The 72,089-nt window shown below is 40.0% G+C and overlaps 1 protein-coding gene across 2 annotated transcripts; it reads right to left on the minus strand.

Moving 5' to 3' along the window:
- Window positions 1-6,558: 6,558 nt before the first annotated feature.
- LOC129557941 (eukaryotic translation initiation factor 2 subunit 3, Y-linked-like) lies at window positions 6,559-49,834 on the minus strand. 2 transcript variants are annotated; one of them, XM_055428591.2, is made up of 12 exons: window positions 49,709-49,834; window positions 49,027-49,090; window positions 47,574-47,701; window positions 47,361-47,482; window positions 38,950-39,044; window positions 35,472-35,630; window positions 34,459-34,593; window positions 30,726-30,820; window positions 30,338-30,482; window positions 27,155-27,324; window positions 22,228-22,400; window positions 6,559-6,952 (listed from the first exon to the last, which is right to left on the minus strand). In XM_055428591.2, the coding sequence occupies exons 1-12, from the start codon at window positions 49,778-49,780 to the stop codon at window positions 6,889-6,891; spliced, it is 1,422 nt and encodes a 473-aa protein (XP_055284566.1). In that variant the 5' UTR covers window positions 49,781-49,834; the 3' UTR covers window positions 6,559-6,888. The 2 variants fall into 2 exon arrangements, with proteins under 2 accessions (XP_055284566.1, XP_055284567.1); XM_055428592.2 differs by lacking the exon at window positions 22,228-22,400.
- Window positions 49,835-72,089: the final 22,255 nt, after the last annotated feature.

Below are 72,089 nucleotides of genomic sequence, written 5' to 3' on the forward strand. Positions count from 1 at the left end.
AAAAAATAAAGAGCTTTTATGGCTTTGACTAAATTCTTCCACTCACTTCAGCAAAAAATACTATCAATTCTGCACAAATGCAACACTTCCAAAACACTGCTAAGGGAATACATCTTCAGATCATCTAAGGCAGTATATCTAATTTTAAATTTTATATTAACTGAACAAAATCATCATAATAAATAAAACCTCTCAATAAACTCCCCCCAAAATAAAAGTGGTCTAAATTTGGTCTAAATAATTAATTTACAAACAATACTTCTGAACTGGTACTTCATAATTCTACTGAACTACGTTTAGCTTTCCAATCTAAATGGAAAAAGCACATTTTTCCAGAAAGAACTTCTTACTTCCACTTTTTCCTCTCCCAATACTAAAATCTAGTCTAAAAATCTAGTTTTAGATTCATATCATTTATAAGTAAAGTAATAAAGAAGTCCTTCTTGGTAAAATTTTATTATCCTGGATGGCTCAGAATCTAAATTATTATCACCACTGCTAACATTTGAATAAAGAAGTGGCAACCCTCTTTCCAGTATTCTTACCTGGGAAATTTCATGGACAGAGGAGCCTGGCAGGCTATAGTCCATGGGGCTGCAAAGAGGTGGACATGACTAACACTTTCAATTTCATACTACCATTACCAGCAGAAATATCCTTTATTATTACTTTCTTTTACTTAATTCTCTGTGTTTGGGCCCTCTGCATGTTACCTGTATGAGCCCGAAAAGAGCACTACTTATGTCAGAAACAGGCAAATGACACAATACATTATAAATCAACATCCAAAGTACAGTTTTCGTCATTCATGACTTTCCAGAGAAAGCATTAAAGTAGAAACGTTAGGAAAAGCTATTTCCACCTGCCATGATTATCCTTTGAAATCGCTCCTGCCAACCCACTTCGTTTCTAAACACTGGACAGAATGATTCTGCTTAATTATAGAACGAGCAGCAGACCTTTTGATTCCTATGTTTCAACGGCATGAGTTTCTCAGACAAAAATAATACATACAGAATTAAATTCAGGATAATTATTGAAAGATTATTTTTACATGAGTTTCTCAGGCAAAAATAATACATACAGAATTAAATTCAGGATAATTATTGAAAGATTACTTTTAAAAGGTTTGCATATTCTACCAATGATCTTACTGTAGCTAAGTACTACTTTAAATACTGAGCACATGATCTATATAGCATGTCTGCAATTTTTTGGTAAAAAAAAATGAAATATCATAAGCTATGTCCTAGTTATGATGTAGAAAGCAAATTTAAAAGTGTTTGTTCATTATAGTCTGTGCTCACACAAATGTAAGGATTCTCCGATTGTTTATGGAAATAGAAGCTGAAAATCTCCTAAATGTTTTACTTCTGACTATAATTACAGATGAAACCAAAGGTCAAAGATATGTAGACAATAATCAAAACTATGCTAATGTAACCATACTAATAGCAAATAAGTCTTAGTAGCCAAAAGCAGTATTACAGACATTTCCTTAGTTAAATGATACACAGTCTACTTTACCTAAACTTACTCTCAATATATGTAAAGCAAAGACAGATGACCAAAACAAGGAAACTGACAGTTGTCCCTCATAGAAGGAAATCTTAACAGAACTAGCATTAATATAAAAAGCAAGTAAAATAGTATGAAAACAGTAATAAAATGAGCAGAGTTGAAAAAGAGTCTGAAAAAATGAATACCTCTTGAAAAACACTTAGGGAGTTCTATCTTGATAGCATGGCACCCACAACTGGAAAATGTAGCTTTCAAAAGAGGTGTGTAATTTCACAGTTAAGGGTATAAACTCTGAATCCAGATAATTTAGATTTGAATTCTAATTTTGCTACTTAATAGCTGCAAGGCTTGAACAAATTTCTTAGCTTCCTTATGCCTCAGTTTCTTCAACGGTAAATTGGGGATAACAGTGCCCAGGCTTGAGGGAATTTTGTAACAAATTGCTATATATATAAAAATAGAACACTCCAAAGCACAAGCAAACTATACAATTAATGTGTAAGTTTTTCTTTATAGACAAAGTTTCAGTTCAGCTCAGTGCAGTCGCTCAGTCGTGTCCGACTCTTTGCGACCCCATGAATCACAGCACGCCAGGCCTCCCTGTCCGTCACCAAATCCCGGAGTTGACTCAAACTCATGTCCATCAAACCATCCAGCCATCTCATTCTCTGTCGTCCCCTTCTCCTCGTGCCCCCAATCCTTTCCAGCATCAGACTCTTTTCCAGTGAGTGAGCTCGTCGCATGAGGTGGCCAAAGTATTGGAGTTTCAGCTTTAGCATAAGTCCTTCCAATGAACACCCAGGATCGATCTCCTTTAGAATGGACTGGTTGGATCTCCTTGCAGTCCAAGGGACTCTCAAGAGTCTTCTCCAACACCACAGTTCAAAAGCATCAATTCTTCGGCTATCAGCTTTCTTCACAGTCCAACTCTCACATCCATACATGACCACTGGAAAAACCATAGCCTTGACTAGACGGACATTGGTTGGCAAAGTAGTGTCTCTGCTTTTTAATATGCTATCTAGATTGGTCATAACTTTCCTTCCAAGGAGTAAGCATCTTTTAATTTCATGGCTGCAATCAGCAGTAATGAGTTACGAGATGTCAGTGGGTTTGGAGTGACTTTGGGCAGCCTGTATATTGAAGCTCAGGGCTAATTTCCTGTGTTGCTGGAGAATTTGCATTTTATGTGTTGCTCTAGAACTTGTTGACCCTTGGGTGGTGCTTGGTTTTAGTGTAGGTATGGAGGCATTTGATGAGCTCCTATTGATTAATGTTCCCTGGAGTCAGGAGTTCTCTGGTGTTCTCAGGATTGTTTAAGCCTCTTTCCTCTGGTTTTTGGTCTTATTCTTGGAGTAGTCTCTAGATATCTCTGTCATTTCCAAGGTGGTTCCCTCTGTTTTAGCTTCTGTTTGCTGGTCTCTTCAGTGTTTAATTTCCGCCCTGATACCTGGGAGCGGGTGGACACTTTTTAAGGCTCAGTTGTTCAGTCCTGTTCTGGGAAGGCAGGAACGCTGCAGACAAATATCTCTGCAGTCTGTGGGGAGTGCTCGCAGAGTCTCGGCCACACTGGGTTTTCCCCCGCTCACAGGGCGTGTGTTGTCCCAGTCTACACTGCACAGGCTCTAAGTTGCTCCGCCGGGAAGTGTCCGAGGCTGGCGCTGGGTTGTATGCACTTCCCACGTCTGAGCGTCTCAAATTCAGTTTCTCAGGTACTCCACAAACGCACAGAATTGACTGGGTCTGCGTTTTGTGCCTTCCCCAGTCCGAGCAGCTCAGGTGACCAGGTGTTTGGCGAGTGCGGTCGTTGCAACTTATCGCCTACCCAATCCTTGCCACTCGGTTTTCTAGGTGTACAACTGGCGCACCTTCTCAGGCGGATATTGACTGGCCCGAGCCCAAGGTGTCTTGATTAGCAACAAGCCTGCCTGCAGTTTGTACTGGATGCCTTTCTGGGGCCGCCGTTGCCCCCACCGACTCTGGCTGACCGCCCTGCCTGTCTCGGCGGGGGATGGGGGATGGGCTGACCGCAGCTGGCTTGCTCTGCTCAGTCGTTTGTTCTGTAAGCAGGGCTGGCGGAGTCTTAGGTTAGAGCTTTCCGCCTTTCTGTGGGGAAGTTATCCCAGTCTGCTTTGCTATTCTGTTAGATCTCTCAGATTATTCTCAGAGCATTCAAGCCCAGTCCTCTCTCTAAGCAGTTCAGCCGGCTCCTCCCTGCCTAGCCTCCGGTTGCTAATGGCATATGCAGGCGACTGCGCTGATTCTCCGCTGGAAGTTACCATTTGGCTGGTAATCTATGGGTTTTAATTCTTTCTTTTTTCCTCCCAGTCATGCGGCCCTCTGAGGTTCCAAGGCTCGCCACAGACTAGCCAGTGAGAGTGTTTCCTGGTGTTTGGAAACCTCTCTTTTTAAAGCCTCCCTTCCCACGACGGAGCTCCGTCCTTACCGCTTTTGTCTCTCTTTTTATCTTTATTTTCCTACCTCCTTTCGAAGACAATGGCTCCTTTTCTGGGTGCGTGATGTCTTCTGCCAGCATTCAGAAGTTGTTTTGTGGACTTTCAGTTCAGTCGCGTCCAACTCTCTGCAACCCCATGAATCACAGCACGCCAGGCCTCCCTGTCCATCACCAACTCCCGGAATTCACTCAAATTCATGTCCACAGAGTCGGTGATGCCATCCAGCCATCTCATTCTCTGTCGTCCCCATCTCCTCCTGCCCCCAATCCCTCCCAGCCATCAGACTGGGAAACAGTGAGTCAACTCGTCGCATGAGGTGGCCAAAGGATTGGAGTTTCAGCTTTAGCACATTTCATGTAAAAACCAGTTTCACAGAAGTAACAAAAGCCTATACCTCATATTTAAAGAACGAAAAGGAAAAAATCTCGCTGACCGACGAGGGAGAACAGGCCTCTAGGTATGTTGAACGATTCTATCAAGTTTGTGATGAGTATTTCTGGATGACCCAAAAAAAGGGTCAATTACTCCCAACGTTATATGCTGGGAACAAAAAGAACAAAGAGCAGGGTTTGGTGATGGTCCATTAGACCCAAAAGAACTAAAACATATGGGCTAACTATCCCACAAACAACATAAACATTCGTGGTCACATACCACCCCATCCAGTCCATCCACTGGCCAGGCTCTGACTGGAAATATAACCCTGGAATCCACTAGGTGGCACCCAACGGAACCCAATGGGTTTTTGTGCCTAATCTTTGGTCTTGGTTACCACTTGGCTGGGTAGGCCGCTGCACACTGGGATTCACTTTTACCCAAGGCAGCATAAAGACTAACCTACAACAAGCCCTGGTAAATCTACCTTATTTACGTGCTAGGTGGACAAGGTCTGGGTTTCAATGGTACGAGTACATTGCTGCTTTATTCATACTTTCTATAGGGACAACAGATATTATAATTAAAGTAGAAGCCTTGACTAATTTCACAAAACAGGCCCTCTTAGATAGTGCTAAAGCTATCCAAGCCTTAAATGAAGAAGAAATCCAAATGAGAAAAGCACTAATTCAAAATAGAATGGCTTTGGATATGCTCACAGCTGCTCAAGGAGGGACCTGTGCTAAAATTAAGGTTGAATGTTGTATATATATTCCTGATCTATCTGGCAATGTATCAGCTTCTTTAGATGACATGAAAAACCAGGTAAAAGCAATGTCAAATGAAAACAATCCTTTCTGGACTTCAGTCCTATCTTTTGATGAATTTGTGGGGAAGAGAGTAGTCTCAACGTCCTATTTCTCTGCCATGTGATTCCTTCCATAAACCTGTTTTTGATCTTAAATTTATGACCCATATGCCTCATCAGCTTAAATGTTAATATTGCCTTTATATTTCTTTAAAAACGACATATTCAACATCGCAATACATTTAAGTCTCCCAGCCTATTGTATCTCAAATTATCAATTTTTTAAACATGAGTGGCTTAAGTCAATTTAAAATATATCTGGGCTAAGGAAACATCATTATTTGCAAAGTGCTTATATTATCAGCAGTGTGTCTTCTGCAAGCTCCAATTTTTTTCAAACATGAATTAAAATTATGAGTATGCCAATTTTAAGAATTATTACTTATAATGAATTTTTTCATACCATTAGGTATATGAGATCTTACTTCTCGACTAGACTGAACTCATGCCCCTTGCTGTGGGAGTGCTGAGTCTTAACCACTGGACTGCCAGTGAAGCCCCTCTAGTGAATATTTTTAAGGAAAAAGAAAAAAAAAAAGAAACATGCTACTTGATCGGAAAAAAAGGCTAGTAATTAGAATCCATATTATAACTACATCAACTAAACAACTGGGATAAAACATAAAATTGGCTTAAGTTTCCTCTGTTTCAGTCTAGGAAAATAGTAAAGGGTGAGAAAGGTCCATGTAACTAATCCCTTATGTTCTAAGTGTTAGTTGCTCAGTTCCATTGGACTCTGCAACCCCATAGGACTGTATAGCCTACCAGCTCTTCTGTCAACAGGATTCTCCATACAAAAGCACTGGAGTACATTGCTATTCCCTTCTCTAGGGATCTTCCGGAGAAGGCAATGGCAAGCCACTCCATTACTCTTGCCTAGAAAATCGCATGGACAGAGGAGCCTGGTGGGCTGCAGTGCATGGGGTCGCTACTAGTCGGACACAACTGAGAGACTTCACTTTGACTTTTCACTTTCACACATTGGAGAAGGAAATGGCAACCCACTCCAGTGCTCTTGCCTGGAGAATCCCAGGGACGGCGGAGCCTGGTCGGCTGCCGTCTATGGGGTTGCACAGAGTCAGACACGACTGAAGCGACTTAGCAGGATCAAACCTGAGTTTCTTGTACTGTAGGCAGATTTTTTTTTTCCATCTAAATCACCAGGGAATCCCCTAGTTTAAGGGACAATTCAATTTGAACCTATTAACTCTCATTGTATATTTTAAAAAGAAGATGACATAAAATATGGGATAAAAATGAAAACCTGGTTTTGAAGGAGGCTATGTCCGCAGGTTTTGAATGGTGTGATAGCCCCCAGAAATACTCAAAGGCAAATCATGAAAAACTAAGAGAAAAACTTTATTTCAAACAGGTTCACTGGTATGCGTACACTAGCAAAGGCTGGTTGTAACAGCAGCTTCATTTGAAACCTGAACTGATGCACAAGTGACACTGCTAAAATGTGGGTTGAACCCATCAACATGCTAATTCTTAAAATTATCATTGACCCTATTATTTTAGAATAAAAACTAATTCTCATCAGAAAAAAATGAAAACAGCTCTACTAAAGAAATGAAATGTATTTGCTAGTACTGCTTTGAAATTATGCCACTAGGTTGTGAAGAGAAATTCTGATTTCATCCAAATATATTATTTAACTGATAATCTTCATTGATCATCTACTGTTGGCTTGATGGTTACTCCTCTTCTTATCTGACCCCAACCAATTAAACTGCAAAATGAAAAACAAATTATGAATTTTATATCCATTTCATAGCATAAATGTAAAATTTTGACAAAACTGTTCTTACTACATTTTCCTCTAAATTCAAAGTTGTTCCCATAACAGGCTGATCTATAAAGAAAAGTCTGTATATTACCTTCTTAGAATCCCAGAGCCTCATACATGGATCGTGGCCACCATGAATGAGAAGAAAAGCAAACAAGAAGTTGCTAAAACACATACAGTAATGTCTCTCTAAAAACAAAAAAAAATACCCATTCACAATTAGGAAACAGGAGCACTTTAGGTCCCCTTCACGGGAAAAGACTCTGATGCTGGGAAAGGTTGAGGGTGGGAGGAGAAGAGGACGACAGAGAATGAGATGGCTGGATGGCATCACTGAATCTGTGGACATGAGTTTGAGTGAACTCTGGGAGTTAGTGATGGACAGGGAGGCCTGGCGTGCTGTGATTCATGGGGTCGCAGAGTCGGACACGACTGAGCAACTGAACTGAACTGAGATATAATAGAGAATTTATAAAACAAAACAAAACAAAAATTATAAGAAGAATTTCTAAAACAGGAAATAAAAAGAAAACTATATACAAGTTTTAAAGCTAGAAAATATAAGGACAACTGGGAAACTCACTAGATTAATAAATCAGCAGATTCGAACAGTATCAGAAAAGATTAACAAATCTTGAAAGTCAGGCAATCTAAATTACTGACTTTGAGAAGCAAAAGAAAAAACAAAAAGTAACATCAACTAAATAACCTAAAATATATCACTAGAATCAACATTATGAGAGTACCAGAAAGGAAGAGAGGGGTAGAGTTTATCTGAAGAACTAATGAGTGGAACAATTCATGAATATATACAAGAAGCTCAAAATTTTTCAACTAGGCAAACCTAAAGAGGTAACAAGACAAACTATGATCTAACCATCCAAGTCAAAGACAAACATAAAATGTTGTAACAGTAAGAGGAAACAGAGTCAGTACACAGTAACAAATGTTCTATAAGATTATCTCTGAAATTCTTACAGATATCTTGCAGGCCAAAGGACAAAAGGATGATACAATGAAAGTGTTAAAGCAAAAAAAACTACCAAGCAAGTATAATAACTTTAAAAATACTTTCAATATGAAGAAATGAAAGTTTTTCACAGATAAAACCTTCTTGAATTCATTATCAGTATACCTGGCTTTTAAATAAATGAAAAGGAAATCCTTCAAGTTGAATTGAAGAGACGGTTCAGTTCAGTTCAGTTGCTCAGTCGTGTCCAACTCTTTGTGACCCCATGAATCACAGCCACATAGCAGCAAAAGATCTCTGAAAATGTACTGCTCTCTTGGTAAAGGAAAGAATATACACAAAGAAAACTGCAATACTTAATTTTGGAGTACAGAATCTAAATATCCAATATGTAAGAATTAATAATAAATACCATATGCAATCGGAGAAGGCAATGGCAAGCCACTCCAGTACTCTTGCCTAGAAAATCCCATGGATGGAGGAGCCTGGTAGGCTGCAGTCCGTGGGATCGCTAAGGGTCGGACACGACTGAGCGACTTCACTTTCACTTTTCACTTTCACACATTGGAGAAGGAAATGGCAACCCACTCCAGTGTTCTTGCCTGGAGAATCCCAGGGACGGGGGAGCCTGGTGGGCTTCCGTCTAAGGGGTCACACAGAGTCGGACACGACTGAAGTGACTCAGCAGCAGCAGCAACCATATGCAATACGATACCATACCAATCTATCATATCAACAGCCATTAACTATACAAATAGATCTTTAAAACTGGGAGACTAGCACAGAAAGATATACACTACCATACATAAAATAGATAGCCAGTGGGAACTTGCTATATGACTCAGTTCAGTTCAGTTCAGTCGCTCAGTCAACTCTGACTCTTTGTGACCCCATGAATCCCAGCATGCCAGGCCTCCCTGTCCATCAACAACTCCCGGAGTTCACTCAAACTCATGTGCATCGAATTGGTGGTGCCATCCAATCATCTCATTCTCTGTCGTCCCCTTCTCCTCCTGTTCCCAATCCATCAAAGCATCAGAGTCTTTTCCAGTGAGTCAACTCTTTGCATGAGGGGATCAAAGTATTGGAGTTTCAGCTTCAGCATCAGTCCTTCCAATGAACACCCAGGACTGATCTCCTTTAGGATGGACTGGTTGGATCTGCTTGCTGTCCAAGGGACTCTCAAGAGTCTTCTCCAACCACAGTTTAAAAGCATCCATTCTTCAGCGCTCAGTTTTCGTCACAGTCCAACTCTCATATCTATACATGACCCATGGAAAAACCATAGTCTTGACTAGATGACTAGGGGAGTTCAAATCTGGTACTCTTGTGACAACCGAAAAGGGTGTGTTGGGAGGGAGTGTGGGAGGGAGTTTACTGAAGAAGGCGACATATTTATACCTATGGCTGATTCACGTTGATGTATGGCAAAAACCAGCACAACACTGTAAGGAAATTAGCCTCCAAATAAAAATAAATGAATTAAAAAAACGAAAAATGTGTGTTTTGATGTTTACACCAGTTGCAATATAGAAGCAACCTAAGTGTCCACCAACAAAAGAATAATAAGGAAGATGTACTGTATACACACATAAACATATGGGGAAGGGGAAGGAGAGGGTGGGATGAATGGAGAGAGCAGCAAGAAAACATACAGATACGAAAGTAAAACAGATAGTCAGTAGGACAACCTAGAGGGGTAGGATAGGTGGGAAGTGGGAGGGAGGGAGGTCCAAGACAACAGGGACATGTGTACACCTGTGGCTGATTCATGTTGATGTATGGCAGAAACCAACAGAACACAGTAATTATCCTCCAATTAAAAAAAAAAAGAGTAAGACATTGCATGTAATTTAAAACTAAGGTCATATCAGTTTGGCATAAAATGTTCTAATGGTGTTATATATAATCCCATAACAACAACAAATTAATATAATATACACAAACGAAAAATGATGGGTTACTTTTTAAAGAACTTAGGAATAGGACTTCCCTGGTGATCCAGCAGTTAAGACTCAGTGCTTTTACTGCTGCAGGTCTGGATTTAATCCCTAGTCAAGGAAGTAAGGATCCCACAAAGAACACGGAAACAGGGCAGTCCTAAGAAGGTGAAGTAACAGGACAGGAAGGCCACTTTCTCCCCCACAGATTCAACAAAAGACCATCTGAACACTGACCAACTTCCACGAAACAACTCTGAACGCTGGCGGAGGACACAGGCACCCAGAAAGGCAGTCCATTAGCTTTGAAAAGAGGTAGGACAAAATATAAAAGACAAAAACAGAGACAAAACAGTTAGGAGAAGTTTCCAAACACCCAGGAATCCCTCTCACAAGCAGGTCTGTGGGAGTTTGGCAGTCTCAGAGGGCAACATAACTGGGAAGAAAAAATAAACAAAAACACTGAATATGCACCTAACCATAACTCCCAGTGGAGAAGTAGCCCAGACACCTGCATCCACCACCAGCGAGAGGGGGCTGAACAGGGAGGCTTGGGATGCATGCTTAGGGTAAGGACTGGGCAGAATGCCAGAGAACAATCTGAGAGAACTAACGTGAGATAGCAACCCAAACTGAGGTACAGCCAGAGAGAGGGGGGGAAAAAAAAGAGAAAGAAAACTTTCCCCTGAAACGCTCTAACCTGAAGCGTAGCCTGGCCTGTTCACAGAACAAAGGATTGAGCAAATACCAGAGGACAGCTAGCCAGCTGTGGACACGCCCATCCCCCTGCTCGAGGCAGAGACACAGGCTGGCAACAAACAAAGCCAGAAGGCAAGGGGCAATCTTGGCACCCTAAACTGCATGCTCCATGAAACCATGAGCAGGTTCCCACTTGCTAATCAACTCTTGGGATCCTGGATGGTTGACATATGCCAGGAGGGTTGCAGCCAGAGATCAGCTCCCCAGAGAAGATATGTGGAACACCTGAGAAGGTGGTCTTGTTGCGCATCCAAGAAACCAAGTGGCTGGGACTGGGGAGGTGATCAAGATGTACAACCCACCTGGGACAGTGCGCTCACCAAACACCAGGTCACCTGAGCTGCTCAGACCTGGAAGGGCACAAAACACATGCTCAGCTAAGTCTGTGCCTTTGTGGAGTACCCAAGAATCTGAACCTGAGCAGCTTAGATCTGGGAAGGGCACACAACCCAGGGCCTGCTTTGGACACTTCCTCTGCAGAGCAACCTGCAGCCTGAGCACTGTAGACAGGGAAAGCACACACACTGTGAGTGGGTCAAATCCAGTGTGGTCCATACACTGAGAGCACTCCCCACATATGCCAGTGGTATTTGTTTGCAGTGTTCCTCCCTCCCCACAGCACAACTGATCAAGTGAGCCTAAATGAGTGACTACCTTAACCCCCTTGTGTCATGGCGGAAATTAGACACTAAAAACACTGGCAAACAGAGGAAATAAAAAAAAAAAAACAAAAACAAGAGGGAACCACTTGGGAACTGACATGTGCAAGTAGTTAGCATTGACTAAGCATTGGAAGGGGCCTGCAGACCTTGAGAAGAAACAGAAGCTGGAACAAGGAACTACCTGAAACTGAACGGACCCCACACTGCCCTGAACTGCTCCAGAGAAATTCCTAGATATATTTTTATTGTTATAATTTTTTAATTCAAAATTTTTATTATTTTTAACATTATTTCTTTAATTTTCATTTTTATAACCTATTTGCTTGCCAAGACCCTATTTTTAAAGCAAACTTCATATGTATTTTTTAATAGTTTTCGTGATTGATCTTGTTTTGTATATTTAATATGACATTTTTCAGAGTCTAACCTCTAGATTTTTAATCTTTGCTTTTTGATATTTGCTATCAATTATGTACCCTTAAGAGTCCCTTGTACTGCAAGGAGATCCAACGAGTCCATTCTAAAGGAGATCAATCCTGGGTGTTCACTGGAAGGACTGATGCTAAAGCCGAAACTCCAATACTTTGGCCACCTCATGCGACGAGTTGACTCACTGGAAAAGACTCTGATGCTGGGAAAGGTTGGGGGCGGGAGGAGAAGGGGATGACAGAGAATGAGATGGCTGGATGGCATCACCGACTCTCTGGACATGAGTTTGAGTGAACTCCAGGAGTTGGTGATGGACAGGGAGGCCTGTCGTGCTGTGATTCATGGGGTCGCGGAGAGTTGGACACGACTGAGGGACTGAACTGAACTGAACTGATGTACCCTTAAAAATCTAATCTTCACTATCCATTTTTGCCTAGGGGTATGACTACTGGCTTGATTCCTCTCTCCCCTTTTGACTCTCCCTTTTCTCCCCAAGGTTACCTCTATCTCCTCTCTCCCACTTTCTCTTACGTAACTCTGTGAATCTCTCTGGGTATTCCAGGCTTTGGAGAACACTTATGGAACTGATTACTGGCTAGACTGGCCTCTCCCCTTTTGACTCCACCCCCCTTCTCCTACTGGTTAGCTCATCTCACTCCTCCCTCTTCTCTTCTCCATGTCACTCTGTTAACCTCTCTGGGTGTCTGTCCTTCACTGTGGAGAATTTTTTCACCATTAACTTAGATGTTCTGTCATCGGTGCGGTATGAATGGAGAAGTGTTGACGCTACTGCAAGAGTAAGACTGAAAGTCAGGCAGGACGCTTAAATCCAAAACTTGAGAACACCAGAAAACTCTGACTTGAGGAACATTAATTGACAACAGATCAACCAAAAGCCTCCATACCTACATAGAAATCAAGCTCCACACAAAAGCTAACAAGTTCCAGAGCAAGACATACCATGCTAATTCTCTAGTAACCCAGGAACATACACCTGAGCATTAAAATACAGGCTACCTGAAGTCATACCTACAGACACCTCAAAACTCACTACTGGACACTACCTGTGCTCCAGACAGAACAAATACAACTCCAGCCACCAGAACAAAGACACAAACTTTCCCAACCAGGAAAACCTGACAAACCACTAGTCCAACTCCACCCACAGGGAGCAACGTCCACAATAAAAAGGAACCACAAACTTCCAGCAAAGAGAAAGGCCACCCCAAACACAACTATCTAAACAAAATGAAAAGGCAGAGAAATACTCAGCAGGTAAAGGAACATGATAAATGCCCACCAAACCAAACAAAAGAGGAGAAGATAGGCAGTCTACATGAAAAAGAATTCAGAATAATGAGTAAAGATGACCCAAAATCTTTAAAACAAAGTGGAGTTACAGATAAACAGACTGGAAAAAAGGAATGAGGAAATGGAATAACTGTTTAACAAGGATCTGCTGCTGCTGCTGCTAAGTCACTTCAGTCGTGTCCGACTCTGTGTGACCCCAGAGACGGAAGCCCACCAGGCTCCCCCGTCCCTGGGATTCTCCAGGCAAGAACACTGGAGTGGGTTGCCATTTCCTTCTCCAATGTGTGAAAGTGAAAAGTGAAAGTGAAGTCGCTCAGTCGTGTCCAACCCTTAGCGACCCCACGGACTGCAGCCTACCAGGCTCCTCCATCCATGGGATTTTCTAGGCAAGAGTACTGGAGTGGCTTGCCATTGCCTTCTCCGTTAACAAGGATCTAGAAGAAATAAAAAAGAGTCAATCAACATTGACTAACATAGTAAATGACATCAAAAGCTCTCTGGAGGGAACCAACAGTAGAATAACTGGGGCAGAAGATAGGATAATTGAGGTAGAAGATAGAATGGTGGAAATAAATGAAGCAGAGAGCAAAGAAGAAAAAAGAATTAAAAGAAATGAGGACAACCTCAGAGACCTCTGGGAGGATGTTAAATATCCAAATATTCGAATCATAGGAGTCCCAGAAGAAGAAGACAAAAAGTAAGGCCATGATAAAATACTTGAGGAGAAAATAGTTGAAAGCTTCCCTAAGTCCAAGAAACCCAGAGAGTCCCAAACAGGATAAATCCATGGCAGAACACCCCAAGACACATATTAATCAAATTAATAAAGATCAAATACAAAGAGCAACTATTAAAAGCAGCAAAGGAAAAGGAAAGAATAATACACAAGGGGATTCCCATAAGGATAACAGCTGATGTTTCATTAGAAACTCTTCAGGCCAGAGAGGAATGGCAAGACATACTTAAAGTCATGAAAGAAAAAAACGTACAACCCGGATTACTATACCCAGCAAGAATCTCATTCAAATAAAAAGGAGAAATCAAAAGCTTTACAGACAAGCAAAAGCTGAGAGAATTCAGCAGCACCAAACCAACTCTTCAAAAAAATGCTGAAGGATGTTTTCTAGACAGGAAACACAGAAGAGGTTTATAAACTCATCCCAAACCACAAATGTTGGAACCAAAAGACAAAGACTGGCTGAAATGAAACAAAAGCAAGAGCCTATATACCCTTTCTACAAGACCCACCTCAAAACCACAGACTATTACAGACTGAAAGTGAAGGGCTGGAAAAAGATATTTCATGTAGAGGCCAAAAGAAGGAAGCAGTAGCAATACTTGTATCAGTTACAATAGACATTGAAATAAAGGCCAAGAAAAGAGATGAACAAAGACACTAAATAATGATCAGAGGATCAATCCATGAAGAAGATATAACAATTATAACTCAACATAGGAGCACCACAATACCTAAGGCAAACGTTAACACGTATGAAAAGGGAAGTTAACAGTAACACTTTAATAGTGGGAGCTTTAATACCAACTCACATCTGTGGACAGAAAACCAAGAAGAAAACTAGAAAGGAAACACAAAATTTAAATGGTACAAAGGACCAGTTAGACCTAATTGATATCTATAACACATTTCACCCCAAAACAATGAACTTCACCTTTTTCTCCAGTGCACACGGAACATTCTCCAGGATAGATCACAACCTGTGCCATAATTCTAGCAGTGATAATGAAATCATTTCAAGTATAGTTTCTGATCACAATGTGGTAAAATTAAATGTCAACTTCAGGAAAAAAAAAATATTAAAAGTACATACATATGGAGCCTAAACAACACACTTGTGAAAAAACAACAAATCACAGAAAATATGAAAATATACACAGAAACAGATGAAAATGAACATGATAACCCAAAACCTATGGCATTCAGTAAAAGCAGTGCTAAAGGGAAGGTTCATAGCAATACAAGCTTACCATTAGAAACAAGGGAAAAATCAAATAAACAATCTAACTTTACACCTAAAGCAACTACAAAAAGAGGAAATGAAGAACCACAGGGTTAGCATAAGTTTCCTTCTAACATTTAGTGACATTTCCTTCACTAAAAATTATAGCAGAAATAAATGCCAAAAAAAAGAGACTACATAACAAAAATCAACAAAGCTAAAAGCTAGTTCCTTGAGAAGATAAATAGACAAATCATCAGACTCATCAGAAAAATTTTGTTGAATCAAATCAACAAAATTAGAAATGAAAACAGAGAAATTACAACAGATAACACAAAAATACAAAGAATTGTGAGATTACTATCAGCAACTATATGATAATAAAATGGACAACTTGGAAGAAATGGACGGATTCTTGGAAAAGTGTAAGCGTACAAAACTGAGCCAGGAAAAAAAAGAAAAACTTAAGAGACCCATCACAAGCATAGAAACTGTAATAAAAATTCTTCCAACAAACAAAAGACCAGGACCAGATGTCATCACAGGTGAATTCTACCAAAAATTTAGAGAAGAGCAATACCTATCCTACTCAAATTCTTCCAGAAAATTGCAGAGGAAGATAAACTGCCAAACTCATTCTATGAAGCCACCATCACCCTAATAACAAAATCAGACAAAGATGCCACAAAAAAAGAAAACTGCAGGCCAGAATCACTGATGAACATAGATGAAAAGTCCTCAACAAAATTCTAGTGAATTGAATCCAGCAACATATTAAAAAGACCATATATCATGACCAAGTGGGTTTTATTCCAGGGATGCAAGGATTCTTCAATATTCACAAATCAATCAATGGGATACACATTAACAAATGGAAAGATAAAAACCGTATGATTATCTCAATAGATACAGAGAAATCCTTTGACAAAATTCAACACTCATTAATGATAAAACCCTCCAGAAAGCAGGCAAAGAAAGAACATACCTCAACATAATAAAAGCCATATATGATACACCCAAAGCAAACATTATCCTCAATTGTGAAAAATTGAAAGCATTTCCCCTAAAGTCAGGAACAAGATAAAGGTGCCCAACCTCACCACTACTACTCAACATAGTTTTAGAAGTTTTAGCTACAGACATCAGAAAAGAAAAAGAAATAAAAGGAACCAGAATGGAAAAGAAGTAAAATTCTGTTTGCAGATGACATAATCCTCTACATCAGTTCAGTTCATTTCAGTTCAGTCGCTCAGTCGTGTCCGACTCTCCGCGACCCCATGAATCACAGCACGCCAGGCCTCCCTGTCCATCACCAACTCCCGGAGTACACTCAAACTCATGTCCACAGAGTCGGTGATGCCATCCAGCCATCTCATTCTCCGTTGTCCCCTTCTCCTCCCGCCCCCAACCTTTCCCAGCATCAGAGTCTTTTCCAGTGAGTCAACTCGTCGCATCAGGTGGCCAAAGTATTGCAGTTTCAGCTTTAGCATCAGTCCCTCCAATGAACATCCAGGATTGATCTCCTTTAGAATGGACTGGTTGGATCTCCTTGCAGTATAAGGGACTCTCAAGAGTCTTCTCCAACACCACAGTTCAAAAGCATCGATTCTTCGGCGATCAGCCTTCTTCACAGTCCAACTCTCACATCCATACATGACCACGGGAAAAACCATTGCCTTGACTAGACGGACGTTGGTTGGCAAAGTAATGTCTCTGCTTTTTAATATACTATCAAGGTTGGTCATAACTTTCCTTCCAAGGAGCAAGCGTCTTTTAATTTCATGGCTGCAATCAGCATCTGCAGTGATTTTGGAGCCCAAAAAAACAAAGTCTGACACTGTTTCCACTGTTTTTCCATCTATTTCCCATGAAGTGATGGGACCAGATGCCATGATCTTTGTTTTCTGAATGTTGAGCTTCAAACCAACCTTTTCACTCTCCTCTTTCACTTTCATCAAGAGGCTTTTGAGTTCCTCTTCACTTTCTGCCATAAGGGTAGTGTCATCTGCATATCTGAGGTTATTGATATTTTTCCCAGCAATCTTGATTCCAGCTTGTGCTTCTTCCAGCCCAGCGTTCCTCATGATGTACTCTGCATATAAGTTAAATAAGCCAGGTGACAATATACAACCTTGACGTACACCTTTTCCTATTTGGAACCAGTCTGTTGTTCCATGTCCAGTTCTAACTGTTGCTTCCTGACCTGCATACAGGTTTCTCAAGAGGCAGGTCAGGTGGTCTGGGATTCCCATCTCTTTCAGAATGTTCCACAGTTTATTGTGATCCACACAGTCAAAGGCTTTGGCATAGTCAATGAAGCAGAAATAGATGTTTTTCTGAAACTCTCTTGCTTTCTCCATGATCCAGCGGATGTTGGCAATTTGATCTCTGGTGCCTCTGCCTTTTCTAAAACCTGCTTGAACATCTGGGAGTTCACGGTTTACATATTGCTGAAGCCTGGCTTGGAGAATTTTGAGCATGACTTTGCTAGCATGTGAGATGAGGGCAATTGTCCGGTAGTTTGAGCATTCTTTGGCATTGCCTTTCTTTGGGATTGGAATGAAGACTGACCTCTTCCAGTCCTGTGGCCACTGCTGAGTTTTCCAAATCTGCTGGCATATTGAGTGCAGCACTTTCACAGCATCATCTTTCAAGACTTGTAATAGCTCAACTGGAATTCTATCACCTCCACTAGCTTTGTTAGTAGTGATGCTTTCTAAGGCCCACTTGACTTCACATTCCAAGATGTCTGGCTCTAGGTCAGTGATCACGTTATGGTGACTATCTTGGTCGGGAAGATCTTTTTTGTACAGTTCTTCTGTGTATTCTTGCCACCTCTTCTTAATATCTTCTGCTTCTGTTAGGTCCATACCATTTCTGTCCTTTATCAAGCCCATCTTTGCATGAAATGTTCCCTTGGAATCTCTAACTTTCTTGAAGAGGTCTCTTGTTTTTCCTATTCTGTTGTTTTCCTCTATTTCTTTGCATTGATCACTATAGAAAACCCTAAAGACACCACCAGAAAATTACTAGAGCTAATCAGTGAATATAGTAAAGTTGCACGATATAAAATTAACACACAGAAATCCCTTGCATTCCTATACACTAACAATGAGAAAACAGAAAGAGAAATTAAGGAAACAATCCCATTCACCATTGTGATGAAAAGAAGAAAATACTTAGCAATAAATCTACCTAAAGAAACAAAAGACTTATATATAAGAAAACTATAATTATAAACACTGATGAAAGAAATCAAAGAAGACACATACAGATGGAGAAATATACTGTGTTCATGGATTGGAAGAACCTATAGTGAAATAGTGAAAATGAATATACAACCCAAAGCAATCTATAGAGAGACGCAATGCAATCCCACCAAGCTACCAATGGTATTTTTCACAGAGCTAGAACAAATAATTTCACAGTTTGTATGAAAATACAAAAAACCTCAAATAGCCAAAGCAATCTTGAACAAGAAGCACAGAACTGGAGGAATCCACCTGCCGGACTTCAAGCTCTACTACAAAGCTATAGTCATCAAGACAGTATGGTACTGGCATAAAGACAGAAATATAGATCAACGGAACAAAACAGAAAGGCCAGAGCTAAATCCATGCAAGGCTATGGTCTTTCCAGTGGTCATGTAGGGATGTGAGAGTTGGACTGTGAAGAAAGCTGATCGCCAAAGAATTGATGCTTTTGAACTGTGGTGCTGGAGAAGACTCTTGAGAGTCCCTTGGACTGCAAGGAGATCCAACCAGTCCATTCTAAAGGAGATCAATCCTGGGTGTTCATTGGAAGGACTGATGCTAAAGCTGAAACTCCAATATTTTGGCCACCTCATGCGAAGAGTTGACTCACTGGAAAAGACTCTGATGCTGGGAAGGATTGGGGGCAGGAGGAGAAGGGGACGACAGAGAATGAGATGGCTGGATGGCATCACTGACTCGATGGACATGACTTTGAGTGAACTCCGGGAGTGATGGACAGGGAAGCCTGGCGTGCTGTGATTCATGGGGCCTCAAAGAGTCGGTCATGACTGAGAGACTGAACTGAACTGAAGGACACCTTAACTTTAACAAAGGAGGCAAGACTATACAATGGAGAAAAAGCAATTTCTTTAACAAGTGCTTCTGGGAAAACTGGTCAACCACCTGTAAAAGAATAAAACTAGAACACTCCCTAACATCTCACACAAAAACAAATTCAAAATTGATTAAAGATCTAAATGTAAGACCAGAAACTATAAAACTCCAAGAGGAAAACAGGTAAAACACTCTCTGACATAAATCCCAGCAGGATCCTCTATGATTCACCTCCCTGAGTAAAAGCAAAAATAAACAAATGGGACGTAATTGAACTTAAAACCTTTTGCACAATGAAGGAAACTATAAGTAAGGTGAAAAGACAGCCTTTAGAATGGGAGAAAATGACAGCAAATCAAGCAACAAAGAATTAACCTCAAAAATATACAAGCAGGTCATGAAGATCAATACCAGAAAAATAAACGATCCAATCAAAAAATGGGCCAAAGAACTAAACAGACATTTCTCCAAAGAAGACATACAGATGGCTAAAAAATGCATGAAAAGATGCTGAACATCAATCATTATCAGAAAAATGCAAATCAAAACCACAATGTGGTACCATCTCACGCCAGTCGGAATGGCTGCTATCAAAAAGTCTACAAACAATAAATGCTGAAGAGGGTGTGGAGAAAAGGGAACCCTCTTACACTGTTGGTGGGAATGAAAACTAGTACAGCCACTATGCAGAACACTGTGGAGATTCCTTAAAAAACTGGAAACAGAACTGCCATAAGACCCAGCAATCCCACTGCTGGGCGTACACACCGAGGAAACCAGAACTGAAAGAGACACATGTACCCCAATGTTCATCACAGCACTGTTTACAATAGCCCAGACATGGAAGCAACCTAGAACTCCATCAGCAGATGAATGAATTAGAAATCTGTGGTATATATAACAATGGAATATTACTCAGCTATTAAAAAAGAATGCATCTGAATCAGTTATAATGAGGTGGATGAAACTGGAGCCTATTTGACAGAGTGAAGTAAGTCAGAAAGAAAAACAGCGAAACAGTATACTAACACATATATACATAATTTAGAAAGATGGTTAACAATGACTCTACATGCAAAATAGCAAAAGAGACACAGATGCAAACAGACTTTTGCACTCTGAGAAAGCAAGGGTGGGATGATTTGAGAGAATAACACTGAAACATGTATACTACCATATGTGAATAGATTGCCAGTCCAGGTTCCATGCATGAGAAAGTGCTCAGGGCTGGTGTACTGGGATGACCCTGAGGGATGGGATGGGCAGGGAGGTGGGACAGTGGTTCAGGATGGGGGACACATGTACACCCAGGGTTGACTGATGTCAATGTATGGCAAAAACCACTACAATACTGTAAAGTAATTAGCCTCCAATTTAAATAAATTTACCAAACAAAAAAAGAACATGGGAACAAAGATGAAGCGAATTGCAACAGTCAAAGTGAGTAATGATCATTAAAATGAAAAACACTATGAGTTCCCTAGTTGTTCAGTAGTTGACAGTCTACCTGGCAGTGCAGGAGAGACACATTCATCCCCACCCAGGAATTCGCACACGCTGCAGAGGAACTAAGCCTGTGCACTATAACCACTTAGGCCAGTGGTCTAGAGCCTTTGAGACACAACTACTTAGCCCAGACGTTGGAACTACTAAGCCCAAGCACCACAACGAAAAATAGCCCCTGCTCACCACAACTAAAGGAATCTCCTGCACAACAAAAACCCACAACAAAAAATAAATATATTTTTAAAATGTATATTCAAAACCAAAAAACTGTAATGGATCGTAACCGACTGAGTAACCTACACACCTCTGAGTCCACATTATAGCATCTAAATAAATGTGCAAAAGCAACACATCATGAAGGTCAATCCCAGAGAGAAGATCAAGCAAAAATAATCAGATGGAAGGAAAGGGGGAGGCAATTTAATGAGAAGCAGGCTATCTGCCATCCCATTAAGAGTTCTCCCAGTAGACAGTTTATTAGTCATAAAAAACAAAACCTTACAACAGAAAAATCAGATGGCTTGTAAGAACAAAATTAACCTCTCCAACCAAGTGTAGCCAGATACTCTGTGCCTTTATGAGAAGGACATAAAACAAACTATAAGTCAATATGGACTATGATAAACAGTGTAAATGTTATATAATAAAAGTACCATACTGAAATTGAGAAAGACTACATAAATTAACTGATTTGTACTATTAAAATTTTAATTCATGTTAAGACAAGAAAAAGTTCCATATTAAAGAGAGTACAGGAGGGGATTCACTGGCAGTCCACTGGTTAAGACTCTGTGCCTCCTATTCAGGAGAAGGTTCAGGTTTAATTGATCCGGAGTTGGGGAGGTTCCACAAGCCATGAAGCACACAACATGAGAGGAGAAAAAGGAAAGAAAGAAGGAACCCAAATGTGCAAACTTAAAAGAAAGAAAAAAACTAAAGGAAAATGAAATGGAAATAAAAATGAAAAGGAAAGACATGATACTGGGCTGAAGAAATTCAGTAAAGGACACTGTTGAGACAGATGACAAACTGAAAATAAAACTCTAGCTTTCATATTCTGCCAATGTTAAAATCTTTGAACTAGTTGAATAAAAGAATATCCTTATTCTTATTCCAGACTATACTACCTACTCAATATTTTGAAAAAACTAAGGTATATATATATAAATATGTATATATATATATATACATACATATAGATAAGTATATAGACACATGCACATGTAGTAATATGATATGAATATGAATAATGTGACATATGATATGAATAATAATAAAATGAATGATGGATCTATTAAAAAAGTCAAAGAAAACAGAATGATTGATTCTGAATTGTTTGATTTTATTCAAACTATGTTTGAGACTAAATGAAAGCCAGTTTCAGTACATGGGATAAAAACTGAAATGCAGCTTTACACAGCAGGGAGAAAGTATAGATTTTAGTGATTCACATACACTGCTGAGTTAAGCCTTGAGCTGCACTGAATTCAAGGAAAAGAGTTTCTACCTGTACCTGCATACACCACTAAGAACAAATATACCACAACAAAATGTGTACTGTTTTGAAATGAAAAGCAAAAGCTGACAAAACGTACCGCCAATGTTTCTCAACTCTTCGGCTAAGGGCTATTTTTTCTCCCACTTCTGTGCACACAGGATTAGTGAGAACTATTTTACCCAAATCAGCCTTGACGGCACTAACTCTTCCTCCTGTTGAAAGTGATCCTATATTCACCATGAGCACTTCATTCTTGGACAACTTTTGTACCTTGTGGGTGGGGAGAAAAAAAAATCCTTAAATAAAGGAAGTGCTTTACAAAATAAAGTTAGAATTTACTAAATAAATGCTGGATATAAGCTATGAAGGAAAAAAATTCTGCATTATATATATCCTATAAGTGTCAAAAAAATGTTTATTATTTAGCACTTACTGAATACAAACAGGGTCTCTCTAAGTTACTTAGTAAAGCATAGATCAATGAAACAAATTCTGAAGAGACTTAATACAAAATACATGTACCGCATTCTTAAAAATGTACACTTCCCAGTCTCTATAAAACTTAGTAACACCTACTACCATAATCATTAGCAATTACACTGCTAAATGGGCTTTCGAGGTAACTCAAACAGTAAAGAATCTGCCTGCAATGTGGGAAACATGGGTTTGATCCCTGAATCAGGAAGATACCCTGAAGAAGGGCATGGCAAGCCACTCGAGCATTCTTGTCTGGAAAATTGAAGGCCAGAGAAGTCTGGTGGGCTATGGTCCATAGGGTTGCTAAGAGTCAGACATGACTGAGTGACTAACACTTTCACAGTGCTAAATAACCTCTTCGAACAATACAAGACTCTAGAAGTGAACATTACCAGACGGTCAATACCGAAACTGGATTGATCATATTCTTTGCAGTCAGAGACGGAAAAGTTCTATAAAATCAACAAAAAGAAGACCTGCAGCTGATTGTGACTCAGGTAATGGATACTTATTGCCAAAATGAGATTTAAATTGAATAAAGTAGGGAAAACCACTAGGCCATTCAGGTATGACCTAAACCAATTTCCTCAAGATTATACAGTGGAAGTGACAAACAGATTCAAGGGATTAGATTGGACAGAGTGCCTGAAGAACGACAGACAAAGATTTGCAATACTATATAGGAGGTGGTGACTAAAATTATTCCCAAGAAAAAGAAATGCAAAAAGGTAAAGTGGTTTCCTGAGGAGGCCTTACTAATAGCTGAGAAAAGAAGTGAAAGTCAAAGGAGAAAATGAATAGATATATCCATCTGAATGCACAGCTTCAGAGAATAGCAAGGAAAGATAAGAAAACCTTAAATGCACAATGTAAAAACTAGAGGAAACCAAAAGACAGGAAAGACTAGAGACCTCTTCAAGAAAATTGAGAGCAATGAAAAATTCATGCAAGGATGGGCACAATAATGGACAGAAATGGCAAGAACCTAACAGTATCAGAAGAGAATAAGAATATATGACAAGAATACACAGAAGAGGGAGGGAGGTCCCATGATGGTGGAGGAATAGAATAGGGAGAACGCTTTCTCCCAAGAGACCCATCAAAAAATCATATGAATGTGCAGCAACTTCCACAGAACAACTGAATGCTGGTGGAGAACACCAGATACCAGAAACAAACGGTAATCTTTTCAAAAGAAGGGAGGACAAAAGATAATAGATGAAAAGAGAGACAAGGGATTAAGGGACAGAGACCTTACCTGGGGAGGAAGTCGTGTAGGAGTTTCCACACAATAGGAAACCCTATCACAGAGGGGGTCAGTGAAGAGCTCTGGAATTTGAGGGCAATATAACGGAAAAAAAAAAAAAAAAAGAATCACCACAGAATTTGCACTGAACATTACAAGCAGAAAAGCAAAAGGCTCACATGCTCACTTCTGCCCAAATACAAGAGGGGCTGGGCAAGCCATGTGCTGCATCACTGGTCTTTAGGCTAAGGACCAGGCTCGAGTGCCCAGAGGACAATCTGAGGAGGCTACTGTGACACAGCAACCCAATCCCTGGGAACTCCAGAGAGACAAACAAAAACAAGACCTTTCCAGAGGGGACTCTACATCTCACCGTGACCCCTGGCACAATCACAGAACAAAGGATTGCACCCTAGGGAATACCAAGGAGAGTAAGCCTCCTGCCAATGGCCCTTCCTCTCTGGAGGCTGACAGGCAGGTACACCACAGCCAGAGGCAGAAAGAAAGCTGCCTCTGAAATCTCAACCCCAGATACTTCTCCCACCAAGCTGTGACCTGGCTGTCAGTCACTAACATGTCTTCCTGGGACCCTGGATGGTTAAAATTCTCCAAGCCAGGCTTCAACAATACATGAACTATGATATTCCAGATGTTCAAGCTGGTTTTAAAAAAGGTAGAGGAACCAGAGGTCAAATTGCCAACATCTGACGGATCATGGAAAAAGCAAGAGCGTTCCAGAAAAACATACACTTCTGCTTTATTGACTATGCCAAAGCCTTTGACTGTGTGGATCACAATAAACTCTAGAAAATTCTGAAAGAGATGGGAATCCCAGACCACCTGACCTGCCTCTTGAGAAACCTGTATGCAGGTCAGGAAGCAACAGTTAGAACCGGACATGAAACAATAGACTGGTTCCAAATAGGAAAAGGAGTCCATAAGGCTGTATATTGTCATCCTGCCTACTTAACTTCTATGCAGAGTACATCATGAGAAATGCTGGGCTGGAGGAAGCACAGGCTGCAATCAAGATTGCCATCCGGGAGAAACATCAATAACCTCAGATATGCAGATGACACCACCCATATGGCAGAAAGTGAAGAACTCGAGAGCCTCTTGATGAAAGTGAAAGAGAAGAATCAAAAAGTTGGCTTAAAGCTCAACATTCAGAAAATTAAGATCATGGCATCCTGACCCATCACTTCATGGCAAATAGATGGCAAACAGTGAAAACAGTGGCTGACTTTATTTCTCTGGGCTCCAAAATCACTGCAGATGGTGACTGCCGCCATGAAATCAAAAGATGCTTAGTCTTGGAAGGAAAGTTATGACCAACCTAGACAACATGTTGAAAAGCAGAGACATTACTTTGTCAACAAAGGTCCATCTAGTCAAGGCTATGGTTTATCCAGTAGTCATGTATGGACGTGAGAGTTGGACTAAAAAGAAAACTGAATGCCAAAGAATTGATGTTTTTGAACTGTGGTGTTGGAGAAGACTCTTGAGAGTCCCTTAGACTGCAGAAGATCCAATCAGTCCATCCTAAAAGAGATCGGTCCTGGGTGTTCATTGGTGGGACTGATGTTGAAGCTGAAACTCCAATACTTCGGCCACGTGATGCGAAGAGCCACTCTTTGGAAAAGACCCTGATGCTGGGTAAGGTTGAGGGCAGGAGAAGAAGTGGGCAACAGAGGATGAAATGGTTGGATGGCATCATCAATTCAATGGACGTAAATTTGTGCCAACTGGTGTTGCAGAAAACCCTTGAGAGTCCCTTGAACTGTGAGATCAAACCAGTCAATCCTAAAGGAAACCAACCTGAATAACAGGAAGAACAGATGCTGAAGCTCAAGCTCCAATACTTTGGACACCTGATAAAAAGAGCCAAGTTACTGGCAAAGATCAGACACTAGGGAAGATTTAAGGCAGGAGAAGGGGGCTACAGAGTAGAAGGTTGCATGTCATGACCAACTCAATCGACCTGAGTTAGAGCAAACTCCAGGAGTGTGAAGGACAGGGAACCCTGGTTTGCTGCAGTCCTTGGGGTCACAGAGTTGGACATGACTTACCAACTGAATAACATACTGCCTACTGATGATTCTACAGTATAACGTCAAAATTCACACCAGTCCTTTTTTATATATAATTTTATTTGTGGCAGTGCTGGGTCTTTTTTGCTGTGCAAGCTTTCACTAGTTGGGGCCAGTAGGGATTACTCTGTAGTTGTGGTGTGTAGGATTCTCATTGTGGTAGCTTCTCCTGTAGAGCAGAGTCGAGGTGGGCAGTCTTCAGCAGTTGCGGCAAGTGGGCAGAGCAGTTGTGGTGGAGAGGATTACCTACTCCCACAGTATATGGTATCTTCCCAGATTAGGGATCGAACCTGTTGTCTCTTGCATTGGCAGGCAGATTCTTTACCACTAAGCTACCAGGGAAACCCCTACACTATTATCTTTAAGGACTTCATGTTTCATTTAGTCACACTGTTTAAGAAATATAAATACTACAACGAACTCGAAAAAGGACTTTATGATCACATACAGAATTTTACATACTGTACATGAAAAATATTCTCAATCTAAGGCTGCATACTTCAAAGCAAGGTATAGGAACAGTTTTCTGTGCTATACAGCAGCTTCCCACTAGCTATTAATTTAACCACTCAAACAAATACTAAAGCCTAAAGAAAAGCTAGAGAATAGAAGCTAATTGTGATAACATGACACAAAGCTAGGAGTATTCTACATTACTCTTCTGCCACTTGTTTCTCTGAGTTTATTGTATCTTCAGATCTTCTACTGTCAAAACATGTATTACATATCATTCCTTTTAAAATGTCATTTTCCTGTTGTTTAAAATGACAACTCTAAAATGAAACTGTTGGGACAGTGAACACTTAAATATGTTACAAATATGTTACTCAGAAAGTTTAAGTACTTATTTCTCTGTAACTCTGCCAACAAAGTCTGACTCTTCTTTTATAAAAAGTCACATGTTTTCTGCCTAAAAAATTTCCCGGACAAAGGAGCCTTGCGGGATGCAGTCTACTGGGTCACAAAGTCAGACATGGCTGAGCACGCACAATAGAAATATTAAGTACTTATAATATGGGCACAAGCACTTTTTTCCATTAAATAAAAAGAGAAAATTCTGGCTTGGTTTATGGCTGGTTGGTACACAGAAACTTCCAAATTATTCACTTCCCAATACTTTTTTTGTAATTATTCTGTCACTGTAACAAATGAACAAACCTGGTTGAAACATCATGCTTTGTTTGTGATTCTGAATTACAAAAAGCACTTACCTTTGCTGCTTTCTTGTCTCCTTCTGTGCGTACACCAAGAAGTCGTCTAAGTAGAAAATAGGAAATTTCCAATTCTGTGAAAATCTCTGGTAAAGCTCCAACTGCACCAAGCACCTGCCCCACCATTCTATCAGCCCGGCACAAAGTAGGGTCAATTTTTGTTCCAACTCCTAAGATACAAAAAATACATATTCCAAGTTGCTATTTCGTAAAACATTTGCAAAGGTAAAGTTAGTCATACCAGTACAACTTCAATCTAGACATTCTAACCCAATTAACTCATAATATGTAACAACTACATAATCAAAATGCCATAAATTTCTAATTAAAATCCCTGCTTTATCTATAAATGCAAGAACAATGAGAAAAAAAGGGTTGATAGAAATTAAAGAATTTTTTAAAAGTTCGATTTAAACTATAAAGGTAAATAAATTTCATGTATTAATATACTGTCTTAATTAAGCCTGAGAATTACCAAGTTTATAATGATTGTTGTTGTTTAGTCACTCAACTGTGTCTGGTTATTTCTGACTCCATGGGCTGTATGTAGCCACTAGTATCCTCTGTTCATGGGATTTCCCAGGTAAGAATACTGGACTGGGTTGTCATTTCCTTTACCAAGGGATCTTCCTGATCCAGGGATCGAACCCATGTCTCCTGCATTGTCAGGCAGATTCTTTATCACTGAACCACCAAGGATATTACTTTGCAGATATATAATACATAATTGTTAATGCCAGTTGGCAGATATATAGGGTTCTCATTATACTACTCTGTTTGTACACCGATGCAATAAAGTTACAAGAAAATCACATCCTCTGTTGTCCCCTTTTCTTCCTTCAATCCTTCCCGGCACCAGGGTCTTTTCTAATGAGTCAGCTCTTCGCATCAGGAAGCCAAAGTATTGGAGTTTCAGCTTCCGTCCTTCTAATGAACACCTAGGACTGATCTCCTTTAGGATGGACTGGTTGGATCTCCATGCAGTCCAAGGGACTCTCAAGAGTCTTCTCCAACACCACGGTTCAAACCCATCAATTCTTCAGCACTCAGCTTTCTTTATAGTCCAACTATCATAACCATACATGACCACTGGGAAAACCATAGCTTTGACTCATTTCAGTTCAGTCGCTCAGTTGTGTTCGACTCTTCCAACCCCATGAACCACAGCACGCTAGGCCTCTCGGTCCATCAACACCCAGAGTCCACCAAAACCCATGTCCATTTTGTCGGTGATGCCATGCAACCATCTCATCCTCTGTTGTCCCCTTCTCCTCCTGCCCTCAATCTTTCCCAGCATCAGGGTCTTTTCCAATGAGTCAGCTCTTTGCACTAGGTGGCCAAATATTGGAGTTTCAGCTTCAACATCCGTCCCTCCAATGAACACCCAGGACTGATCTCCTTTAGGATGGACTGATAGGATCTCCCTGCAGTCCAAGGGACTCTCAAGAGTCTTCTCCAACACCACAGTTCAAAAGCATCCATTTTTCGGCACTCAGCTTTCTTTATAGTCCAACTCTCACATCCACACATGACTACTGGAAAAACCATAGCCTTGACTAGACGGACCTTTGTTGCAAAGTAATGCCTCTGCTTTTTAATATGCTATCTAGGTTGGTCATAACTTTCCTTCCAAGGAGTAAGCGTATTTTAATTTCATGGCTGCAATCACCATCTGCAGTTATTTTGGAGCCCAGAAAAATAAAGTCAGCCACTATTTCCACTGTTTCCCCATCTATTTGCCATGAAGTGACAGGACCAGATGCCATGATCTTACTTTTCTGAATTTGAGCTTTAAGCCAATTTTTTCACTTTCCTCTTCCACTTTCATCAAGAGATACCAACCTGTGTTGGCAAGTGCTGTCTCTGCTTTGTAAAATGCTGTCTAGGTTGGTCATACCTTTTCTTTCCAAGGAGTAAGCGTCTTTTAATTTCATGGCTGTAGTCAGAATCTGCAGTGATTTTGGAGCCCAAGAAAATAAAATTTGTCACTGTTTCCATTGCTTCCCCACCTATTTACCATGAAGTGATTGGACTGGATGACATGAACAGTGTGAATCTGACCAATTTAAGGGTGTATTACATTTAATAAAAATCATTAAACTTTGGGAGAAGGCAATGGCACCCCAATCCAGTACTATTACCTGGAAAATCCCATGGACGGAGGAGACTGGTGGGCTGCAGTCCATGGGGTGGCTAAGAGTCAGACACGACTGGGCAACTTCACTTTCACTTTTCACTTTCATGCACTGGAGAAGGAAATGGCAACCCACTCCAGTGTTCTTGCCTGGAGAATCCCAGGGACGGGGGAGCCTGGTGGGCTGCCATCTATGGGGTCGCGAGAGCTGGTCACAACCGAAGCGACTTAGCAGCAGCATTAAACTTTGTTATTTAACTTACTGTATTCAATAAAGTGAATAAATTGGGCTTCCCTGGTAGCTCAGCTGGTAAATAATCCTCCTGCAATGCAGGAGATGTGGATTCGACTCCTGGGTTAGGAAGATCCCCTTAAGGAGGGCATTACAACACTCTCCAGTATTCTTGCCTGGAGAATTCCCATTAATGAAGGAGCCTGGGGGGCTATAGTCTATGGTGTCACAAACATTCGGACACAACTGAGACACTAAGCATATCACAATTAATAAATTAAAGTGTTTTGTGTTTTTTTTTTACTACAGTGTAACTGCTTTAGTGCTGTGTTGAGTTCTATTGTACAATGTGAATCAGCTTTATGTTTACATAAAGCTCTCCGTCTTGAGTTTCCCTCTGCCCACCACTCCACTCTTCTTTGTCATCACAGAGCACCAAGCTTTGCACCCTGTATTCTATAGCAGTTTCCTAATAGCAATTAAAATGTATTCTTTGCATATAAAACCCCAGCCCCCACAAAGAGAGCACGACTTACGGAATTTTAGTTTCTTAATGAGGGATTAATCAAGGCCAACAGCAGTGACATTCCTGAGTCCTAACCACTGGACCACCAAAAAATTCCCTACAAGTTCTTTTTAACAAACATGAAATTGTTTTATACTACAGTGAACAATTCAGTTATGTGTATACTGTGCATCCCACTCCTTCATATTTATTTAAAATGCCTAATTAGAGATATAGATTCAGTGTATTTCACACAAAAGTGACATGAACAGATGCTATCAGAAGCCTACAGATGTTACGTTAAATCCTTACCAATAAGACCACCTGGAGCAGCATACTGAAGATCATTGTGTTCCGCAAAAAGTGATACAATTTTGGAAAAGATTGGTTTACACATGAGTTTTCCTTCGCTATCTTTGGAAACAATACCAGGTCTGACTTCTATTTCCTGGCTCACCTGAAACATTGAGTTATAAAAATATGTGGGACAAGATAATTACTTTTACGTGTTAAGAGTCCTAACTAGTACATCTCTAAACACAACCACTATTCAGTTACCTAACTTATAACACATGCATGATTTAAAGACATATGAAAAATATTAAATAGTAAACAATGTGTTTTAAAGTTAATTTTGAAATTTTGTTTTTACCATCTTTAAAATGTGTTCTAGATAAGAAAAGTTCAAAATCAAGTTCACCTTTAACACTCCTTTTAAAATACTACCACCAGCCACACCACCTTTAAGGTCATTAACTTCACAGCCAGGTTTGTTGACATCAAAGGACCTAATAACTGGGAAGGGGAAAGGGAAAAAAGGAAATAAACCGTAAGGTTCATCTTCTTATTTAATTAGACACTGATTCATGTTAATTTAGTGAGTATGTGTGTGTTAAGAAGTAGCTAAGATCTACACCTTAGAGCTGAATTTGTGGCAAAATATCATTATTCCAAATCTTATTATGGTCTTAAACAGAAAAGTGAAAATAAGTCAATCAGTTAAGTGACATGTTGAAGCTCTATTTATACTATGGAATTAAACAACTATTACAAAAGAAAAGACAAATAAATACTTTATACAGATAAAATTAAGTAAAGGGTTGATTATTCTAGGCTAAATAAAGTTTGGCCTCCTTCCCTGCAATTCATGCTAAAACCCTAACCTTTCAACGCAGTATCTCAGAATATGATTGCATTTGAAGACAAGGGCTTCAAAGCGGTAATTCAGGCAAAATTAGGTCACTGAGTGTGCCCTAACCCAGTCTGACTCATGTCCTTACAAAAACAGGGGATCTGGACAAAGAGGTAGCAAGCATGCACACATAAGAGGAAAAACTGTGTGACAAAAGGCATCTGCAAGTCAAAGAGAGGCCTCTGGAGAAAGAAAATCTGGAAGGAACTTAATGTCACATTTCTGACCCATGTATATGTGAGAAGTAAATCCACTATGTGATGTTTTATTATGGCAGCCCTACCAAACTATTACAGTGATCCTCACATACAAATAAAAACAGAAGTAGCTATGAAATTAATTTCCAGAGTACAATACTACACTCATTAAATGACTATATATGCACCTAGGTTTATATAATGATATGAACAAAAAGTTGTTTGTAAATACACGTTATCACTGCTATGGGACTGAATTCTTCTCTCATATATTTTATATTAGAACTTATGTGACAAAAACTTATTTTTACAACTACAAAATAATTCTAGGACTACATTAACTTATAAAAAGTGGCACTTATCAAATAGTGTGCTTCATAATCACTCAAAAGAACACTCTCCATAAAACATACAGGATGCCCAGAGGAGTGTACAGAAAGGTTCAAGTTTTCTACAAACTTGTTTACAAAAAACACAACCTTAATGTAATTATGATTATACAGTGGAAGTCAGAAATAGATTTAAGGGACTAGATCTGATAGATAGATAGCCTGATGAACTATGGACGGTTTTCTAACACTGTACAGGAGACAGGGATCAAGACCATCCCAATGGAAAAGAAATGCAAAAAAGCTAAATGGCTATCTGGGGAGGCCTTACAAATAGCTGTGAAAAGAAGAGAAGAGAAAAGCAAAGGAGAAAAGGAAAGATATAAGCATCTGAATGCAGAGTTCCAAAGCGTAGCAAGGAGAGATAAGAAAGCCTTCCTTAGCGATCAATGCAAAGAAATAGAGGAAAACAACAGAAAGGAAAGACTAGAGATCACTTCAAGAAAATTAGAGATACCAAAGGAAAATTTCATGCAAAGATGGGCTCGATAAAGGACAGAAATGGTATGGACCTAACAGAAGCAGAAGATATTAAGAAGAGCTGGCAAGAATACACAGAAGAACTGTACAAAAAAGATCTTCATAACCCAGATAATAACGACGCTGTGATCACTCACCTAGAGCCAGACATCCTGGAATGGGAGGTCAAGAGGGGCCTTAGAAAGCATCACTACGAACAAAGCTAGTGGAGGTGATGGAATTCCAGTTGAGCTATTTCAAATCCTGAAAGATGATGTTGTGAAACTGCTGCACTCAACATGCCAGCAAATTTGGAAAACTCAGCAGGGGCCACAGGACTGGAAAAGCTCAGTTTTCATCCAATCCCAAAGAAAGGAAATGCCAAAGAATGCTCAAACTACCACACAATTGCACTCATCTCACACACTAGTAAAGTCATGCTCAAAATTCTCCAAGCCAGGCTTCAGCAATACGTGAACCGTGAACTTCCAGATGTTCAAGTTGGTTTTAGAAAAGACAGAGGAACCAGAGATCAAATTGCCAATACCCGCTGGATTATGGAAAAAGCAAGAGAGTTCCAGAAAAACATCTATTTCTGCTTCATTGACTATGCCAAAGCCTTTGACTGTGTGGATTATAATAAACTGTGGAAAATTCTGGAAAAGATGGGAATATCAGACCACCTGACCTGCCTCTTGGGAAACCTGTATGCAGGTCAGAAAGCAACAGTTAGAGCAGGACATGGAACAACAGACTGGTTCCAAATAGGACAAGGAGCACGTCAAGGCTGTATATTGTCACCCTGCTTATTTAACTTGTATGCAGAGTACATCATGAGGAACGCTGGGCTGGAGGAAACACAAGCTGGAATCAAGATTGCCGGGAGAAATATCAATAACCTCAGATATGCAGATGACACCAACCTTATGGCAGAAAGTGAAGAGGAACTAAAAAGCCTCTTGATGAAAGTGAAAGAGGAGAGTGAAAAGCTGACTTAAAGCTCAACATTCAGAAAACGAAGATCATGGCATCTGGTCCCATCACTTCATGGAAAGTAGATGAAGAAACAGTGGAAACAGTGTCAGACTTTATTTTTCTAGGCTCCAAAATCACTGCGGATGCTGAGTGCAGCCGTGAAATTAAAAGATGCTTACTACTTGGAAGGAAAGTTATGACCAACCTAGATTGCATATTAAAAAGCAGAGACATTACTTTGCCAACAAAGGTTGGTCTAGTCAGGGCCATGGTTTTTCCAGTGGTCATGTATGGATGTGAAAGTTGGACTGTGAAGAAAGCTGATCGCCAAAGAATTGATGCTTTAGAACTGTGGTGCTGGAGAAGACTCTTGAGAGTCCTTTGGACTGCAAGGAGATCCAACCAGTCCATTCTAAAGGAGATCAGTCCTTTGTGTTCATTGGAAGGACTGATGCTAAAGCTGAAACTCCAATACTTTGGCCACCTCATGCAAAGAGCTGACTCACTGGAAAAGACTGATGCTGGGAAGGATTGGGGGCGGGAGGAGAAGGGGACGACCGAGAATGAGATGGCTGGATGGCATCACCGACTCCATGGACATGAGTTTGAGTGAACTCCGGGAGTCGGTGATGGACAGGGAGGTCTGGCGTGCTGTAATTCATGAGGTCACAAAGAGTCGGACATGACTGAGTGACTAACTGAACTAAATGTAATCATCAGTACTGGTACTACAAAGTAAGGCTAAAGGAACATGAAAATCTCATTAACAGTATGCTAAAATAATTTTTACAGAGCTTTTATTTTCCTGTTCCTGTTTAAAACATTATCTCTATATAAAAGACCATTATTATTACTTTAACACTGTATTACTGTAATCCTGGTTACCTAATAAAAATTAATGTTCCTATTTCATTTATGATTCTGTCCTTCAATCTAGCATTGTCAACACAATCTTAGAATTGATCTAATACATAAAACTGTAAATGTCATTCCGATGACTTTTATATGTATATATATGTAAGTACATATATATGATTTATATGTATATGTAATACATATATATATATGTTGCCTGTGGTATACATAAACTCATTCCCTATGTTAAAATTCAAAAAAGCACACAAACATTCTAATATATCATTATCTCTGTGCCCTTAAAAGTAAATCAACAATGCAGAAAAACTCAGTCAACAGTTAAAGGCTAACAGCTTAAGTCCTTACCAATAAGTCGGGGTTCTGAAGTAAAGTCTCTGAGAGGTACTGGAATTTTCTTAACAATATACTCACAGACAACTTCAATATTATATTTTAGTTGAGCAGAAATTGGAATAATAGGAGCTCCTTCTGCTACTGTACCTATATGACAAAATTCAGAAAGATTAAAATTCATCAGTTTTTCAAAATTTGCTCCACAAATTACTGAAGATAACTAAAAACAGATATTTAGATAGACATCATAAACAGATGTCAGAAAATATGGAAAGCTAACGCCCTGTTAAAAAAGCACAATATTTTGTTTTCCTAATTTAATTCCAAAGAAGTCAACCGAATGGACCAAACAGAATTTACAGGTGTAACTTTTATCACATAATCTGTCTAATAAAGGTAGACCATCTGACAGGTAAAAAGTCAAATGTAAAAAATAATATGCATTATTTCTTGGCCCAAATAGAAACCATATATTTTAGAGAAAAGAACATTACAGATGAAAGAAATGACTGTCACTTGCAGTACTACAAAGAGATTCTTAAGAGAGTGTGAATAATCAAAAAACAGACTAACATATATATATCATTTTACTATCACTGGGAAAGAATTTAAAAAACAATGCATTGGCCCTCACTCTGAAAACACAAATACAAGGATTAGAATTATATAGACAATACTAGCAATACTTCATTGCAAGGGTGACACAAAGATATCAGCTCTTACATATTTCTACTACCATGATGATGAAGTTGACCAACAGTCATTTTTAAATAAAACAAAAGTAACATGTTGCCATCTGGAAGAAACCTAACTGGTAATATCCACAGACTATTACCTTTTTCCGATCTAACATGCAAATCAAACTAACAACAAACTCAAATAAATTTCACTGCTTGTATAGACTGACTAAAAGGCATTTAGTAATATAGAGAAACAGGGATTATAAACTACAGATTCATTTTTGATGATTACATGTTTATCTTAAAACTTGATTCATACACTTATTAAATATTACAGCACCTTACCTTGTACAAATGCAAGGATCTGTTCATACTGTTCTTTAGCCTGACTTTCTTTTACCAAATCAATTTTATTTTGCAAAATCAAAATATGCTTCAGTTTCATAATTTCTATGGCAGCCAGGTGTTCAGAAGTCTGAGGCTGAGGACAGGATTCATTACCAGCTAAGGAGATTATGAATAATTAAAATACAAAAAAGATGTGTGATCAGAGTTAGTTCACAAGTTTAAACCCTGTATCTGACTGCCCTGGATCCCCTCATCTTTTAACTCCTATTCCTGACCCTACACACAATACTTGGAATCAACTAATTTGATTTCCTTCAGGCTATACTTAGGTATTACATATACCCCTCTAGTTCTATGTAGTCTGCAGCATATTCTGGCCTAGTGTAGCTCCAGAATAGTTAAGAGTAGAAGAGTTGCATGGTGCATTCTATGAACTGTAATCAACTAACTATAAATGTAGACAACCACAAAGATGTTCAATGATACCCATATCTGGCATTCACACCCTTGTGAAATCCTTCCCTTTAAATGTGGGACAGACCTAATGAAGAGAATACTGCAAAAGGAATGGAACAACACTTCTCAACTTACAAAGATAGTGATTTCCAACCTGCAGGCTGTTTGTTTCCTCTCAACACAGCTATCCACTCACAAGGACAGATGGGAAGGTTAGTAGGATCACGTGAGGAGAAATGAAGGCCTGACAATATATTATTAAAAAGTATATTTTTTTCTAGTATCCCGATGATCATTTCCCTTTAATTGTGCTATTTAGTTGCCTTGTCCCATACTTATTCTGCAGGCTTGTTGAAAAGCACAGTCTTACATCAATGGAATTCTCATTTCCACAGTCTCCCACCATAAATCACACTGTCGCTCTTTTTGGCATGGCCACCCTCTTTAAGGATATCAGGTGTAGCAATCTTACTCTTAACATTAGGTGTGGTCAACTCCTGCCCTGAATAAGGACAATTTTGTCAGAAATGACATGGCTTATAGTCAAAAAGCCCAAATGCAAGGACTAAACCAACTGAGCTATTTCAAATCCTGAAAGATGATGCTGTGAAAGTGCTGCACTCAATATGCCAGCAAATTTGGAAAACTCAGCAATAGCCACAGAATTGGAAAAGATCAGTCTTCATTCCAATCCCAAAGAAAGGCAATGCCAAAGAATGCTCAAACTACCACACAATTGCACTCATCTCACACGCTAGTAAAGTCATGATCAAAATTCTCAAAGCTAGGCTTCAGCAATATGTGAATCGTAAACTTCCAGATGTTCAAGTACGTTTTAGAAAAGGCAGAGGCACCAGAGATCAAATTGCCAACATCCGCTGGATCATGGAGAAAGCAAGAGAGTTCCAGAAAAACATCTATTTCTGCTTCATTGACTATGCCAAGGCCTTTGACTGTATGGATCACAATAAACTGTGGAAAATTCTGAAAGAGATGGGAATCCCATACCACCTGACCTGCCTCTTGAGAAACCTGTATGCAGGTCAGGAAGCAACAGTTAGAAATGGACATGGAACAACAGACTGGTTCCAAATAGGAAAAGGAGTACATCAAGGTTGTATATTGTCACCCTGCTTATTTAACTATTAGGCAGAGTACATCATGAGGAACGCTGGGCTGGAAGAAGCACAAGCTGGAATCAAGATTGCTGGGAGAAATATCAATAACCTCAGATATGCAGATGACACCATCCTTATGGCAGAAAGTGAAGAGGAACTCAAAGGCCTCTTGATGAAAGTGAAAGAGGAGAGTGAAAAGGTTGGCTTGAAGCTTAACATTCAAAAAACGAAGATCATGGCATCTGGTCCCATCACTTCTTGGGAAATAGATGGGGAAACAGTCGAAACAGTGTCAGACTTTATTTTTGGGGGCTCCAAAATCACTGCGGATGCTGACTGCAGCCATGAAATTAAGACGCTTACTCCTTGGAAGGAAAGTTATGACCAACCTAGATTGCATATTAAAAAGCAGAGACATTACTTTGCCAACCAAGGTCCGTCTAGTCAAGGCTATGGTTTTTCCCGTGGTCATGTATGGATGTGAGAGTTAGACTGTGAACAAAGTTGATCGCCGAAGAATTGATGCTTTAGAACTGTGGTGCTGGAGAAGACTCTTGAGAGTCCCTTGGACTGCAAGGAGATCCAACCAGTCCATTCTAAAGGAGATCAATCCTGGGTGTTCATTGGAAGGACTGATGCTAAAGCTGAAACTCCAATACGCTGGCTACCTCATGCGATGAGTTGACTCACTGGAAAAGACTGTGATGCTGGGAGTGATTGGGGGTAGGAGAAGACGGGGACGACAGAGAATGAGATGGCTGGATGGCATCACCGACTCGATGGACATGAGTTTGAGTGAACTCCGGGAGTTGGTGATGGACAGGGAGGCCTGGTGTGCTGTGGTTCATGGGGTCGTTAAGAGTCGGACACGACTAAGCGACTGAACTGAACTGAAACCATTTCTGGGCAGAAGCTAAATGCTTTTTATATAAGAATGTCTTTGCTGGCCTCGGCCCTTTGTACCCTTCCTTTCACTAGACTTAATTTTGCACCTTTCCCCATAAGAAACTGTAATTTTAATTCAAAAACTCACCTTTCACTGAGTTTTTTTAAAACTCTAATAAGTTATCAAACTTAAGGATGATTTAGAGAACTCCCTTAATTTTTACCCTGGGTATCAGAAATAAAAGTGGTCTTCTATGGAGACAATGCCCTTGAACTTTACATTTGACCCTTAAAATTCACCTTAAGAGCTCACAAAAGAAAGCACAATTCCAGTTCTGAAAACATTCATACAGCTCTCGACTTCAGTATTTCACATGATTGTGCATGTTTGAAAAACCCATTATGTCAACACTGCACTGAATAGCTCAGAGCCATTTATAAAATACCTTCTCCCTGCCCCCACCATACTACTTTTTTAAAAACTCTAAAAAGACAGTAAGAAAATTGCATTGTCTTAAAAATTTTCCCCACACTACTCTTAGAATTCTTACAAGATAACAGCCCCAATACAACTTAGCTTACTATTTCCTGATAGCTGCCATGCATTCATCTATATTAATTTGAATAATCTACCTATTCTCAATTATGGGCATGAGAGACTCTGCTGCTGCTGCCACTAAGTCACTTCAGTCGTGTCCGACTCTGTGTGACCCCACAGATGGCAGCCCACCAGGCTCCCCCGTCCCTGGGATTCTCCAGGCAAGAACACTGGAGTGGGTTGCCATTTCCTTCTCCAATGTGTGAAAGTGGAAAGTGAAAGTTAAGTTGCTCAGTCGTGTCCGACCCTTAGCGACCCCATGGAGCCTATCAGGCTCCTCCATCCATGGGATTTTCTAGGCAATAGTACTGGAGTGGCTTGCCATTGCCTTCTCCAATGAGACTCTACCTCCCCTTTAAATAATCCATGCTGAATGGACTCCACACTTATTTGTGAAACCAATTCTAATGTTACTTACCTATTAACAGAAGAGCTGCATCCATCACTGCTGCACCATTCAGCATAGTAGCCATCAAAATATCATGGCCAGGACAGTCAACAAAGGAAACATGTCTAATAATCAAGAAATAATAACCAGCTTTAATATCAACTAGTACTTAAACATCCATAGACTTCTAATAGCTAGATTATTTTGAAAGAAATTAATCCTGCTACAGAGTAGCTATATACCATGATGCTTGCAAAAGTTTGAAACGACACTACCATCTTTGAAATTAAAATGACTGAAGACCTATTACAAAACAGATAAAATTAGCTATATGCAGATATAACTTAATCAGATTAGGCTCTAATCAGCTTGAGATATGTCCCAAGGTGAGAAAGACACTGACTTTATAGAATGCATAAATGCGAACAGTAAACTAACAACAATAAACTAGGTATATTCTATATTTAAAGTCAAACCATGAATTATAGGAAATGTGCTTATTTGCCTGGAAACATGATCTCTGTACCTTTATACTATTGTCTTCTGGTAGCTCTAATGGTAAAGAACCTGCCTAAAATGCAGAAGACCTGGGTTTGATTCCTGGATTGGAAGATCCCCTGAAGAACGGGATGACAATCCACTTCATTATCTCGCCTGGAAAATTCCATGGACAGACCATGGGGTCACAGAGTTGGACCTGACTGAGCAACTAACCCATTCTACTTTGATCAGCTGTTTTCAACTACTGTATTGAGATTTATTTGTTCTAGTCACTTCTAGACATGTTGTCTGCAAATATTACCTCTGCATCAGTAAAAGTCTTCTGATCCTTGCAACAGATCTTTTGCAGAGCAATTACTTTTAATTCTGATGAACTGCAACTTACCAATTTTTTTTTCCCCACGGAATGCAACATGCCATAATATCTTGAAAGATCAGAGTAAATACCAAGTTCTAAACTTTTTTTGCCTATATTTACTCTTAAAGGTTTCTTATAGTTTTCTCTGATCCATTTAATACTCAAATGTGGCTGTATTTCAAGTATGTACTAAAAATCAATGAACTCACACAAATGTTCAAAGAAACTATACATTTTGAATACAAGGTATTAAATTTTTGAACTTTCCTGGTGGCTCAGACAGTAAAGCATCTGCCTACAATGTGGGAGACCCAGGTTCGATCTCAGGGTTGGGAAGATCTCCTGGAGAAGGAAATGGCAGCCCACTCCAGTATTCTTGCCTGGAAAATCCCCTGGACTAAAGAACCAAAAACTAGGCTTATTTTTTTGCCTTTAAACAGATGCTCCATCACCTGTTTGTTGAATACCCTATTCTCTTCTGCAGAACTCCTTAGGTACATTCGCCAAAACTCAGCTGGGATATATTGGAGGGGGTCTAATTCTCCGTTTTCTAACTTTCCTGGGATTTTGAAAAGAGCAGGATTAAACCTGTGTTATCAGTTGAGCTTTCAATCCATGAACAGATTATATTTAGATTTTCCTCAACTTCTTTCAGAGCAGTGTAATTTTCACAGATTTTAGCTTACATGCTTATAAGAGGTATCTCCCCTTACTTTTCCTTTTGTGTAATGTCTTTCTGGTTCTGATAAAAGGTAAAATTTTCCTCATAGAATGATGACGTATTTCTTCTATCTTCTAAAGTAATGGTGTTTTATATCTAAAGTATTTCATCTGTTGGAGATTTTAGTAGTTTAAATTTGGGTGGGTATGTAAGTGTTCATTGCTAGTACACTGAAATACAGTGAGCTATTGTGTGATGATCTTGTATCCTGCAACCCTACTTATGAAGCAATATCTCTATCTGATTTGATATCTTTATGCCTGATATTATCTTTTATTAAAATAGTATATATATACAAACAAAAAAACTGCTGGTATTTTGATAGGGTTAGCATTAAGCCCATACAGCTATTTGAACAATCTGATTAGGTTTATACTAATTACAGAAATTCAATCAACAAATAACCTCCACCAGCAGAAAGCACCAGGCCTAAATGGGTTCACTGGGTAAATTCTACCAAACATTTAAGAAAGATATACTGATTCCCTGCTGGATTTTTAAGGAGATAGCAGCAAATGAAATACTTCCTCATTTTATGAGGCACATATTATTCTATACCTAAACCAAACAAAGGCACTGCAGGAAAGGAAAATTACAGGAAAATTTCTCATGAACATACATACAAAAATCTTCAACAAAATATTAGCAAATCTAATCCAACAATATCACCATGTGGGATTTAATTAAGGTATGCAAGGCTGACTCAATACCTGACAATCCATTAAAGCCTTCCATCATATCAACAAGTTAAAGGAAAATCACATAATCCTATCAAGAAATGCACAAAAAGCATAAACCCATTTGTAAACCCTTATCGAACTAGGAACAGATGGCAATCTCAAAGTAATAAAAAGTATCTACAAAAACCCTACAGCTAATGTCATATTGATGGTTAAGAAATTCAATACTCTTTACTAAGATAAGGAAAAAGCAAAAATGTCCCTTTTTCTCCATGTTTTTGAACACAATAATGGAGTCCCAGCTTATATAATAAAAATATGAAAATGAAATAAAAGGTATACAGATTAGAAATGCAGATATAAAATTATCTTTCTAGGTAACATGACTGCCTATGTAGAAAAACTGTTAAAGGCAACAAAAAACTCCCAAAACTAATGAGTGATTAAGTAAGATTGTAGATTCAAGGTTAATTTATACACGTCAATCACTTTCCTAAATGGCTGCAATGAACAAGTGGAATGTGAAATTAAAACCACAAACCATTTATATTGTCACCCCTAAAACTAAAAATGCTTAAGTATAAATCTAAGAAATATGTGTAAAATCTGTATGAGGAAGACTACAAAATTCTGATAAATGAAGCCAAAAAATTAAACAGAGATCCCATGCAATGAATAGGAAAACTCAATACCATCAAGATGTTAGTTCTTTTCAAACTGATCTAAAGATACGATGCAATCTGAATGAAAATCCCAGCAAGCCATTTTATGGATATCAACAAACTGATTCTAAAGCATATATGCAAGGCTTCCCAGGTGACTGAGTAGGAAAGAATTATCCTGCAAATTCAGAAGTGTGTTTGACCCCGGCCCAGGAAGATAGTACATGCCACAGAGCAACTAAGCATGGGCACCACAAACTACTAAGACTATGCTTCAGAGTCTGGGAACCACAACTACACAAAGCACAACAACTGAAGTCTGTGCTCCACAAAAATCACCACAATAAGAAGCTTAAGCACCAAAACAAACAGCAGCCTCGTCTCACCACAAGTAAAGAAAAGCCCATGCAGCAACAAAGACCCAACACAAACCAAACTTTAAAAAAATAAAAGTTTATATGCAGAGGTGAGTCTCAGAAAAGCCAACAGTACTTAATGACAGTAACAATATCAGAAGACACAAGCTCACTTCAAGACTTTGTATAAACCTATAGTAACCAAGACATTTCAGTATCTGAAAACCAAACATTAACAGAACAGAACAAAAACCCAATAAATAAGCTTTACTGAGTTAACTGATCTCTCAAAGAGATATAAGGGCAAAGACAGTCTTTTTAACAAACAGTGGAGAAGGCAATGGCAACCCACTCCAGTACTCTTGCCTGGAAAATCCCATGGACGGAGGAGCCTGGTAGGCTGCAGTCCATGGGGTCGCAAAGAGTCGGACACGACTGAGCGACTTCCCTTTCATTTTTCACTTTCATGCATTGGAGAAGGCAATGGCAACCCACTCCAGTACTCTTGCCTGGAGAATCCCAGGGACGGGGGAGCCTGGTGGGCTTCCGTCTATGGGGTCACACAGAGTCGGACACGACTGAAGTGACTTAGCAGCAGCAGCAGCAGCTTTAAGAACTGACATCACATGTTAAAAAAATAATACATCCAGGCAGAGACCTTGTACTTGGTACAAAAATTAGCTCAAAAAACAATCATAAAATTCTAAAATTCCTAGAAGAAAACACTGGAGAAAACATGGATGACCATGAATGCAATCACTTTTCAGGCACAATACCAAAACCACAGAAGAAAAGAAATGATACACTGGCCTTCCTCAAAATTAGAAATTTCTGGGAACTCCCTGGTGGTCCAGTGATCAGCAGGACTCAGCAGAGCACACAGGTTCAATTCTTGATTGGGGAACTAAAATCCTACAAGGTGCAAGGCAAGGACCGCCCCCCACCCCCCCACGGAAAAAAAAAACCTAAAAAGATCTTTTAAACTTAGATTTTTGCTCTGAAAGATACTGTCAAGAGAATAAAAAGACAAGCCAAGTAGCAGAATATATTTTCAAAAGACGTATTTGAAAATGAATTATCACCTAAAGTATACAGATAACTCTTAAAAATCAAAATATAGAACTTGGTTAAAAAAACAGGTCCAAGACACCCCACCAAAGATTTACTGATGGAAAATAATTACATCATTATTTGATCCCACATGACATAACAGGAAAATGCTAATTAAAACAAAAAAAAACTTTACTAGAATGGCTAAAATTCTAAACACTGACATCAGCAAATACTACAAGGATATGGAAAAATATGAACTCTCATTAATTACTAGTGGGAATGCAAAATTGTAGAGCCATTTTTAAAAAGCTTGGTGTTTTCTCACAAAAGCAAACATCCTTTTGCCATTTGATCCAGTAAATACACTTAATTACTCAAATCAATTGAAAATTTATATATGTCTATATACACAAAAAAACTTGCATATTTATAATAACTGCCAAAACTTAAAAGCAAGCAATATATCCTTTCCTAAGTAAACAGATATATACATATGCTGAGATACACCCAGAGAACAACTTATTCAATGCCATTAAGCAAGTTACCAATTACAAAGTGATACAAAACATTAAACGCATATCATTAAGTAAAAGAGGTCAATAGAAAAAGGGTAAAATAACAACTATTTACTGTTCCAGAAAAGGCAAAACTAGATAAACAAATCTGGAGATGGGAAAGCCTACCCACTCCAGTATTCTGGTCTGGAGAATTACACGGACTGTATAGTTCACGGGGTTGTGAAGAGTCAGACAGGACTGAGCAAATTTCACATCACAGAGAAACAAGTATCAGTAGTTGCCCGGGGTTACAGAGGAAGGAAAGATGAATATGCAGGATACAGAGGATTTTATAGCAAGAAAACCACACTGGAACACAGTAAGGACGAACACACAGTAAAAGGACAAACACGTCATTAAAAATTTCTGCAAATTTGTAAAACGTAAAACAAGAGGAACACTAATGTAAACCATGGTTATTGGATAATGCTGTGTCAAAACACATTCCTCAACTGTTAAAAATATAATACCACTATTGTAAGGAATGCTGAAAATGAGGAGGGTTCTGCTTGCAGGCTGTAAGAGAAATCTGTACCTTCTACTCAGTACTCATTTGAAGCTTTAATTATACCTATAAAGCTTCTCTAAAAAAATAAAATCTAACCAAAAAAAAAACCCAAAAGAATGAATTACTAGTAAGCTCAAAAGTCTTAACGGATCTCAAAAATACTGTAATGAGTGGAAAAGTCAATTTCAGCAATACACTGTGTTCTGGTGGATGCTGTCCATAGGGTTGCATAGAGTCGGACACTACTGAAGCGACTTAGCATGCAAGCATGAACTGGAGAAGGAAATGGCAATCCACTCCAGTGTTCTTGCCTTGAGAATACCAGGGAAAGAGAAGCCTGGTGGGATGCCGTCTATGGGGTTGCATAGTCAGACACGACTGAAGCAACTGAGCATGAAAGCATGCACTGGAGAAGGAAATGGCAACCCACTCCAGTGTTCTTGCCTTGAGAATCCCAGGGACAGAGAAGCCTGGTGGTATGCCGTCTATAGGGTTGCATAGAGTTGGACATGACTGAAGTGACTAAGATGCAGCAGCCGCGGCAGATACTGTGTTCAACATATACGACGTTCCTGAAACTTAAAAAATCAGTTAGATAACAGACTAGTATTTGCCAGGGATTAAGACCAGTGGGGGATAATGGACTCATTTTTGTGGTGAAATAATGTTTCTGTTATCCAGAAAGTAGTCACATTACAGGAACAGACATATCATAAAATAAAGTAGATGTATATACGTACACCAACAGAGAGTGCTTTGTTTTGGTATTACACTGAAGTTTGAAGTAGTACTATGACTACTGGAGAAGGAAATGGCGACCCACTCCAGTATTATTGCCTGGTGAATCCCACAGACAGAGGGGCCTGGCCAGCTAGAGTTCCTGGGGTAGCAATGAGTTGGACACGACTGAGTGACTAACACTTTATGACTACTGGGACAAAATCAATTAAGGCTGTACAGGTCTTTTATGTTATCTTGCCAACTTTTGGTTATTCTACAATTATTTCAAAGTTAAGAATGAAAACATATGGAGCAGAGAGGTTGGAAATTGGAAAATCAAATATTATATTTGCAATTATTAATAATTTTAGGTATAAAATGCTTACAATAAAAAATTTTAAACCATGTATTAAAAATGTAGATTTTTAAAATAATTTTAGCTTTTAAAACTTTTAGAAGCAACAGTTAGAACTGGACATGGAACAACAGACTGGTTCCAAATAGGAAAAGGTGTACGTCAAGGTTGTATATTGTCACCTTGCTTATTTAACTTACATGCAGAGTACATCATGAGGAACGCTGGGCTGGAAGAAGCACAAGCTGGAATCAAGATTGCTGGGAGAAATATCAATAACCTCAGATATGCAGATGACACTACCCTTATGGCAGAGAGTGAAGAGGAACTCAAAAGCCTCTTGATGAAAGTGAAAGAGGAGAGTGAAAAGGCTGGCTTGACGCTCAACATTCAGAAAACTAAGATCATGGCATCTGGTCCCATCACTTCATGGGAAATAGATGGAAAACAGTGGAAACAGTGTCAGACTTTATTTTTTTGGGCTCCAAAATCACTGCAGATGCTGATTGCAGCCAGGAAATTAAAAGACGCTTGCTCATTGGAAGGAAAGTTATGACCAACCTTGATAGTATATTAAAAAGCAGAGACATTACTTTGCCAACCAAGGTCCGTCTAGTCAAGGCTATGGTTTTTCTCGTGGTCATGTATGGATGTGAGAGTTGGACTGTGAAGAAAGCTGATCGCCGAAGAATCGATGCTTTTGAACTGTGGTGTTGGAGAAGACTCTTGAGAGTCCCTTATACTGCAAGGAGATCCAACCAGTCCATTCTAAAGGAGATCAATCCTGGGTGTTCATTGGAGGGACTGATGCTAAAGTTGAAACTGCAATACTTTGGCCACCTCATGCGGCGAGTTGACTCACTGGAAAAGACTCTGATGCTGGGAAAGGTTGGGGGCGGGAGGAGAAGGGGACGACGGAGAATGAGATGGCTGGATGGCATCACCGACTCTGTGGACATGAGTTTGAGTGTACTCCGGGAGTTGGTGATGGACAGGGAGGCCTGGCGTGCTGTGATTCATGGGGTCGCGGAGAGTCGGACACGACTGAGTGACTGAACTGAACTGAACTGATTACAGAAGCTTAAGAGAGTTCTGATGTTTTCAGAGTATAACTGTAACCATATAATGTGAAAAAAACTATTTAGACAAGCAATAGTATATATTAAACAAACCACAAATGCATTATCAGAATGGAAATTTTCACTCAAAGAAATTTACTGAAGGATCTCCACTGTCTTGGAAGACGGACTGAACCTGCCAGCCTAATGCAAAGAACTCAGCACTTAAGAACAAAAATTACTATGCTTTTAAAACTATTACCATTCTCAAAAATTGAATATTAATATCCTTATGATATAAAATTTCTTTGGGTAAGTACTCCTAATACCTACATTGGAAAAGACTCTGATATTTGGAGGGACTGGGGGCAGGAGGAGAAGCGGATGACAGAGGATGAGATGGTTGGATGGCATCACCAACTCGATGCATGCGAGTTTGGGTGAACTCTGGGAGTTGGTGATGGTCAGGGAGGCCTGGCGTGCTGCAATTCATGGGGCTGCAAAGAGTCAGACACAACTGAGCGACTGAACTGAACTGAATACCTACATATGTTAGATAACATGTCAGTGTTCTGAGAAATCAAGATAGGCAACATTCCAAAAATGGATACAGACAGGCAAAACTAAGACAAAGACGTAACAATATTGGAAGACTAGACAGAAGTATCCCACTGAATATAATGATTCCATGCTTGTATTTCTTTAGAGAACCCAAAAAAACACATTTTACCTTATATTTAAACAGAAATCTTAAAAAGGTTATCAGCAACAAGTGTAAGTTCTAAATTTTATTAGAAAATGTTTTGGCAAACATGCATCTTCATCAAGCTTACATTTGAATCATTAACTTTTCAATTAAATAGTTCAATAATCACAAAGGAAAAAACGTGTATTTAACATAAAAATGATCACCTGACTAGTCTGAAATTCCCTTTGGTCCCTGGAATGTCTGTAGGAAACTCATCAGGTGTACTACTCCCACAAGATCTGTAACATTCTGGCCGAGGACAACTTGCATCATCAAGTTTATAAATCTAAAAATTTCAATGAAAATAAATTTAAATTCTCATTTGCATATTTGAAACCCAAGTAAAAGCGTTTCTCCTTCCACAACATACTATGTACCTTGGCATTAGCATACCCAAGCTTGATTGTAATATTTCTTTCCAGTTCATTTTTGAATCTGACAGTGTGAACTCCAGAAATAGCTTTTACTACGGTAGATTTTCCATGAGCAACGTGACCAATTGTACCTACAAAGGCAAATAAAAAACCCACTAAATTTATATGCATACCATTATACCAAGTAGTTCAGTAAAGTCAGAAAAACAAAAGGCATAATTCACTATAAATATTTCAAACTACAACCAACAGATTTCAATTACACCCTTCATATATTCTTTTCAACACAAAATTTTTTTCTGAAACATGACCAAATGTAACTCCATGTACCTGAAAATTTTATTTAAAAATCATACTTTGTGATTATTCACCTTGTTACCAATCTGAAAAAGGAATTCAGTTGAAATAAACATTCATCTAAAAACACAAAATTTTGTATATTGATAAAGTTTCCAGTATTTTGTTTGAGGTAAACATGCACAAAGTGAAATGAAGTGAAAGTGGCTCAGTGGCATCCAACTCTTTGCAACCCCACAGGCTATACATTCTACAGAATTCTCCAGGCCAGAATACTGGAGTGGGTAGCCTTTCCCTTCTCCTGTGGATCTTCCCAACCCAGAGATCAAACCCAGGTCTTCCGTATTGCAGGTGGATTCTTTACCATCTGAGCCACAAGGAAGCCTAAGCATGAACGAATCCATGAAAACTAGGAAACAATTCCAATTTGATTACAGTAAACAAGTACATGTTAAGAGTGAGCATCCCAAGGGGCTCAGCAATAAAGAATCTGCCTGCAATCCAAGAGATGGGGGGGGTCCAATCCCTGGTGTAGGAAGATTCCCTGGAGAAGGGAATGGCAACCCCTTCTGGCATTCTTGCCTACACAATCCCAAGGCAGAGGAGCTTATGAAGCAACAAGTCATGGGGTCACAAGAGTCCACACAACTTAGCAACTGAAATAGCAGCAGCAAGAGCAGTATAATGTCTTACGACTTTCCACCACTCTAAAGTATAAGTCTTACTAGGTTTTACCGCTAATATAACAGACACCAAAATATCTACACTCAATCAACTTCTCCCAAATTATCTGTAAATTAAGAAAAGAAGTAAAACACTATTCTAAAAGATTAGATACTAAACAAGACTTTTCAAATCTTGTTAAGAAGTCTATTCTTAAAATATTCTCTACAGAAATAATTTTCACCTTTTCTTTAACATTCTCTTACACATGCATACACCGTACTGTCTCTTCATACACCTATGTCTTTCCCTGGATCCAAGTGACGAGTACTGCTTCCCAAAAAATCAAGCAGGTACTTTGCTCATAATGGCTAAAATCTATCCATTATATATCTGAGTCTTCCTACAGTTCAGTTAATTGAACAAGAATTTAATGTCATCGGAGAGCAATCAATCCTCAAGAAGGACAGCACTGTACACAACAATGTATTCTTACCTATATTAATTGTGGCTTGTCTGCTGATAACTTCACGCGAGAGTGGTGTCAACCTGGTAACATCCTGTAATTAAACATTTTAGTTTAAACCATCTCACAAAAGACAAACCATAATTTATATCGTTATACATACAGTTTGCCAGTATCTATTCAGCGCTCCACTGTTTACCAAAAGTACCTTTCTTGCAAAGGCAGTCTTGATTCCCAGTCAGAACAGGGATGCCTGGCGTGCTGCAGTACATGGGATCGCACAGAGTCAGACACGACTGAGCGACTCAACAACAAAAGAGACTATATTTCCCTTTACACTTACAAAAGAGACTTCTAGACTCACTAACTCGAAAAGATTTGGAAAACGAGGGCCTCAAATTTCAAGAGAATTAACACTGACGACGATGTAAAAAATCCTTCCAGAATCTAAGGTATTAACAGTCTTTCCCCCGATTTTCAGAAGAAAAGACCTTAATTGCACTTAACATCTTTACTTTCCTGCCCAAATCTTCGCGTTTGGAAGCCCCATGATTTCACACCGCCAGGCTCAACTCGCACACCTGGATGAACGCCACAAAGAACACTCGGGTCCAGGTTTCTGGCGTAACTCAGGCTGTTGGCAGCCCAGTAACTGCCGTGAGGTCATACCCACTTCTGAGCTCATTCTAATCCGCCTAGTAGAAAACCTTACCAATGTGGAGAGATCCTGGCGAGAAAGATGTGGCTGACTCATGGTCACACACGACTCCTCACCGCCCGCCATCTTGCCAAAGGAGCAACGAAACAGTCCTTGTAGCTTCCTGACCGTTCGCAGGCCCCCTTGTGCAGGCGGGGCTGCGGAGGCGGGAGAGCGACTAGGTCTCGCGCCTGGGAGAGGAGAATGCTTGATGTACCAGAGAGGTCACTCTGTGGCCTTATTTCACCTGGCTTTACATATTACCTGCAGAATGACTGACGATAAAAAGCGAGGCAAAGTTTTAGGGGCCTATTCATTGACGAACTTATGGACATTTGTGCAGGCAATGCTAAGGGCAGCCCCAGAAAAGGACGCTTGCTAGAAGGATGACGCAACCCCGCCTGGGGATGGGTTAAGGCGCTTATTTGAAGTTGGCCTTATTTCGCTTGTTCTTTCGTACTGGGAGAAATGCATAATAGATAGAAACCGACCTGGATTGCTCCGGTCTGAACTCAGATCACGTAGGACTTTAATCGTTGAACAAAGGAACCTTTGATAGCAGTTGCACCATCTGGATGTCCTGATCCAACATCGAGGTCGTAAACCCTATTGTCGATATGGACTCTTGAATTAGGATTGCGCTGTTATTCCTAGGGTAACTTGTTCCGTTGATCAAGTTTTTGGATCAATAAGCGATAGTGTGATTTGACTTGTGAGTCTAGTCTTTAAAATCGTTCGGAGGATATTTTATTCTCCGAGGTCACCCCAACCGAAACTGCTAGTCTATAAAGAGTGTTGTTATCCCTTAGTGGTTGTGCTTGTTTTCTTTAGGCTAGTTAGTTAAAGCTCCATAGGGTCTTCTCGTCTTAGTTTATTCCCGCCTCTTCACGGGAAGGTCAATTTCACTGATTGGAAGTAAGAGACAGTAGAACCCTCGTGTGGCCATTCATACAAGTCCTTATTTAGAAAACAAATGGTTATGCTACCTTTGCACGGTCAGGATACCGCGGCCGTTTAACGATTGTCACTGGGCAGGCAGTGCCTCCAATATTGGAGATGCTGGAGGTGATGTTTTTGGTAAACAGGCGGGTTTCTTGTTTGCCGAGTTCCTTTTACTTCTTTTAATCTTTCCTTGAGTGCATTCCTGTGTTGGATTAACAGTATAATTAATAAATTGTTTATTGTTGGATTGGTTTTATTTGCTGTTAACAGAATGTTATTAGGTACTGACTTACGCAAGAAGAAGGTAATTCTTGTTACTCATGTTAATATTGCTTTTATTTTGTAATAGATTAGTCCAGTATTAGGCTAGGAGTTGGTTGTTTATTGGTGGGATTAATATTGTTTTTATTGTTGAGCTTTAACGCTTTCTTAATTGGTGGCTGTTTTTAGGCCCACTATGGTGTTATCTGGTTTTACTCTCTAGTTAAGGTTGTATCCGTTTCTAAAAGGCTGTACCTTTTTAGACTAACTTTTAAAAATACAGTGGAATTTGTTTGGGTTTTTAATATATTTAAAGCTGAACTAAAATTCATTTCCTGGACAACCAGCTATCACCAGGCTCGACAGGCATGTCACCTCTACCTATAAATCTTCTCACTATTTTGCTACATAGATGAGTTGGTTCTTGATAAACTGTTCGTAGGTAGCTCATCTGGTTTTGGGTGGCTTAGCTGAAATTCGTTTTGTTAAGTCTTACATTAGCTAACTCATTATGCAAAAGGTATAAGGGGTAATCTTTCCTTTTTTGTACTGTGATTTTTTTCTTTCATCGTTCCCTTACGGTACTTTCTCTATAGTGCCATGTTAAAATTTCTGTCTCCTATACTTTGAGGCAATAAATAAATGTTTTGTTTTATTTTATCTTGATTGTTGAGTGAAATAAAGTTATGGGCTAGGTTTAGTTCAAGATATTCATGATATGTGAAATCTTCTAGGTGTAAACTAGGTGCTTTGTTTAAGCTATATCTTGGTTTGTCCAAGCACACTTTCCAGTATGCTTACCTTCTTACGACTTGTCTCCTCTCATGTGGTTGATGTGTGTGAATATGTTTCAGTACATCATGTTTTTTTGAGGCGGGTGACGGGCGGTGTGTGCGTGCTTCATGGCCTAATTCAACTAAGCACTCTATTCTTAGTTTACTACTAAATCCTCCCTTAGTTATTAGTTTCATAATAACTTTAGTGTTGGGTTTTCTTGAAGTAGAAAATATAGCCCATTTCTTTCCATTCCACAGGTTACACCTAGACCTAACGTTTTTATGAACTGTGATTGTGCTTACTTTTGTTCCTTTTTAGGGTTTGCTGAAGATGGCGGTATATAGACTGTATTAGCAAGGATTGGTGAGGTTTATCGGGGTTTATCGATTATAGACCAGGCTCCTCTAGAAGGGTATAAAGCACCGCCAAGTCCTTTGAGTTTTAAGTTGTTGCTGGTAGTACTCTGGTGAATAACTTTGTTATATAGTTATTTGCGTTTAGGGCTAAGCATAGTGGGGTATCTAATCCCAGTTTGGGTCTTAGCTATAGTATGTCAGCGATTGTAGAGTTACTTTTGTCATTTATTTTTGTTGTAATTATGGCTTTTTACAGCTTAATTAAAATTTAACTCTATTTAGTTGGGTGCTTTAACATGCTTTATGCCGTATTCCTATTAACTTGGGTTAATCATATGACCACGGTTGGAGATTTCAGTTCAGTTCAGTTCAGTCGCTCAGTCGTGTCCGACTCTCTGCGACCTCATGAATCACAGCACACCAGGCTTCTCTGTCCATCACCAACTCCCGGAGTTCACTCAAACTCATGTCCACAGAGTCGGTGATGCCATCCAGCCATCTCATTCTCTGTCGTCCTCTTCTCCTCCCGCCTCCAACCTCTCCTAGCATCAGAGTCTTTTCCAGTGAGTCAACTCGTCGCATGAGGTGGCCAAAGTATCGCAGTTTCAGCTTTAGCATCAGTCCTCCCAATGAACACCCAGGATTGATCTCCTTTAGAATGGACTGGTTGGATCTTCTTGCAGTACAAGGGACTCACAAGAGTCTTCTCCAACTCCACAGTTCAAAAGCATCAGCTCTTCGGCGATCAGCTTTCTTCACAGTCCAACTCTCACATCCATACATGACCTCGGGAAAAACCATAGCCTTGACTAGACGGACCTTTGTTGGCAAAGTAATGTCTCTGCTTTTTAATATACTATCAAGGTTGATCATAACTTTCCTTCCAAGGAGTAAGCATCTTTTAATTTCATGGCTGCAGTCAGCATCTGCAGTGATTTTGGAGCCCAAAAGAATTAAGTCTGACACTGTTTCCACTGTTTTTCCATCTATTTCCCATGAAGTGATGGGACCAGATGCCATGATCTTTGTTTTCTGAATGTTGAGCTTCAAGCCAACCTTTTCTCTCCCCTCTTTCACTTTCATCAAGAGGCTTTTGAGTTCTTCTTCACTTTCTGCCATAAGGGTAGTGTCATCTGCATATCTGAGGTTATTGATATTTCTCCCGGCAATCTTGATTCCAGCTTGTGCTTCCTCCAGCACAGCATTCCTCATGATGTACTCAGCATATAAGTTAAATAAGCAAGGTGACAATATACAGCCTTAATGAGATTTACCAACCCTAATTAACATAACTTAGTCAGACTTTCATTTATGGCTTAATTTCTATCACTGCTGTTTGCCGTGGGGGTGTGGTTAAGCAAGGTGTTGTGAGTTACAGGGTGTGTGCTTGATACCTGCTCCTCTTAGTTCTGTTGAGTCAGAGGGCATTTTCACCGGGGTGTGGATACTTGCATGTGTAAGTTTATTAAAAATCAATAGGAAGGCTGGGACCAAACCTGTATGTTTATGGAGTTGATATACTCATCTAGGCATTTTGAGTGCCTTGCTTTAATATTAAGCTGTGTTAGCTAGATATTGTAACGTAAGCAGGCACTTACATGCTTATTTTATCTGAAGTGCTAATTTGAGTATTGAAAATATGATAAATTTAAATAAGTAACTAGGGGGGAGCGTGTTAAAAATGGTGGTGAATATTTAAGGGGGGAAGGGGGGATATGGATTAGTATGTACAATATAATTTTATGTCCTGCTACCATTGATTGTGATGCTCGTGCTTACCATTATGGTGATGCTCAAGATGCAGTTAAGTCCAGCTACAATTTATGCTCCAGGTCAGGGCCTCAGACGGCCATAGCTGAGTCAAAGCATCCCCCAAAATTAAAAAATACCAAATGTATGACATCACAGTTATGTGTGAGCATGGGCTGATTAGCCATTAGTCCATCGAGATGTCTTATTTAAGGGGAAAAAATGGTCTATTCTTAGATCAATGGCCCTGAAGAAAGAACCAGATGTCTGATAAAGTTCATTAAGTAGCTACCCCCACAATTCATGGGACCGGAGCGAGAAGAGGAATTCCTGCCAAGCGGGTTGCTGGTTTCACGCGGCATGGTGCTTAAGCTCGTGATCTAAGGGGCGGAATATGCATGTTGACAAGTACTGATTTGACTTAATGTACTATGTACGATCAATAACTACATGTACTATGTACTGTTAATGATATATTGTACTTGCTTATATGCATGGAGCATATAATTTAGTGTACTATATGCATAGTTATGTCCTATTGCATTAATATTATGTACTATATACTCAATCATGTCTTATTACATTGATGTCATGTACATATCCACATGTAGGTAAAATTTCATACATTATTAATATGGAACAATAGCTTGTCGCGTTGTTGAGTCCAAAGTTTGTGTTAAATTATTGAAGTTTTGGGAATTTTAATACTAATGAGGTTCTTGGTGTTTGTGGGGGTATAGCAATAGTTTTGTCAGGGAATAGTTTAAATAGAACTTTAGCTTTGTGTGTTGATAGTGGGGCTATAGCTTCTTCCTTGAGTCTTGGGGAGGCTGGCCGTTCTCCTTTTCTGGTTTACAAGACCAGTGTATTGAGTATACTACAAAGACTTGTCTTCATTTTAAGAGATTGTTTTCATCCATACTGGCTGCTGGTATTAGTACTGGAATGAGGAGGAAATATATAATAGATGCTAGTTGTCCAATGATAATATATGGGTGTTCAACTGGTTGTCCTCTGATCCATGTGAGTGTTAGTAGGTCTGCTACTAGAATTCAAAATTGGCATTGGCTGAGGGGTCGGAATATTATGCTTCGTTGTTTAGATACATGGAGTAGGGGTATGAGGACTAGGATCAGGATGGTTAGGACTAGGGCTAGGACTCCTCCTAGTTTATTAGGGATTGACTGTAGGATTGCGTATGCAGATAAGAAGTATCACTCAGGTTTGATGTGAGAGGGTGTATTTAGTGGGTTTGCTGGAGTGTAGTTGTCTGGGTCTCCAAGTAGGTCGGGTGCAAATACTACTAATAGTATTAAGACTAGAATTAGTAGTAGGATGCCTAGGATGTCTTTGATAGTGTAGTAGGGGTGGAATGGAATTTTATCTGCATCTGATGAGATTCCTGTTGGGTTATTAGACCCTGTTTCGTGGAGAAAGAGTAGGTGGACTATAGCGAGTGCTGCGATGACGAATGGGAGGATGAAGTGGAAGGCAAAGAATCGGGTGAGTGTTGCTTTGTCTACTGAGAACCCTCCTCAGATTCATTCAACTAGGTTAGTGCCGATATAGGGGATTGCTGAGAGAAGATTGGTAATAACTGTTGCTCCTGAGAAGGATATTTGTCCTCATGGCAGGACGTATCCTATGAATGCTGTGGCTATCACTGCGAATAGGAGGATAACTCCAATATTTCATGTCTCTAGGAATGCATGTGATCCGTAGTATAGGCCTCGTCCCACGTGTATGAATAGATGAAAAATATTGATGCTTCATTTGCATGTATATATCAAATGATCCATCCATAGTTGACGTCTCGGCAGATATGGGTGACAGAGGAGAATGCTGTTATTGTGTCAGAAGTGTAGTGTATTGCTAAGAATAGGCCTGTTAGGATTTGAAGGATTAGGCAGATGCCTAGTAGGGAGCCGAAGTTTCATCAGGATGAGATATTTGATGGGGCTGGGAGGTTGATGAATGCGTTGTTCACAATTTTTATTAGTGGGTGGGATTTTCGAATATTGATCATTAGTGTTCTTGTAGTTGAATGACCACGATGGTTTTTCATATCATTAGTCGTGGTTAGATTCCATGCAAGAATAATGATAGTATATATTGTGTTTATTTTGAGTGTTATTTTTGTGATTGGTTTTGTGGGGTTTTCTTTGAAACCTTCACCTATTTATTGGGGGTTAGGGTTGATTGTGAGTGGTGGGGTTGGTTGTGGAATTGTATTAAATTTTGGTGGGTCTTTTTTGGGTTTAATAGTTTTTTAAACTTATTTAGGGGGAATAATAGTGGTTTTTGGTTTTACAACCGCTATGGCTACGGAACAGTATCCTGAGATTTGGGTTTCTAACAAGACTGTTTTAGGGGCATTTGTTACCGGTCTGTTGATGGAGTTTTTAATAGTTTATTATGTATTGAAGGATGAAGAGATAGAAATTGTGTTCAAGTTTAATGGCTGGGGGATTGGGTAATTTATGATATGGGGGATTCTGGATTTTTTAGTGAGGAGGCTATAGGAATTGCAGCTTTATATAATTATGGTCCTTAATCAGTTATTGTAACTGGTTGGTCTTTGTTAATTGGTGTTGTGGTTATTATGGAAATTACTTGTGGAAATTAAATAGGATTATACTAGTGAGGATTGTAATTAGGAAGGAGAGAAAGTATAGTTTGATTAGCCCTTTTTGGCTTGTGATTATTATGGATATTTTTATTTGAATTAGTGAAGTAGTTTTTGGTAGGATGCTTTCTAGTCAGATTAGGTCTAGGAGAGAAGATGCTGATTTTTGGCTTATTGTTAAGTTTATGTAAGGAGCTAGGTGATCTATAATTATGGGGAAATATTCCTAGTAGTTTGGAGAATTTAAAGATGCTTGATGGATAGTTGAATTTTAGGTTTTGAGTTATGTTGTTAATTTCTCGTGCTAGAATGAAACCCAGGATTGTTACTGCTAAGGCTGTTGTTTTTAGGTAGTAGGGTATGGTTATTTGGGGTACTGTTGTTGGGGGGATACTGTTTGAGATAATGGACCCTGTGAAGAGGCTTCCAATTAGGAGGCGTTTGATGGAGTTAATTAGAAGGGGGTTGTTTTCGTTAATAACGATTAGGGTTGGAAATCGGGGTTGTCCTAGAAGTGCAAAGAAGATAATGCGGGTGCTGTAGATGGCCGTGAAGGAGGTGGCAATTAATGTTATTAAGAGGGCTCAGGCATTGGTATATGACATGTTGGCGGCTTTGATAATTAGGTCTTTGGAATAGAATCCGGTGAGGAAAGGTATTCCTGTTAATGCAAGACTGCCGATGATCAGGGCTGTTGTGGTGATTGGTATGGCTTTAAATAGGCCTCCTATTTTTCGGATGTCTTGTTCGTTGTTTAGACTGTGGATAATGGAACCGGAGCACATGAATAGTATGGCTTTAAAGAAGGCATGGGTACAGATATGAAGGAATGCTAGGTATGGTTGGTTGATGCCGATTGTTACTGTTATGAGGCCTAGTTGGCTGGATGTGGAGAAAGCAACGATTTTTTAAATATCATTTTGGGTAAGAGCACATATTGCTGTGAATAGTGTGGTGATGGCTCCCAAGCATAATATGGTGGATTGAATGAATTTGTTGTTATCTGTTAATGGATAGAAACGGATTAATAAGAAAATGCCCGCTACTACTATTGTGCTTGAATGGAGTAATGCTGAGACAGGAGTGGAGCCTTCTATTGCTCCATGGGTGTAGGCATGGGTGTAGGTAGTCATGGGTGTAGGCCGAATTGGGTGGATTTTCCGGTTTCGGCCAGTACGAGGCCCATTAGGGGTATATTGGAGTTTTCTGGGTTTAGTGTGAAGATTTTTTGGTGGTCTCAGGTGTTAAGATTGGCTAGGAATCATGCTATTGCTAGGATAAATCCGATGTCTCCAATGCAGTTATATAGGATTGCTTGCAGGGCTGCTGTGTTTGCATCTGCTCGTCCATATCATCATCCAATAAGTAAGAATGACGTGATTCCGACGCCTTCTCATCAAATGAACAGTTGGAATAGGTTGTTTGCTGTGATGAGAATTAGTATGGTGATGAGAAATAGTAGGAGGTATTTGAAAAATTTGTTAATATTGGGGTCTGAGTGTATGTATCATATTGAGAATTCTATAATAGATCATGTAACGAATAATGCTATTGGGATAAACATTATTGAGAAGTAGTCTATTTTAAAGCTAAGTGATAACTTAAGAGTTTGGATTGTTAGTCAGTGTCAGTTTGAGATAATTATTTCTTGGCCTATGTGGATAAATATTATTGTGGGGATTATGCCAGTAATAAAGGCATATGAGATAGTTGTTTTCACCTCGAGAGGGTAGTTAGTGGTTTTTTAGGTGCTAAAACCTGTCACTATGATGGGTGCAGTTAATAAGAGTAGGGTAATTAATGCAAAAGAGGAAAATAGGTTAATTACTTTTATTTGGAGTTGCACCAATTTTTTGGTTCCTAAGACCAATGGATAACTACCATCCTTTAAAAGTCTGAAAAAGCCATGTTGTTAGGCATGGGAGCATAGAATTAGCAGTTCTTGCGTGCTTTTTCGGTAAATAAGAAGGTAGTAAACTTCTATTGTTAGATTCACAATCTAATTTTTTTTAAACTATATTTACAGTATAGGGGTCCTAGGATAATTTTTGGATTTAGGGATAGTAGTAGTAGGGGTAGGATATGTAGTGACATAAGGGCATTTTCTCGCGTGAAGGAGGGTGAGATGTCGTTGATGTGGTGAGTATATTTTCCTCGTTGTGTTGTGATTAGTATATATAAGGAGTATAGGGCGGTGATTACCATGTTTACCCCTATTAGAATAATTGTAATATTGGATCATGAGAAAGTTGATATTACTACAAATAGTTCTCTGATTAGGTTAATTGTTGGTGGCAGGGCTAGATTAGTTAAACTTGCTAGGAGTCATCAGGTACCTATTAGTGGTAGGAGTGTCTGTAAACCACGGGCTAGGATTATTGTTCGGCTGTGAATGAGCTCGTAGTTAGAATTTGCTAGGCAGAAGAATATAGGAGATGTGAGACTGTGGGCAATTATTAGGGCTGTGGCTCCTATGTAGCTTCAAGGTGTTTGGATGAGAATAACTACGATAACAAGTGCTATGTGGCTAACAGAGGAGTATGCGATGAATGACTTTAAATCTGTTTGGCGGAGACAGATTGAGCTAGTTATGATTATGCCTCATAAGGGTAATATGATGAATGGATATGCTATAAATTCAGTTGTTGGATTTAGGAGTATTGTGATTTGTAGTATACCATATCCTCCTAGCTTTAGTGGATTGCTGCAAGGACTATGGAGCCTGTGATAGAGGCTTCTACATGGGCTTTTGGTAATCAGAGGTGGAGGCCATATAGTGGTATTTTTACTATAAAGGCTATTATACATGCTAGTCATATGAATACATTTGATCAGGAGTTAGATATTGGTTGCACTCAGTATTGGAGTATTAGGAAATTTAGGGATCCTACTATATTTTGAATGTAGACTAGTGCGACTAATAGTGGGAGAGAGCCTGCTAGTGTATAAAATAGGAAATAGAGGCCAGCGTTTAGACGTTCTGTTTGATTTCCTCATCGGGTAATAATAATAAGTTTTGGGACTAGTGTTGCTTCAAATAGGATGTAGGAAAGGATTAGTTCTGTAGCAGTGAAGATTATGATTAAGAATAGTTGTAGTAAAATTAGTATGGTAATGAATAGTTTTTTTTTTTTTGGGTTAAGTTTTCTTTTGATAGGTGATGTTGGCTGGCTATCAGTATTACGGGGAGAAGTCATACGGTTAAAATTAGTAGTGGTGTTGATAGGGAGTCGGAGAAAAAAACTAGTGAGAAGTTAAGGCTGTTGTTGCTAAATTGATTTATGACAAGTAGACTTGTGAGGCTAATTAGTAGGCTGTGAGTTGTAGAATTGATTCAGATTATATTGCTTTTTGATGGCCAGGTTAGGGGTATGAGTATTACTGTGGGGATAATATATTTTAGCATTGGAGTAGGTTAAGGTTTTGTACATAATCAGTGCCATATGTATTTGATTCTGTTACCAGTCGGGATAGGCCTAGTGCTGCTTCACAGGCTGTGAAGACTAACAGAATAATGGGTATCATACTGGCTAAGGTAAAATGTGAATTTGAGATTGTTAGGGTAGCTATGATGAATAGGGATAGTATTATTACTTCTAGGCATAAAAGAGATGATATCAGGTGAGATAGGTATATTAATAACCCTGCAAGGGGTACTGTAAATGTTATTATGATGTTTATACATACTAGGGACATTTGATAGTTATGAGTTTGATCATAATCTAATGAGTCGAAATCATTTTTTTTATTTTAAACTAAATACCGTATTCGATTCATTCTAGGCCCTTTTGAGTTCATTTGTAGGCCAGATTTACAGCTAATAGTAGGATCAGAAAGAGGGCTATGGTGAGTATAGTGCTTAGATTAATAGTTTGTGAGGCTCAGGGTAGTGGTAGGAGGAGTGCAATTTCTAGGTCAAAGAGAAGAAATGTAATGACTACTAGGAAAAATTTTATGGAGAAGGGTAAGCGAGCTGATCCTATTGGGTCAAATCTGCATTCGTATGGGCTTGTCTTTTCTGAATATACATTTAGCTGGGGAAGTCAGAATGCGATAATAACAAGTAGAGTTACTAATGTGAGACTGGTTAGAAGGGTTAATATTAGGTTTATTATTCTTTTTCGGATTAAGCCAAAACTAACTGATTGGAAGTCAGTTGTACTAGTTGATACTAAAAGAATATTAACCTCATCAATAAATAGATACATAGAGGAAAAGCCACACTACGTCTACGAAATGTCAGTATCAAGCGGCAGCCTCAAAGCCGAAATGATGGTTGGAGGTAAAGTGGAATTTTAGTTGGCAGAAGAAACAGACAATTAGAAAAGTAGATCCAATGATGAAGTGGAGGCCATGGAAGCCTGTGGCTATGAAGAAAGTCGAACCATAGACTCCGTCTGAGATGGTGAAGAGTGCTTCATAGTATTCTGAGGCTTGTAGTAATGTGAGGTATACGCCTAGTGCAATGGTAATAAATAAAGCTTGTAATATGTGCTTGCGATTTCCTTCTATAAGGCTGTGATGGGCTCAGGTGATAGAGACTCCTGAAGCTAGTAGGACAGAGGTATTGAGTAGTGGGACTTCTAAGGGGTTGAGTGGATGGATGCCTGTTGGGGGTCAACAACCGCCTAATTCGGGTGTAGGGGCAAGGCTTGAGTGGTAGAATGCTCAGAAGAATCCAGTAAAGAATAGTATTTCAGAGATAATAAAAAAGGATTATTCCATAATGGAGGCCTTTATGGACGGTTGGAGTGTGATGTCCTTAGAAGGTGCTTTCTCGGATAATGTCTCGTCATCATTGATATATTGTGAGTATATTTGTTGTTAGGCCAAGTATTAGTAGGGCTATTGAGTTAAAGTGAAATCACATGATCAGACCAGATGTTATAAGAAGGGCTGATAGGGCTTCTGTAAGAGGTCAGGGGCTTGGGTTTACTATGTGGTAGGTGTGGGTTTGGTGTGTCATTATGTGTTGTCGTGCAGGTATAGGCTAACTAGAAGGGTAAATACATAAGCTTGATTATGGCTACTGCAAATTCGAGAATTGTCAGCAGTACCAAGATGATAAATGTAATAAGAGCTGTTGTGGTACTGATACTTATTAATGCAAGTGTGGCTCCTCCCATTAGATGAATTAATAAGTGTACTGCAGTTGGCAATAGCTGTTTCTGTTTCCCTAGCTGGTGGCTTGGAAGGGTTTCCAGGGACCTGCTACCTGTATTTTTGGTTCCAGTTTCCACATTTCATTATGCTGAGGTTGCCTGTGGTCTGGGCCTGTCTTCACCGAAAGGAGGGCTTGTAGTAAGTCACACTCAGGCTCCGCAAGTTCCTTTTGGGTGATTGCAGGATGGGAGAGTGAAGGCTTCCTTGATAGCTCGTTAAAGAATACGCCTGCAGTGCAGGATACCAGGGTTCGATTCCTGAGTCGCGAAGATCCGCAGGAGAAGGGATAGGCTACCCACTCCAGTATTCTTGGGCTTCCCTTGTGGCTCAGATGGTAAAAAAAAAAAAAAAAAACATCGCCCACAATGCGGGAGACCTGGGTTGGGAGGATCTGGAGAAGTTAAAAGGCTACCCATTCCAGTAATCTGGCCTAGAGAAGTACATAGACTGATAGAAGAGCAAAGAATCTGACCGGACTGGGCGACTTTTTCTTTTAGGGAAGAAGGGAAAAGCACCTTGTGGAGAAAGCCTGATGCAGGGCTCAGTTGTCCGGATGTGGCAATAGCAACTACATAGGAGGGGACATTTTTGCAGCAGTTTTAGGGTTCTCTTCTCTAGTGGCTCAGACGGTAAAGAATCTGTTTACAATGTGGGAGACCTGGGTTCAATCCCTGGGTCAGGAAGATCCCCTGGAGGAGGAAAGGCAACCCATTCCTGTATTCTTGCCTGGAAAATCCCATGGACAGAGGAGCCTGGTAGGCTACAGTCCATAGGGTCGCAAAGAGTCTAACATGACTGAGCAACTTCACTTTAGGGTTCTCAAAGTTTTTAGAAAACAGATATAGGGAAATATACTTGTTTGGAGAAAATCTGGACAAATAATTTTACCAGATGTTTCAATAAACAAAGACTGGTAAGGGAATCAAGTCATCAGCATCTGCAGTCACCGCAAATATGTGGCCTGATGGGGTTTCGGGTGGAGAGAAATAGGATGTTGGCCAAAAATGGTTACGGTGCACAATCTGTGAATGATTTTAATGAGCCCAAACTTCATTTTCCCATTCAAAGAAAAGCCCTATATTCCTTAATTCAGAAGGGTGTATTTCTTTGGTTAGAAGTAGATGTTGTGACTATCTCTGTTTTGTTTGGTTAGTTTTTTGTTTGTTTTTTGCAAAACGTTCTGTGTAACTTGCTCTTCCTTTCCACCTCTGGAACAATTTCTCAGAGCTAATAATCCCTCCTGGGTTGTAATCGTCAGTGCTGCTGTGTTTAGTTGTTTAGTCAAGTCTGATTGACTGTGACCTCTATGGCCTCTACCTCACCAGGCTCTTCTGTCCATAGCAAGGCTCCAGGCAAAAATACTGGAGTGGGTTACCATGCACTTCTCATAGTCCTCAGTAAATTAGCCAAATAAAACGTTCCCAGCTTTTAGGTTGTGTGTGTGTGTGTGTGTGTGTTTTTCTTTTTGGTCAGTGTGACAGTACTAGCCACCAACAAAGGCACACAGAGCAGACTTTTTTCCTTCGCTGAACTCTGAGGATCTGGATCCTTAGTACCAGCAGAGGCCACTTGTGCCTGTTCACCCCCTTGGGGAGTCCAAATGAATTAGGGTCCTTTTCTTCTGGTACTCAGATATGCCATTTTTTGAAAATCCAGTGATGTAGAACTTCTTGGATGTGTTGGTTACCCTTGAAACTTTTTTTAACTTGATACCTTGATTAGTTCATTTGAAAGAAACTGGGAGGCTTTTGCTCAGTTTAGATATGGATAATTTGACTCAGTTAAAAGGCTCTGTAGACTTGACTCAGCTGACTGAGTAGGGGTTGGAGTGGGTATTTTGGTGGGAAAATAGTCTGTGATTTTCCCTTGAATTGTCTACTTTAAAACAATTTATTGAAAAAGTGAAGATATCTCAGAGTTTTCACCTCTAAAGAAGGGATCCTCCTGGTTTTCTCGGATTCAGGAATGGTGGATACAAGTACTCTTAATTAGCTACTATACCTAAAAGGGAAGGTCACTCGTTTTAATTAAAAAGTTACTCTGCTGGGGACATATATAAGATCTGTCCTCTCTGTGATCTGAGCACTCATGATGGTTTTACATTACCTGAGTGAAAAGTTCAAATAAGTAACAGAGTTGAGGGACTCTGTGGTAAAATCTAAAGCATAATAGTTAATGTCACAAATCTACCCCACTGCATGATTGCTACTAGTGTGTTTTTATCTTGCTAAAGCTGTTGGGGAACTAATCTTTCAAGTGAAAGAAAAGCAATGAGAAAATGCCATTCTCAAACTAAGACCCCCAACTAGTTTTTGGTAAGCCATTGGCACTTGCTGTCTACCTCTATAAGTATTAAATCAGATGTTGCTGCAGCTGCTGACCTCAACACCCAACTGAAAATAGTTCAAATTGGGGGCACAAATGAGGCAGCTGTGCTCTGCAAAAAGCTGGCAAGACAGGTCTTCACATAGATACTTCCAGGAGCCAGTCTTAGGAGTGCAGTTTTTATATTTCCTCAAATCTAGAAAAGCACAAGTACTCCATGGGTATGACTGTTCTTTGTAACTAGCAGAAACTTCTTGCAAAAAATATGTGCTTGATTGCCTGAAATCCCCTTTCAGCAAAATAATATATATATGGACATTCCCCCATCTACCATGAAGCAGTTTCTCAGAGCTATCTGCAATTTTGATCTGGGGCTGCAGTCCTCATTTTGCCCCAAATAAAATGTGACTTATAAATCTTGGGTCGTGCCTTTTTTTTTTTTTTTTAAGTTGACAATGTTATGGCAACCACAAAGGGACACAGAGTATTCTCTCTTTCATCCAAACTCTACAAGTACCAGGAGACTTCGCAGACGCCAAGTCACTAGAGGCCCTTTGTACCCCTCTACCTCCTTAAGAGTCCAGATGAATTAGGAAAGTCTCTCTTTGTTCTCAGATTTCTTGTATCTGTGGATGATCTTAACTTTTACTGGTAGTTGAGCAGGTACTTGCCCCCTCCAAAACCCTGAAGTTACTGGGTTTTGGGGGGCCCAGGTGAGAGATACAGGGGCAAACCCAACCAGTGGAAAGATAGGGAGGGGGGCTCAGTTGAAAGACACCGAAGAATGTCTGGGGCTCTCTTGAACGATTTCATGCTGTTCCTCAGTTCAACTACCTTAATAGAATTTGTTGTGACAAAATTGAAGATACCACATGAGAGCTTTGCTCTGAAGAAAAGGGACAAGACACGTCAAGTTACTAAGAAATTTATAGAAGTGGTGGTGACCAAGTACTCATACTGGCCAGTGGTCCCATAGGAAAACCCTCTCATTAATTAAAAGGCTTATCAAGGGGTCACATAAGAATTGACCATTAAAGCTGCTATCAAAAAGTCTACAAACAATAAATGCTGAAGAGACTGAATAGAAAAAAGGGAACCCTCTTACACTGTTGGTGGGAATGTAAACTAGTACAGTCACTATGGAGAACAGTGTGGAGATTCTTTAAAAAACAGGAAATAGAACTGCCATATGACCCAGCAATCCCAATACTGGGCATACACATTGAGGAAACCAGAATTGAAAGAGACATATGTACCCGAGTGTTTATCTCAGCACTGTTTACAATAGCAAAGACATGGGAGGAACTAGATGTGCATCAGCAGACGAATGGCTAAGAATGCTGTCGTACATATACACAATGGAATATTACTAAGTTATTTAAAAGAATACATTTGAATCAGTTCTAATGAGATGGATAAGACTGGAGCCTATTAGAGTGAAGTAAGCAAGAAAGAAAAACACCAATACAGTATAATAACACATATTTATGGAATTTACAAAGATGATAATGATAACCCTGTATTCAGTTCAGTCGCTCAGTCGTGTACGACTCTCCGCGACCCCATGAATCACAGCACGCCAGGCCTCCCTGTCTATCACCAACTCCCGGATTTCATTCAAACTCATGTCCACAGAATCGGTGATGCCATCCAGCCATCTCATTCTCTGTCGTTCCCTTCTCCTCCCGCCCCCAACTTTTCCCAACATCAGTCTTTTCCAGTGAGTCAACTTGTTGCATGAGGTGGCCAAAGTATTGCAGTTTCAGCTTTAGCATCAGTCCTTCCAATGAACACCCAGGATTGATCTGCTTTAGAATGGACTGGTTGGATCTCCGTGCAGTATAAGGGACTCTCAAGAGTCTTCTCCAACACCACAGTTCAAAAGCATCAATTCTTCGGCGATCAGCTTTCTTCACAGTCCAACTCTCACATCCATACATGACCACGGGAAAAACCATAGCCTTGACTAGACGGACCTTTGTTGGCAAAGTAATGTCTCTGCTTTTTAATATACTATCAAGGTTAGTCATAACTTTCCTTCCAAGGAGTAAACGTCTTCTAATTTCATGGCTGCAATCAGCATCTGCAGTGATTTTGGATCCCCCCAAAATAAAATCTGACATTGTTTCCACTGTTTTTCCATCTATTTCCCATGAAGTCATGGGACCAGATGCCATGATCTTAGTTTTCTGAATGTTTAGCTTCAAGCCAACCTTTTCACTCTCCCCTTTCACTTTCATCAAGAGGCTTTTGAGTTCCTCTTCACTTTCTGCCATCAGGGTGGTGTCATCTGCATATCTGAGGTTATTGATATTTTTCCCAGCAATCTTGATTCCAGCTTGTGCTTCTTCCAGCCCAGCGTTCCTCATGATGTACTCTGCATATAAGTTAAATAAGCAGGGTGACAATATACAGCCTTGACGTACTCCTTTCCCTATTAGAAACCAGTCTGTTGTTCCATGTCCAGTTCTGACTGTTGCTTCCTGACCTGCATACAGGTTTCTCAAGAGGCAGGTCAGGTGGTCTGATATTCCCATCTCTTCCAGAATTGTCCACAGTTTATTTTGATGCACACAGTCAAAGACTTTGGCATAGTCAATGAAGCAGAAATAGATGTTTTTCTGGAACTCTCTTGCTTTCTCCATGATCCTGCAGATGTTGGCAATTTGATCTCTGGTTCCTCTGCCTTTTCTAAAACCTGCTTGAACATCTGGGAGTTCACGGTTCACATATTGTTGAAGCCTGGCTTGGAGAATTTTGAGCATGACTTTACTGCGTGTGAGATGAGTGCAATTGTGTGGTAGTTTGAGCATTCTTTGACATTGCCTTTCTTTGGGATTGGAATGAAGACCGAGCTTTTCCAGTCCTGTGGCCACTGCTGAGTTTCCCAAATCTGCTGAAGTATTGAGTGCAGCCCCTTCACAGCATCTCTTTCAAGATTTGGAATAACGCAACTGGAATTCCATTACCTCCACTAGCTTTGTTCGTAGTGATGCTTTCTAAGGCCCACTTGACTTCACATTCCAAGATGTCTGGCTCTCGGTCAGTGATAACGTTATTGTGACTATCTTGGTTGTGAAGATCTTTTTTGTACAGTTCTTCTTTGTATTCTTGCCACCTCTTCTTAATATCTACTGCTTCTCTTAAGTCTATACCATTTCTGTCCTTTATTGAGCCCATCTTTGCATGAAATCTTCCCTTGGAATCTCATTTTCTTGAAAAGATCTCTTGTTTTTCCTATTCTGTTGTTTTCCTCTATTTTTTGCATTGATCACTGAGGAAGGCTTTCTTATCTCTCCTTGCTATTCTTTGGAACTCTGCATTCAGATGCTTATATCTTTCCTTTTCTCCTTTGCTTTTTGCTTCTCTTCTTTTCACAGCTATTTGTAAGCCCTCCTCAGACAGCCGTTTTGCTTTCCTGCATTTCTTTTGCATGGGGATGGTCTTGGTCCTTGTCTCCTGTACAGTGTCACGAACCTCCATCCATAGTTCATCAGGCACTCTATCAGATCTAGTCCCTTAAATCTATTTCTCACTTCCACTGTATAATCATAAGGGATTTGATTTAGGTCATATCTGAATGGTCTAATGGTTTTCCCTACTTTCTTCAATTTCAGTCTGAATTTGGCAATAAGCAGTTTGTGATCTGAGCCACAGTCAGCTCCTGGTCTTGTTTTTGCTAACTGTATACAGCTTCTCCATCTTTGGCTGCAAAGAATATAATCAATCTGATTTTGGTGTTTACCATCTGGTGATGTCCATGTGTAGAGTCTTCTCTTGTATTGTTGGAAGAGGGTGTTTGCTATGACCAGTGTGTTCTCTTGACAAAACTCTATTAGCCTTTGCCCTGCTTCATTCCGTGCTCCAAGGCCAAATTTGCCTGTTACTCCAGGTGTTTCTTGACTTCCTACTTTTGCATTCCAGTCTGCTATAATGAAAAGGACATCTTTTTTGGGTGTTAGTTCTAAAAGGTCTTGTAGGTCTTCATAGAACCGTTCATCTTCGGCTTCTTCAGCGTTACTGGTTGGGGCATAGGCCTGGATTACTGTAATATTGAATGGTTTGCCTTGGAAACGAACAGAAATCATTTTGTCGTTTTTAAGATTGCATCCAAGTACTGCATTTCGGATTCTTTTGTTGACCATGATGGCTACTCCATTTCTTCCAAGGGATTCCTGCCCACAGCAGTAGATATAATGGTCATCTGAGTTAAATTCACCCATTCCAGTCCATTTTAATTCACTGATTCCTAGAATGTCTATGTTCACTCTTGCCATCTCCTGTTTGATTACTTCCAATTTGCCTTGATTCATGGACCTAACATTCCAGGTTCCTATGCAATATTGCTCTTTACAGCACTGGACCTTGCTTCTATCACTAGTCACATCCACAACTGGGTATTGGTTTTGCTTTTCCTCCCTCCCTTCATTCCTTCTAGAGTTATTTCTCCACTGAGCTCCAGTAGCATACTGCGCACCTACTGACCTGGGGAATTCCTCATTCAGTATCCTATCATTTTGCCCTTTGATACTGTTCATGGGGTTCTCAAGGCAAGTATACTGAAGTGGTTTGCCATTCCCTTCTCCAGTGGACCACATTTGGCTGTGGTCCATGTGATCAGATCGACTAGTTTCCTGTGATTATGATTTCAGTGTGTCTGCCCTCTGATGCCCCCTCGCAATACCTACCATCTTATTTGGGTTTCTCTTACCTTGGGCGTGGCATATCTCTTCACAGTTGCTCCAAGAAAGCGCAGCATTGCCCCTTACCTTGGACGAGGGTTATCTCCTCAAGGCCGCCCCCCTGACTTTGAACATGGAGTAGCTCCTCTCGGCCCTCCTGCGCCCGTGCAGCCACCGCCTGTTGGATGTGGGGTAGCTCCTCTCGGCTGCCGACCCTGGCCTCAGGCGTGGGGTACAGCAAAAGAGACACGTGTAAAGAACAGACTTTTGGACTGGAAGAAGGCAAGGGTAGGGATGATTTGAGAGAATAGCATTGAAACATGTATATTATCATATGTGAAACAGATCGCCAGTCCAGGTTTGATCCATGAGACAGGATGCTCAGGGCTGGCGCACTGAGATGACCCTGAGGGATGAAATGGGGAGGGAGGTGGGAAGAGGGTTCAGGATGGTGGACACATGTACACTCATGGCTGATTCATGTAAATGTAGGGCAAAAACCGCTACAATATTGTAAAATAATTGGCCTCCAATGACAATAAATAAATTAAAAAAAAAAAAAGAATTGGCCATTCAACAATCCAAACATGCACAGTGTTCTTACATTGTTAGAAGTAGAAACTGAGACATATAAGAAAGCTAAAACGATTCTTGAGTTTTACCTCCTCTAGGGGTTAAAACTCAAAAGCAGGACACTGGCCCACCACACAGTTTCACTAGTGAATTTTATCCATGACAAATTCAACTTAAAATGGAAAAGAGAGACTTTCAAACACAGAACATAGAGCATCAGAAAGCCAGCACCCCAGCAAGATTTATGTAAATAGAAAATACATGCATAATGATTGGGAAAAGTATACTAAATGAGATCTCAACCTAAAATATCTAAATTGGGGTTCTTTGGATAGCCAAAATTGATATTTTTGTGTGCACTGATGTAAAAAGCCAGCTGTAAGAACAGCAAACTTAATAAAATGCTTACTTTGATTATCTAGAAACTTCTGAAACTATATCAGAACAACAACAAAAAACCTGCTAACAGTCTGTCTTTCCCTCTACGTATCCACTTCAATCTGAATTACTAGGCAAGATACTGTCTCTTTTTTCTTTTCCTCCTGCCACTCCCCTTTCTGCAGCAAAGGACGATAAAAATTCTGAAGTGACTTTAACTCCCTTACGGAGAAACCTTCCACAAGGAGAAGTGAGATATTCTTGGTGCTTATGCTGTGTACATAGATGGTAGCCAAGCAAAACTTAGAGACTTGGCTAAGAAATTTCCCAATGCAAGTCCAGATCCACTGGGATTTGCTAAGTAATTCAATTTAACCATTATATCCTGCATGACCGGGTTGTCAGATGTGTATCATTTGAGACAGCTATTAGAGGGAGCAAGATGGTGGAGGAATAGGATGGCAAAACCACTTTCTCCCACACAAATTCATCAAAAGAACATTTGAACGCTGAGTAAATTCCACAACACAACTTCTGAATGCTGTCAGAGGACATCAGGCACCCAGAAAAGCAGCCCATTGTCTTTGAAAGGAGGTAGGAAAAAACATAAAAGATAAAAAGAGAGACAAAAGAGGTAGGGACAGAGCTCCGACATAGGAAGGGAGGCTTAAAGAGAGAAGTTTCCAAACACCAGAAAACACTCTCACTGGCGAGGCAATGGCGAGCCTTGTCACCACAGAGAGCCACATAACCGGGAGGAAAAAGAAATAATTAAAACCCACAGATTAACCGCCAAATGGTAACTCCCAGTGGAGAAGCAGCACAGATGGCAAATTCTGCCATTAGCAAGCGGGGGCTGGGGAGGGAGGAGCCGGCTGAACTGCTTAGAAAGAGGACCCTGCCTGAATGCCGTGAGGGCAGTCTAGGGGAGCTGACTGGAGATAGCAGAGCAGACTGTGGGTTAGCAATCCCGCAAAAAGGAGAAAAGTCCTAACCTAAGACTCCGCCAGCCCCCTAACAGAACAAAGGACTGAACAGAGCGAACCGGCTGCGGTCGGCCCATCGCCCGCTGAGACAGGCAGGAGAGGGCAGCCAGAGCCAGAAGGGGGCAACCAGGGCCCCAGAGAGGCATCCGATACCAAACTGCAGGCAATCTTCGTTGCTAACCAACACTTCATGGGTTTCTGACCAGTCAACATCCGCCTGAGAAGTTGCGCCGGTTGTACACCCAGAAAAGCGAGCAGGAGGGACCAGGGAGGTGATAAGTCACAGCAACCATGCTCGCCAAACATCTGGTCACCTGAGATGCTGGGAGCGGGGAAGGCACAAAACGCAGGCCCAACCAAGTTTGCGCCTTTGTGGAGTACCCAAGTACCTGAACCTGAGCCGATCAGACCTGGGAAGTGCATACAACCCAGCGCTGGCCTCGGACAGTTCCTGGCAGAACAACCTAGAGCCTATGCAGTGTAGACTGGGACAGCAATTGCGCCATGAGCGGGGGCAAACCCAGTGCAGCCGAGACACTGCGAGCACTCCCCATAGTCGCCAGAGATGTTTGTCTGCAGCATTCCTCCCTTCCCAGAAAAGGACTGAAAAACTGAGCCTTAAAAAGTATCCACCACCGCCCCCTAGTGTCAGGGTGGAAATTAGACATGAAGAGACCAGCAAACAGAAGTTAAAACAGAGGGAACCACCATGGAAATGACAGAGAAGTCTAGAGGGCTACTCCAAGAATAAGACCAAAAACCAGAGGCAAGAGGCTTAAGCCATAATCCTGAGAACACCAGAGAACTCCTGACTCCAGGAAACATTAATTGATAGGAGTTCATCAAACGCCTCCATACCTACACTGAAACCAAGCACCACCCAAGGGTAAACAAGTTCCACAGCAAGACATACCATGCAGATTCTCCAGCAACACAGGAAAATAGCCCTGAGCTTCAATATACAGGCTGCCCAAAATCACTGCAAACACACTGACATCTCAAACTCATTACTGGACAATTCATTGCACTCCAGAGAGAAGAAATCCAGCTCCACCCACCAGAACACCGACACAAGCTTCCCTCCAGGGAACCTTGACAGGTCACCTGTCCAACCCCACACACAGCGGGAAAACTACATAATAAAGAGAATTCCACAAACTTCCAGAAGATGGAAAGGCCACCCCAAACACAGCAATATAAGCAAGATGAAGAGGCAGAGAAATACCCAGCAAGTAAAGGAACAGGATAAATGCCCACCAACACAAACAAAAGAGGAAGATATAGGGAATCTACCTGATAAAGAATTTCGAATTTTGATGGTGAAAATGATTCAAAATCTGGAAAGCAAAATAGAGTTAAAGATAAATAACCTGGAGGAAAGCATTGAGAAGATGCAAGAAAGGTTTAATAAGGATTTGGAGGAAATAAAAAAGAGTCAGTATACAATGAATAATGCAATAGATGAGATCAGAAAACTCTGGATGGAACAAACAGTAGAATAACGGAGGCAGAAGACAGGATAAGCGAGTTAGAAGATAGAATTGTAGAAATAAATGAAACTGAGAGGAAAAAGTAAAA

This window comes from Moschus berezovskii, chromosome Y, assembly GCF_049115385.1.
Source record: "Moschus berezovskii isolate FMDL1 chromosome Y, NW_MosBer_1.0, whole genome shotgun sequence".
In the NCBI taxonomy this organism is placed as follows: Eukaryota; Metazoa; Chordata; class Mammalia; order Artiodactyla; family Moschidae; genus Moschus; species Moschus berezovskii.

Excerpts from the sequence above, each read along its gene's own strand:
- LOC129557941 (XM_055428591.2), bottom strand. The coding sequence starts at position 49,780 with ATGGCGGGCGGTGAGGAGTCGTGTGTGACCATGAGTCAGCCACATCTT. Across the intron at positions 35,631-38,949 it reads TGCAGCTCTTCTGTTAATAG|CTGGTAATGAATCCTGTCCT; the intron begins GTAAGTAACATT and ends TAATCTCCTTAG. Across the intron at positions 22,401-27,154 it reads GAGACAAGAAAGCAGCAAAG|GTACAAAAGTTGTCCAAGAA; the intron begins GTAAGTGCTTTT and ends CCCACCCACAAG.